We start from the raw sequence: 72089 nt of genomic DNA, 5'->3' as shown, positions 1-72089 counted from the left end.
TGATCACAAATTATTTCCTGAGGGTTACTAATTCTTATATGTAGTATAAATTGATTTAACGTTTAGAAAGCATAACAAAACCTCTAAGCAGAAGAAATAAAAATAAACCATTTTCCTCCACCCAAAACATGTGATACAGGAAATTCATAAGTTACTCAATCTCATTTGTTGTCTTTTAGAAAAAATCTTAGTTTTGTCTTCAGTTGAAGCTTAAGTCGCAAAAGAATCAGCTGTACAGTAACATGCAACTATCCCAGTGGTCTGGCTCCAGTGAACAGGGGACTTCCTTTATTGAATACTCGTGAAGACTTGTTACTAAAGCCACAAGAAGTCTTCATTTCTACTCAATGTAATGATATAAAGTGGCTTTTATCTTCCTCATCCATCTCACAGCAGCAAGATAGCAAAGATGTTTCCACATCATACATAAGTTTAATGAAATTGTACAGAAAATAAAAGTGTGGCTTTGTAAGCTTTGATGAACCCATTTTTTTATTATGTGTAGAGACAGAGAGACTTAGTTTACTAAAGAACAGTTAGGACTTTTACTGCATCCAGATTTTTCATATAAATAAGTAAACCACATGTTGTCAAACTGTAATAGGTTATGGCATCAAGCTGTGAAAGCATGAAATAGACATGTTGAGGACTGCAACAGAATTTCCCACAAATCCAATAAAGAGGGAAATACCAACTTAAACATGGCTGACAGGTTTGTCAATTTCCCTCGCACAAAAACCTGTCACCTTTATAGCACAAGGCATTTGACAACACTCTACGTGCTGCTGTTTAGTTTCCATTAGATTGCCTATGGTGTGTTCCAGTACTCTCTATTCAGACTTGACAAGCAGGCCTGCTAATGTGACAGTAGTGGTAAAAGGCATTGGAAGTGTAATCAGCTAAAACTTCCAAAAGGAAATTGATTATTCAATAGTCTTGTTAGGCGGGTAATCATGCAAATAATGCTAACGCCTCCAGGAATTTTACTGGGAAAGCAGGAGCATCCCTCGCACTGGCAGCACCTGCCATCACCCAACGCATGTTCTACTTAGTTTCGCGTTAACTTTCTCTCCAGAAGAATGTGGTGTCTTTGCCACTCTGTGTGCTGGTCCTCATCATCACCACGTACATCATTAAATAATTACAAACTATCTTTAAGATTCTCTAAGGAAGTGTGTCCTCCTAAGATCTTACAGTTTCAGTGTCTTGCCTTTGAAACCAGAGGTGTCGGTGCCAATTTTTAAAGCATCTTTTTTTGTTAAATTGCTCTATAGTATTTCATTCTGGAGGCTAATTTAGGACGAGCTCTGGTGGCAGGCCTTGGGCGCGGTGCTTGGGGTTGCTGCACTCCATGCTGCAATGGCGCACCTGCACTCCTGACTCTAGCTTCCTGTTCATGTTCACCGGGGAAGGCAGCAAGTGATACCATAACCATTTATGTCCCTGCCACTCACATCACAGAACTAGACGAGCTCAGGGCTTCTACGTTTAGCCAGGCCTTGCCCTACTTACTGAGGATATTTGGAAATAAGTCAGTATATGGAAACTCACTTGCTCGTTCTCTCTTTTGCTCTCTCTTTCTGCTTTCCCAAAATTTCAAAATAAGTGAAAATAAAGCCTGATGATCCCCCTGGGGCATAGGCTGAAGATGTATATCTAATCCTTTGTTTAATTGCTTATGAGAGGAGAACGCTATATGGAGTTTATGAGTATCTGCAACATCTACCCAGAGGCTGTTAGGAAAGAAAACAATCCTATCTGGTGCTACACGGGAAACACGCCTATCAAAGGGGCTCCAAGTCTCTGAACCCCTGTCCCTGCATCCCTGTGGAAGCAGGAGATGGACGATCTCTCTCTCTCCCCCTCCTTCCCTCACTTCATCTTCCTCTTTCTCCCTCTCTCCCTCCCTCTTTATATCTGTAAGTCAGACTTTCAAGTAAATAAATCTTTAAAAGAATACTTAAGACATTGTACAACTAGTCAAGGATAGTCTTAAGAAATATTCTTAACTGAAGTCTCTTTCTTAAATCACCTTTCCAAGTTCTTTTAAAAACAAAATTATAATAAAACACTTAATTTTTTATTCATAAGGCACCACTTTTTAAAGAATAAGCTACCTCTTTATTAGTTACGGAATAGCTAAGCTTCAGATGAGTCCAATCAGGAAAACAAGCATACAGCATTTCCACAAGAGAGTTCTAATACTAGAAACAGGCTAGCTAAGGTTTGCAGTGCTGAAAGAGGAAAGGCAGAAAACCCATTAATCCTCACCACAGAGTTGATGGAACAGCAGGAAAAGATCAGTGTTCTTGTCATCCTGGCAGGAAGGGTTGGGGACAAGCCCTCCTCCGCCCCCCAGTTATTCCTAGGGTCTCTATGGCAGGCACAGTACTCCAGTGCTCTCCTTTGGGTGAGAAAAAACAGCAGAAAGACCTCCCATGCTGCCTCACTACCTGCCAGAAGACTTCACCAACTCCACACTCAGCCCATGCTTGCAGAAAGGAACCTGAACTTGCACTTGTAGGCAAAGCTCCACAGGTGGTCCCATGTGCCTCTCAGGTAAAGAACCATTGCCCAGGAGCTTTTCTCAGCAGAAACATCTAGCAAGCGAGTCTGAGTATGGCAGTTGGCAGAGACCTTAAGACTGCGCTTATGGCAGATAACAGTAAACCCATCAGCAGAAATGTGGTCAACAATTTCTGGCAATGAAGGCCAACTACATTTCCCCAAGTAATAACAGAAAACTTCCCAATCTATACCCAATTGTGCAGCATAATTAACAGTAACTGTCAGAATAATTCAATTAAAAACAAATGTAAGTCCAAAATACATAATTTGAAAACATATTTTACTGTATTACAGATGATACTTTCACAATTAATGTTTTTATTTTAATTGTAGGAATCTGGGAAACAATCTTCAAAATATAACAAACAAGATCTACCTTGAAGACCATTGCTTGTCTTGAAAATTGAAAAATCTGTCACAGAAACAAATGCCTTAAAATCTACAACTTAGGCAATCCTCATAAAGAAAGGGAACACAAGCCACTTAGAGTAATGCCCTTACACAATAAACCTGAAATAACACAAATATTTCAACATTGTGCTAATATTTTAAGTAATGTCCTTCCTCTCAAGTCCTTGGACATCAATGATTATCTATGCATTTAATGACACATACTCTATTCCTATACAGGCGTACAGCAAAGACAGAGACACAAAGGCACCTCAGGGACAGGAGAGTCCCCAGCTGCATGCTCTACAGCAGTGTAAGTAGAAAGACTGTGTGCCGTTCTGAGCCGAGCCAGGTCATGAAGGACTCCTGACAGCCACAGCCTGTGAGACAGCTTGCAAGGTCCCAGCTGACCAGCAGACTATCTGGTTTCATTGACTTTGATGATTCAGGGTATGAAATCTCATCTATTAAACACAAAATGCTATTTGTAGCTTTCATGGCTTGGAAGTTATGTGAATTCCCTTTTAAACACAAAACAAACAAAAATCCAACCGAAGTTGAGCTTCCTCTATAGTATTTCTAAGAAATGAACATTGGGCCCAGAGCGATGGCTCGGTGGCTAAATCCTCACCTTGCAAGGACCGGGATTCCAGGCTGTCAGTTCTTGTCTCTATATCTCCACTTCCCATCCAGCTCCCTGCCTGTGGCCTGGAAAAGCAGTGGAGGATGACCCGAACCCTAGGGACCCTGCACCTGTGTGGGGGACCCAGAGAGAAGTTCCTGGCTCCTGGCTTTGGATTGACTCAGCTCCAGTCATTGTGGCCACTTGTGAAATGAGCCAGTTGGTGGAAGATATTTCTATTGCTCCTTCTTTTTGTAAATCTGCCTTTCCAATAAAAATAAATAAAACTTTAAAAAGTATGAACATCCATGTGACTGGAAATTGATAAATGAACAAGTTACCACTCTACCTTACACCCTAGAAAGTCACATGACTTTCTTTAAAGTGTATCGCTGGGATACTTGAAGTCCATCCAACCCCCCCTCGAGAGTCCAGTATTTGCTGCCCAATTCTATACATACAAGCACCTGTGCTTATAAAATAAGTTGCTTCAAGCCTTAATGCTTTTTAGAGCTATTGGGTCTGTTAACATGCCATTTTTCTTGCCTCTTTTCCAAGTTGTAAAAGAAACATCAGAGACTCTCCTACATAAACAAGCTACAAACATGGATTTACACAATCAGAAGAAGCCTGGGGCACTGCCAAAGTCCAAACCCCTCACATAACCTGGTTTTATGGATGAAGTGCTATTCTCCTTGATGCCCTATGTAGCCCTTTATCTTGAATGTAGGTCTTCAACGCTAATAGTAATTTACCAAACAATGCATCTCGTATAAATTCACGCTTAAAGAGTAAGCTCATGAATTAAGATACTAAAGAGCAATGAATAAGATATCCTGAATTCACAGATTTGCAGACATTCAGTTCCCATAGAGACAGAGTTTGTTCAACAAGCTCTCAAGGTGATCATTCATGACCCTGTCAACCAACCCGGCTTAATTACCTATCAACTGACTTACACTGCATGGATTGTTCAGTTTGAATTTCAACACAATCTTGCCAGTATCAGATAAGGCACTACTTCTTGAAGTTGATAGAGAATGTTACATTTTACACTTTTGCGATATTTCAGTCTGCATGCCCAACTGTTGCGAAGAGAAAGCCCACCACATATGTCAAGGACAAAAGTGATAGTCCTGCTTCTGTTTAAATATATCCATACTTGTTCACTGCTTAATGTGTCATTAATATTAAAAAAAAAATTACTGACAGCACTACTGTAAGAAACCACCTTATAGTGGTATGGCTGAGATATAAAAAGCTGTATCCACCTATTACATCCAGCTAGATGAACTGTGGCATAAATGTACACCTATAAAATTGTTTCCATCATCAAGCTATGAACACAACCCATCACCTCCCAGAGTTTATGCTGTTATTCTTGCTTTGTCTTACTAAGAACATATAAGACCTATCCAGTTAAAAAAAAATCATGAAAAGTTTACATGGTTAAAAGTGTATTACATGGCCCAGCATGGCCCAGCAGCTAAAGTCCTCACCCTGCTCACGCCAGGATCCCATATGGGCATTGGTTCTAATGCAGGCAGCACTGCTTCCCATCCAGCCCCGTACTTACGGCCTGGGAAAGCAATCAAGGACGGCCCAAAGCATTGGGACCCTGCACCTATGTGGGAGATCCAGAAAAAGCTCTGGACTCCTGGCTTCTGATTGGTGCAGCTCCAGTTGTTGTGGATGCTTGGGGATTGAATCATTGAAAAGTTAACTTAATTACTTTTTTTAGATTTATTTTTATTGCAAAGACAGATATACAGAGAGGAGAGACAGAGAGGAAGATTTTCCATCTGCTGATTCACTCCCCAAGCAGCTGCAATGGCTAGAGCTGTGCCTATCTGAAGCCAGGAGCCCAGCACCTCTTCTGGAGCTCCCACACAGGTGCAGGGTCTCAAGGCCTTGGGCTGTCCTCCACTGCTTTCCCAGGCCACAAGCAGGGAGCTGGATGGAGCTGGATGGGAAGTGGGGCTGCTGGGATTAGAACCAGTGCTCATATTGGATCCTGATGCCTTCAAGGCAAGAACCTTAGCCACTAGGCCACCACACTGGGCCCCAAGTATTGCTTCTAAAGCTTTCTGTATATGTATAATGATCAGTCTAATAATACAAGAGTGTTTCCACCTTTTTAAACATGTGAAATATTTAGCAATAATTTGAGTATTTGGATTTTGGGGGGATTCCTTTAAATAATGCTGAACTCTACTGCTCGGATTGATTCTATTTTATTTTTAGCGTTGCTGGAGGAGCCCTAATGTGGCTTTACTCTGAACCACTCTGGGACCAAGGATCAGAGAGTGTTCTCAGAGGGAAACCCCCACCTCACCTGCTGGCCATCCATCAGGCCCCTTGACACCTGCTGCCAAAGGCCGAGAACCACCGCACCACACACCTAGCCTCATGTTCTGGTTAATGTTCTGATTTGGTTATTGTTCTGGTATTTATTTATTTATTTATTTATTCATTGCCACACCTTCTATTAACTACATTTATTTGATTTTTTAACTTCTTAGGTTTGATTATTACCTCTTGGGTTTTGAAGGTTTGTTCTTTTTCTCTCACGTAAAGATTGTCTGACTACTTTAAAGCACCCTTCCTTGCATGTACATGTTTCAACAGCTGGCATTCTTAATACATTCTTGAAGGCACAATATATGTTATGCATTCACTTTATAGTATGTTTAGGAGTGTTATTTTGTAAGTTATCAGCTTATAATTAACTAAATTATCGTTAGGGAATATTCTACTTATTTGAACATTTTGAGACTTAATTTATAACTCAGTCACGTTTTTACAAATATTTCAAGGAAAAGCTTGTTAGAGGGAATGAACCTCCCTTTTACTGCACTGTGTCCATTTTTATCAAATATATCAGTTCTATTCTACATCTTTATTACTTTTGATTGGTTTAGTTGTCCATCGCTGATTTGATTACGTTCGTTGGACCATATTCTCATGTAAGATTCTCCTCGCTACTGCTTGTCTTGCAGCGTGTCTCACAGTGACATGATGATTCGGACAGTATTTTTGGTGAGCTGAAGTATGTTTAGAGCACCAGCTTAGTCCCATATTATGTATTGGTTCAAGTGTACATAAAGTCAGATTAGAAGAAACTGACTTTAGGCCTCTTTTACATTTAAGGATAGAGACAAGATAATTGTGGGATTGATTCTTTTGTCTTTTTCCACCTTAATACTGAATTAAACAGTATCAACAAAAATCCACTTCATACAGGAAATGACAGAAACGGATAGACACAATTACATATAGGAAAAAAAAAAAAACACATACCACAAGAGACACTGGGCCTAGAAATAAGACACCCAAGTCCATACTAGAATGTCTGCATTTGATGCCCGTTTCCACTCCGGATTTCAGCTCTCTATGAATACACACCATAGCAGGCAACAGATTTTGCCTCAAGTAACTGAGTCCCTGCCTCCCGAGGTGGACACTGCACTGAGCTTCAGGCTCCTGGCTTCCAGCTCTCAGCTCTGGCCCCCGCTCTGGCCCCACGACTGCCAGCATTTTGGAGTAAACCAGAGGACAGGAGATCTCTCTCTGACGATCACTTCATGTCTTTTTCTCTGATACTCACATAAAGGAAAAAAAAAATTACAGTGTTAATGTGAACACACATCATTAAATATCTCAAAAAAATAGGACAAGAAACATTTTTGTGTCCCGGTTAACTATCAGAAAATGTCTCACATTTGAAGTTCGGTTATCTGCAGTAAATCCTGTAACTTGCAGGTTATTTGCCCTGCGTGAGACACAAGCTTACGCATTTTACACGTACACTTTGAGCAAGTAGCATCTCTTAGGAAGGGTGTTACATTTTCTCTTTCTTCCAAATTCCTTACTTTTCAAACACAGTGGTCTCCTGTGTTGCTTTTTAGGATTGACTTTTTCTTGTGGGGAGAGGAGGGAGTCAGAGTAAGTTTAAGGGGGAAAAAAAAAGCCTAGGTTATTGTATGATTATACTATAGTAAAACATGTCATCAACAAAAGTAAGCCTTCATTACTGCTGTCGTTATGAAAAGGATTTTGCACAAACACACACAGCACTCCCAAGCCCTCTTACAAATGTTCCCAAGTAATGAGAACACCGACAAAAGGATGATTTAATAACATCAGTAACTGATGGGCTTATTGCCAGGACTTTATTGATTTACGTATCTACAAAAATAAATCCCCTTTCACACTACTCATCACTGTCATATTTTATTACTGTATCGACAATTCTCCTCCTTTGTTAGAAGTTTTTGCATATCAGTAATTAAGTGTTTTTCCTTCAAATGCTACTTTTTAAGATTTTAAACTGTCTATGCAGCTCGTACCAACTCTGTATGTCAGAAATAGGTAAAAACAGTTCTTACTAAATACAAAATAAATTATAAGTCTGCAGTGGACTGGTGCTTTACATTCCTTGTTTCTGATGTTTCTGCACTTATCTCAAAGCATGCCAGTCGGAGAGCGACTGCTGTTGCCAGAGCCGACCCACTGGAAGAGGCAGCCGGGAGCCCGGAGCCCTGGGAACCAATACAGCCCAAGCCGGCAACCTTGGCCAGCCCACTGTTTCTCAGCCAGCCTGTGCTTCCTGTGCTAGAAATCTTCCCCGAGCCAGGTGCCAGGCAGGCAGAGGTTACCCTGTGGTTGACACTGTGCCCAAGTCATTTAAAAGCACCAATCCCAAACAGCTTCCTGGACCCTTCCTTGCTTTCCCCACATGAACACCACCCTATTGGCTCTGCTGTGGGCTTGCCCCACTCCTGTCTCTGGCTCCTGGCAAACCTGGCACCTCCCTGTTGCCTCCACAGGCAAGTAGTGCCCTCTGAGTCTGAGGCCTGTGAGTAGGCTAAGCCCATCCTCACAGTGGCATTCCAGATGATTTCCCCATGCCATGCTCACTGTGAGGTGCCCACAACAGAGGCAGCCCAGGGTTTGTGAAGCTGAAAATAAGCTGACCAGAATGTTCCAGAACCAAGGACAGTGCTTCCCCGTGGTCTGGAAAACACCTGTTATAGGGGTCACTTTTACCTTGGGACACTGACAGCCCAGCTTCCCTCTAAAGGAAGTCAACAGATGGAAGGAGGCAGGGGTTCCACTCTCAGGTGCACAGCACCACCCGAACCAAGACGCGGGGAGCGTTAGAGCTCCGCGGACAAGGAGGATCAGGGACAGCAGAGCAGTTCCGGCTGAGGCTGCCATGGCTTGCAAGCAGCGGCATCTCTGCTGTAACTTCCGTGAGGAAAGGATCTTCCCCGTGTAATTTTCTGCTTCTGATGTGATGTTCAGCGCTGGCTTACCCTACAGCGGCCTACCGCCGCTTACACTTTCTCAGAACGAGTGCACAAGTATTTATGAAACGGGGGAGCTTGGGGTGAAGACGGTGTGGAACCGCACTCCGGGACTCGGAGGCACAGGGCACTGAAGGTGGGCAGGTACAGATACGCACAACAGATCTGCAACAGATCTGCACGCAGAGGCGGGCTGAAGGCCTGGGGGTTATCGGGGAGCGACCTGTCTGGTCACGGCGGCTCCAGCTTTTAATTCAGCTTTGTGTCTTTTCCAGACTCATCGGGGAGGGGGAAAAGAGCAGTCACACCACTGCTCCAGAATCCACGGTGCACCAGGCTCAAAATTAGCGGTGGCAAAGATAATTAACAGATAATGTCAATGCAATGAAGTCTTGTCACAAGATAATGCTCTCCTGCTGCTACATAAATGTTGAAACAAAGCCCATGTTTCAAAAACAAATGTCAAAGTTGAGACAAGAATTTTTACTTCACAAAGTAATAACCTTTAAACAAGGCTCTAGTACAATAATGTATTTTCAATATGTTACATATTGTTCCAAGAAATGCTAGAAAAAATAACTTTTCTATATAGCGAAGCTGTAGTTGTGACTTTACAGTTATTTGTGGTTACAACATGGAACATTATGATCATTCAATCTGACCAAATTGGTGTTTTTGGTTTTAACTATTTGGAAGTGTTTACTTTGGTGTATGTCCCAGTACAACTGACTGACATCTTATTACCTATACAGGTATATTCATAAATTCTATTTGAAAATAATTACTAGCATCTAAGAGTCATGATGGTGAATTATGAACTTATTATGAGACATGCTTACTGATAATAAGGCATCTTAAAATTATTATATTTCGAAAGAATATCTGTAAGTGAGCAGCATGGCTTAATGTGCCTACTCCTTTAAAGACTTGCTGTTCTCTAATTTTAAGGAATCTTTGCAACTGTCTGATGACTGGAGATAATATCACAAACCAAAATGACACGTAACCACATGGATTAATAAGGAGGCTATCATTGCAGTTGGAGTTCTTTGCAAAAGCTACTTTATCTAAATTCACTTTATTAGATCAGTGTTATGCCAGTTACCAACTGACTATCTCAACTGTATGTGTATACGCTCACACACACACACACACACACACACACACACACACACACTTCCTGCTATGCAGGAATAGAGGTGAACTGGTTATCATTTCTTCTTTGCTGGGTGTTCCTTGATCCTATTGTATCCACACAGGGCCCTCTCTTATAGCTTTGCTGGTGCTGCTCCTGAGACATCCTGGGGTGCACAGCCAGAGGCCCTGCTCCAGCAAAGAATTTCAGCCTGGCGAGCTGCCTGGGGGTGGGAACAGCAGGGCCACACTCCTGCCCTTCCAGCTTCCAGGCTTGCAGATCCCCAGTCAGGACAATCTGTGGTGCTAGGGACAGATCTTCATCTTGCAACCATGGGGGTATTACAATAGAAACCCCAGAGCCATACCCACTGTTCATGATCCAGGGATTTCCCCTTAGCTTCTGCGAGCTTGCACTAAAAGCAGCCCTTAAGAAAAAACCTCTGTTCCCCTCCCGGGAGAGCTGGGTAATGAGCCCATTTTGCTCTGGAACACTAGGGCTGTAGCAATCAGCTCTAAACTCCTCAATGTCCCTGGAATCTATTCTGTGAACACAGGGAAGAGCCTGTCTGTACTGCACTGCTCTGGGCTCACAGCCTCCCACGCACAGGCTCCCATGCACCTTGTAGAGAGGTACATAGGAGATTATGTTTGCTGGCCCCAGGCCTGTGGCTAGTGGTGTCACAAGGCACAGGGCCAGCATAACTCTCCTGGCATTATTAAGGGATGGTCCATGTGCGTCACACAGTCCTAGAGTGACGGGTCTCTACGGATGCACACACATCAGCATCTCTACATTGCCAGTGGGACAAAGGGACAGCCACCAAAGATGACAAGAACCTGGCTACTACAATCACAGGGTGACTGACTCCAAGCTTTGTGTTGAGCAGACACATACCCTAGGAAGTCCATAAACTACCTCTGTAAACCACAATGTAAAATAAAAAAGAACACCGTATCATTTATAGACACAGCTCACGGTGATTAAAAGTCAACACTCAGAGACTATCCTCTTGGGCTCAACTAGGATAGAGGCCAAAGTAACAAAGTGGTGTCCTGGGTTACACAAAAGCAATGATCTCTTTATCAATAAATCTTTATCAATAAACCTACACCACAAATAAGCTGGGACTATTACATTATGCACACAGATGTCAACTCGAGGTTACAGGATGCATAAAGAAGCAAGGCAGTATCATGCTCCAACAGAATACAGTAGTCCTACAGAATCAGACCCTGAACTGAAGGAAATCTACGAAATGACATGGAATTGCAAATAACAATAAGGACACTCGACCATGTAAGGCAGTAGAGAAAGAATAAAGAAATAAATGAAACATAATGACTGACCTGAATGAAAATACTGCTATGGAGATAGAACTCTTTGTAAGAATCATCAAATAGAAAATCTGGAGATGCAATTTAGAATCCGTGAAATAATAAAAAAAAAAATGCAATTAAGAGATTTGAGCCTCAGAACAATCCTATATCAGACTATGAGGAAATTTTATTAACATTTAAGGAGAAAAATTATGTTCAAAGCACATGATTAAGCCGTTCATCACACAGCTAGTGGACATGGAATCTACAACTACACTTCCAGAGTGTGTGTGTGCGATTTATTTTATTAGTTTTAATCAGTGCTCTCCAGGTTTTGTTATTTTGTCTATTTTGAGTGATCAGCTACACTAACCTCTGGGAACTAACTTTGGCCATAAATTCTTAAGGAGTCCACTTAGGACAATGCTCCAAGCATGGTTCCCAGAGCAGCCATCCTAGCATCAGTGGGAAGTGTGTCAGAAATACAAATGTAAAGCCTCCCTCAGATCTCCTCAGTCAGAATCTGTGGTCCTGAGCTCAGGAAGTTTATGTTTCAACAGGTACTCATTTATAGGAAAGTCTGAAATCACTAGTTCAGAAAATTAGTAATGGTGCTCCCCATGTTTTTTTTATTAGAAACCATTTTGTTTTAAAATGTAGCTTTATGCAAATATGTGCATTATCAAGATGAAAATTTGGCTGCCCTTGGAATTAAAACAAGCTTTCATACTAGTATAGATATGAACACTCCCCACCAGAGTGAACAATAACGCCCTCAGAACAATGCCAAGAACTCTGAAGTGGTCACATCTACTTTTGTAATCAAGAGATCAGAGAGACATATAGTCTTCTATTTTTAGGATAGAAATATAAAGTGGAATAAGACTCTGATTATTTTCCTTAAGTATGAGAAAACCTAAGTGAGATTTTAAGTATAGAAATAAATATTACAGGATGTTTACCGTGACGCAGTCATGGTAACGGGTAGCTAAAAATCAAATGAATCCTCATCGACAGCGAGATATTTGAATAAATCACAGTACATTGTCACACTGAAAAAATCTAAAGTAATTAAAAATAATTAGGCACTCTGGTATGCGTGCCAGGGACCTCACGCATGGCTTCGTGAATATGGTTAACAATATTGTGCTGTGTGCTTGAAATCTGCTCAGAGAGAAGATCCATCAAGTGCCCCCAAGGCTCCATCCGGTCACTTGAAACGACACATAAGCATGGTGACGGATGCTTTACTCAGTCTGACTGGAGTAATTAGTGTACTATAAATGTGTACAGTTTTCAAACTTCACACCTTGAATATACCCATTTTGTCAATTGCACCTCGGAAGTAAGGAATTAACTACAACTACATCTCTTCCTTTTAAAGATTTACTTACTTCCATTTAAATGTTGGTTTACAGAGAGCAGAGAAGACGGCATAAGCAATCTTCCACCTGCTAGTTCGTTCCCTAAACAGCCTCAACAGCTGGAACTAAACCAATCTGAAGCCAGGAACCAGCGTCTTCCTCCAGGTCTGCTGCCTGAGGATTTCTGCCCTCCTCTACTGCTATTGTACGCCACAGGCAGAAAGCTGGATCCAAAGTACAGCAGCCATGACATGAACTGGTGCCTATATGGGATGCTGGTGCCACAAGCAAAAGATTAGCGTGCCTTGACACAGAGAAGTCTTTACTACAGTTAGGGAAGAAGTGCATATTTATTGGGAAAAAAAGACAAGAGAAAAAAACATCTATCCTTTCGCTCACTGGACTACATGACAGAAGAAAATAATATGATGCCAAGTACACTAGCTTTTTAAACGGTATAATCTTTGGCGACTAGGAATATAAGATCTGCTTGCATCATCACCACCTATGGGTATCTCCTGAGGACAGCGGAGACACAGTAAAACATAGTTCCTGGAACTGAAACTTCGCAGCCTGAGCATCCAATTACTGTATGGCCTAAGAAAGCTACTACCCCTTTCTGCGATCTTATCTGAAAAATGAGAATAATAACAGTACCCACCTCACAAGCTTGATCTGAGAATTCAGTATACACGTACGTGTGTGTGTGTGTGTGTGTGTGTGTGTGTGTGTGTGTGTGTGTATAACCATGTCTGAAACTGGTCTAAATGACTATCAGCTACTACAACAGTTAACTTTTTAAAAATTTATGTTATCTATAACTTGCATGGCAAATAATATGTATGGCTATTACATATACATCATATATATGTGGAGTGCAAAGCATGTAACAGGCACTACACAAGCATTCAGTGTCTGTCTCTAAGATACACATGACCATCTTTATTCCTTCTCAAAAGACGTGTAAGTTGTGTATCTCTTCTTTGATATGCCTAAAACCAAAAGTGTTCCGGCTTTGTGATGGGGAGTAGGGGAGCACAGATTTCAGAAAGTTTCTCATACTTACTGGGGTGACTTGGAAATAAGAACACCACTCAGGTGAAAGCACTTGTGTTTCCTACACACCTTTCACATCCCCTCATGACAGACACTATTGTTCCTGTGGTTGCCTTGTTGACAGTAACCCACGTCATGAGGTGAGGTGCGGGACCTTCCACATGTGGCCTCACCGTGTTAGCCCTCAAAACGTCCAGGACTTCTGAGCATTTCAGATTTGGGGTGCTCAACCTCTGTTGCTGTACTACAGACGCATTTTCTGGAGTCAGTTCTGCTGTGGGAACGGAGCAGTCTAACCATTCTTACCAAATAACCTGCTATTTCTGTACCAAGCAGCCAAGGGATCTCAATTCAAATGAGATCTAGAGGGAAAAGAGTTAACAACACACTAACATCTCATTCAGGAAGTGTTTCGGGAGCATCAGTTGCAGCTAGCACCACAGAAGGCACTAGAAAGAGACCGTCCCATTCCTTCCAGAACTTAATCAAGTGAATTATTTGACTTTCATTATGATTTGCATGGCAAACCAGAAAGCTAACATAGAAGGAACTCCAGAATGAACAAAGAAGAAAAGTCAGGGCCAGCTGAGGGAGAGTTTCACAGGGTCGGTGCATGTGGAAGGCGGAAGCGGAGCCTCGTGGCAGGTAGCAGACAGGGACGAGAGCAGAACTGCCTCTTTAAGCAGCGAAGGGCGATGACCTGAAGATGTCTGTGCCAGTGTTCCAGCTCCTCCAAGCCTGAACAATCCACGATGCCCCAGGGACAAAAAGGAGAGGACACGAGGGAACATAAACCATGATGGCTGGTTTTCAGCATGGCCACTGGGGCAGGAGCAGCCAGTGGCTGAGCCAAGGGGCTTCACCCTGTAGAGGCCTAACCTAGGGAGACGTCAGGCAGTTCACGGAGTCTCAGGGCAATTCCGACTGGAGACACTTGCAGCTGATGCTGCAGGGAGATGGTTTGGAGGCAAGCGGTGGGGGTTAGCGCAATTCCCAAGGCGTCCTGAAGCTCAGGGTCGAGCCACACATCTCCTGTAGTTAGTGAGCACCTTTCCCTAGACTTGAAACTAAAGGAAGATTTTCCCTGCAGATACCAGAGTTGAAAGGCTCCAGACCCTAAATTCCAAACCCCAAACGCGTAGACGCTTCTCTGCAGAATCAGGGTTAAGTAGAAACAGCTGGGTTTGATCTCAGGCACTCTGTTAACACGCACTTGACTATTCCAAACAGCAGTTTAACGTGATACATCATGAAATCCACCTCCGACCAACCATCTTTTGAATCCTGTCCATAAACTTTCCAAAGTCCTTGTCTTATGAAGCTCAGGAGTTGGAATGCAACTGCTTTGTTCACTAGGACTGCTGACACAAACCCCAGGCTGGCTCCTCAGGACCAACGGGCAGTGAATGGCAGCGCCACCTTCTGAATAAAGAAGATAGGAGCCAACCAAGCCTCCACAGGAAGTTTAGCTTGGGACCGGTACTGGAGAAGAAAGAGGGAATTGCGGGGCGTTCAGCAAATCAAGAAATCCAGGGCTGATGCGCCACACAGCTGGCTATCCAGAAGTGCGTTTAGACCACGTGAGCTCTCTTGGGCTTCAAACTAATTCTACCTGTAGGCCAAGGTCATTGCTAAGTAAGCTGTGACAGAAACCTCCTCAGCCAGCACAGCTAACGATGCCTCCTATAGCACAGGGTACGGGAAGCAGCCATCTAAACTGCTCCTTCTGGATGAGATTTATTCTCTTCAAAAGAAAATACAGTTGTACCGGTTGGCTGTACTTGGTTGCTAGTGCAGTTCATAAAAATGTTAAGACTGAATTGAAATTCTTAATGTTCGATAGAACAAAAACAATGTTAGAACAAAACAGACCTTGGGTACAGCTTCTGCCTTACCCAAAAGTGCCACCTGCACTGTTAATAATGACAAGTGTTTTGATTCATCTGTTACTGAGCTGCAAGAAGGTCTAAATGAATACCCCAAGGTTCTGATCTCAGGAGAGGAAAGAAAAAAAAAAGTTGGCAAAAAATTTGCAAAACAAACAATTAGGAATCCACGTGCGAAATTAACTCTACTTGTGGAAATTGATGAAAGAGTAGCAGCCAGCAACAATCAGGAAAGTTTCTTTTAATACTTAACAATCAAATAAAGAAGTCTGAGCCTTACTCCATTAGACCAGTCAGGAGTCTGGAAGGACAATGCTGAGTTCCTCCCTGGCACACCTACACACGGCCTGAGCCTGCCTGCCTGTTTAGAGGAATCTGGGGCAAGGACAGACAGGCAGCCTCACTGACAGGCACTGCAGGGTCCACAGCAGTCGCTCAATCCGCGGAATTCAATAGTGGCATTCACCAGCTGTTTTTACTTCAACTACAACATCCAGGAGACAGAGACGCCATGCTTGAAACAGGGTGGGTTACTTTGGCTCACCTTTCACAGGGTTGGCGGCCATGCTCAGCAGCCCGAGCGCTTCCAGGCATCTGAGGAGCCTGGAGGGTGGTAAGTGATGACTGGGAGAAGCAGCCGGTGGAGTGGCAACAGCTGAGCAAACCTGGCTTGTAGACCCAGCTACCCGCCAACGGGAGGTCTCTCAGCAGACCCAAGTCCTAGATGCATAATTATATCAAATCTCCACCTTAACCCCACATCCATTAACATCAGACTGGAAGAGGGAGGAACACAGGAGCGCTGGAGGAGGGGGTTACAACAACACAACAGGGAGCTATTTCCTGAGGCAACCTGCTCTAAAAACCACTCAAACCTGTGGGCATGAGAACAAAAGCAGGATGGTTCACGTGGGTTTTAGTACGTCTTCATTCACTGCAAAGGTAGTGACACTGAAACCATCCCGCGGATCAGACCAAGATCACTCACTAGCGCACGCCTACCCATGGCATTGCACCCACCCATTGCACCTCAATTATAGTAAGTTTTAAGTTGGCGACCACACAGGGAACAATATGCCACGAACAGCGTAAAACAAGATAGCTCTTCCTACTAGCGTCATCACACTGACAAGGCCAACATTCCAATCACACATAAAGAACCCTCCATCCGAGGAAGCGGAGATCAATTCTCAGGTTAGGATGCTAGGACAAACCCTGCTGGAAAACAGCTGAAAGCCTTGCTGTCGGGGCTTGGCCTCACTGAGCGATGTGCAGTGGACAACTGTTAAGGACAGGTGAGTTCAAGACGCTAGGACTTAACAGACTGAAAAAAGAAGACCTGAAAACAACCTCTTCAAGGTAGGCAAGCAAGCAGGGCTGTGTGAGGAGCGCAAACTCACCCTGCAGCGCCGTGGCAGGAAACTCCTATGAGAAGAACGCAGTCTAGCTGTGCACGCAGGACGGCAGGGACGGATGGGCCAACTGCACTGCAGTCTTATACAGAGGTCTGGGGGCCCCTCACAGGGACTGCGGCATCACGGGTAGGCGCTGGTGTGGTGCCCAGCTCCATAAGGAGCTGTCTTCCGTTCTCCTGAGGTGCCACTTCCGGGATACTCCACTTCCGGAGCTCCCCTTCCGGTCATGCTCCCAGGTAATGGCCCTGGAGAAGCAGTGGAAGAAGGCCTCGTGGCTTCGCCCCTCGCCACGCCTCTGGGAGACCCGTAACAAGCTACTGGCCATCTGGGGGCTGAACCAGCCCATGGTGGATCTCTCTCCGTGACTATGTTTTCGAAATCAGTTTTTAAAAGGATGGGACAGTGTGCCTGCTCCAGGTGTTCTACGCTTGAGGAAGTGACCTCCTCAGGTGAACTTGAAGTCAACAGGAAAGGCGAACTGTGTGGACGCTGTCTCTAAGCCTGCTGGTGCGGGACATGCTCTACAGGTCGCACGGTCACTCCTGTTGCTGAGCACCTGCCGCTTTTCCTCCCCGCGAGTGGACAGAAGCAGGAATTAGAAACAGCTCCATTTCCAGAAAAGTTGGGAGGCCCGCCGGCAGCCCCGGCCCCGCGCCCCGGCCCCGCGCCCCGGCCCCGCGCCCCGGCCCCGCGCCCCGGCCCCGCGCCCCGGCCCCGCGCCCCGGCCCCGCGCCCCGGCCCCGCGCCGCCGCCGCCAGGTCCCGCAGGGCCGCGAGCGCGCGCGGGGCGGAGGGGGCGTTCCCGGCGCGCTCCCCGCCCCTCCGCACTCCATGCCGGCTCCCTCGCTCCCGCTGGCCTCGGCTCGCGCGCGCCGCGGGACAGTCGGCGCCAGCCTCGCCGCCGCTGCGTGGCTTGCGCTCCGGGCTCCCCGTCTCGGTCTGCGGCTGCCGCTCCCAGCATGGGGCCACGGCGGGGCCCCTGAGAGTTGCTGGCAGGTCGCCGGCGCGCCCTCGGGCCAGCGTCCCCGCGGGCGGGCTATGACCTAGGGCGCTCGGGGACCCCCGGCCTCGAGGTAGCGGAGAGGGAGAGGCGACGGCGAACCGGACGATGAGTTTCCGCAAGGAGGACGGCGTGAGCAGCCTGTGCCAGAAGGCGCTGCACATCGTCACCGAGCTGTGCTTCGCGGGCCAGGTGGAGTGGGAGAAGTGCTCCGGAATCTTCCCCCCGGACCGTCGCACCCCGGGCGGTGGCAGCACAGGTAACGGGGTGGCTCCGCGGGCGCTCAGCCCCGAGCGGGGTCCTGGGCGCTCTGGAAGCGTTGCGCCTTCTTCCTGCTCGGCTGCCGGTGATTTGGAGCGCTGGGGTGGGGTGCGCTTCCTCCCTTCTTTGGGCCCCGCCAGCCCCGCGCCCGTCTTCCCCGCGGTGTCCCACGGCTCGCGCGTCTGGCTCCGGGAGAGCCCGGGTCGCGGGCCGGCGGGACCCGAGCTGCCCTCGCCTTCGTTCGTCCGCGGGACCGGCGCAGACCCATGCGTGGACGTCCCAAGTCCCCTGCACTTGGGGGTGACCCCGAGAGTGGGCACCTTCCACGCTAGGTCGCCCTTTGGCCGCAACCAGTGGAGTTGAGTTTCCTGTGCGCTTTTACGCGGGTGGTTCCCCGGGGCAGAGATGAAAGACCGAACATCGGGATATCTGAGGCCACTCTGGTTCCTAGACACACGGGAGGAAGTGGAGGTGCGGAAAGGGGTTAGCCAGCAAGCCTTTGGGATCCCTCCCGGCGCCTTCGGGAAACTTGGAAGAAAATGGAGTGGAGGTGTGGGAGGGCCTGGGCAGTCAGGTAGCTGGACCGGCGCAGTCCCGGGGAGGGGGGTCCTGCTGGCTCGGGAGCTGGAGGCCGAATCCAAGGCACTGCCCAGTGGGGGGGGGGGGGGAGGCTTTCGCACGCGCTAGGCACAGTCACTTGTTGCGCTGGGAGCAGACGCTGGAGTCAGGGTTTTCGGCTCCGCTTGGATTGCACTGGGCGCCCCGCGGGGCTCTCTGTAGGGTGGCCGTGAGATTTCGGGGCTGGAGGTCGCCAGGGCAACGCCACGAGTGGAAGCCGAGCGCTGGGGAAGGCGCCAGGGCGGGCGCGCTCGGCGCGTCCACAGCACCGGGCACAGGTGGTGGTGAACGGGGTTTGCTAGCGTTAATCACACGGGGCCTGAGCCGGGTTTTTCGTATTCTCCGCGCGGTGACAGTTTAGAGGGGCTTCATTCTATGTCAGGCTGCCCTGTGGTCTTGCAGCCGACCGGACCCCGGAGTCCAGTAACGCAGCTTAGCTGCGGTCCCAGGGCTGCGCATTTAACGTTTTGTGACCACGTTCACAGCTCTTTGCTCCCAAGCGCAGGAGTTGTTGAATTGCTTTGAGGTGCTGGGGCCAGGTGTAGTGGCTAAGCAGGAGAAGCGTCGTGGTCTTAAAGCCCGTTGGGTGAGGCTGGACAGGCGCCTCAGCGATGTCCCCCGGGGACCCCGTGCTGAAGCTGGAGATGAGAAGGTTGCAGTTTAAACACCTGTGTTGAGGTCGTTTCTCCAGTTCTTCCCGCCTCCTGTCGTGAGAAAATTTCAAATAATGGGTTTTTGGTTGGACCCTGATTGGCAGGTAATGAAGAAATTTTGTGGATATTGGAAACTAAATAGGGCACTAGCATCCAGATGCATCTAACCTCCAGTCTGTGGCCTTTCCTAAACCTTCCAGCAGTTGTCCTGCTCAGCCCCTGGGGTTGTCCCCTGAGAGTGGGGAATAGACGAGAGCTGGGTGAGATCTTGGACTCATTGTCTGCAGAGAAGTGTACAGACTGGAATGCCATCACTAGGGGAGATCACGTCTGCATAGTATATGAGACAGAAAAGTGGACCGAGTTGCAGATCTCGGCAACAGAGAGAAGTGACATGCTTGAGTCCGCAGAGATTCCCTTAGTGTTGCTAGGGACTGTGGAGTGGATGCAGAGGCTGTGTGCCGGATTCGTGGCTGACTACACTGGCTCTCACATGGCTCGTGACTGTGTTGCCAGTTGTCCCCGCGTGCCCTCGTTACAAGCCTGCCTGCAGTCCTCCTAGTTGTTGAATGAAGAGCCTCTGGGCGCGTTGGGCATCAGCCACGTAGAATGGTTCAATGAACTTCTTGAGTGAACCAACCCAGGCCGGATGCTGTCAGTTTTCCTGACATTGCAGTGGCAAGTGCCAGCCTCAGAACTGGATCTTCTCCCCCCACACCACCCCGAGGGTTGAAGAGACATTCACTTACCGTCATTGTGACTTGCCTGAGTTTCTGTTCTGAGTATTATCCTGTTGTTTTTGAATCAGGTTGACCAATCTCCTCTTTCAGTACAATTTTGTGACTGCAATTGAGAACATAATTCACTTTTGAAATAGTGTATTTAAGCCACTGTGTGCGTTGGTATTGCAAAGTAGAGTATACTAGAAATCCGTGTTGTGCATTGTTTGGAAAATCACTTCTATTCTTCCTTTTCCCAAAATAGCTGTTAACCCCTAAATTCGCTATAACGCACAGTAAGTTTTAATACTATAATGCTTCAACAAAGCCACCACAGTATATTGGTCTCAGTATTATTTCGCTGGTCCTCAGTGTGACTAATTGAATATGCATAACAGTTTTGGACTGAATTCAGGTTCATTTCTGTTTTTTTTTTTAATTGCTGAAATGCTTCAAGGTCTCTGACAAGGTTAAACAGACCTTAGCAGTAGTGACTAGTCAGTTAAATTTACAGGTATTTCAACTCCTGCCATAGTTACATAACCTTTATAATAACAAATATTGCAATCTGTGAGTTCACAAGATTTGCATTTTCAAACACCTTTATCTAAAAATTCTAGTATAAAATTTGGAAGGGCACTTTTAAAAAAAGATTTATTTTTTAAATTGGAAAGGCATATATACAGAGAGGAGGAGAGATAAAAATCTTCCATTCATTGATTCAACGGCCTGAGCTGAGCCAAACCAAAGCCAGGAGCCTTTTCCACGGGATCCCAAGGCTTTGTGCCGTCCTCGACTGCTTTCCCAGGCCACAAGCAGGGAGCTGGATGGGAAGTGGAACTGCCAGGATTAGAACTGGCGCCCATAGGGGATCCTGACACGTTCAAGGTGAGGACTTTAGCAGCTACGGCGTTGCACTAGGCCTTGGACAGGCACTTTTAAATTTGGACAGTTTCTTAGTGGTAGCAAATATATAGCAAACAATTTGATTCAATTGCTTGCCCAATAAGAAAAGGTAGTACTTAAGGTAGTATAAAATAAAATTGCAAGATCATGATTTTCTTCTCAGTTAAATGGTGTTTTGAGTCAATGCTAAGGGCTTAAAGTTCCTAAGGGGCTTCAGAAGTTTCTTTCCAGACATAAAGCAAATACCACCCAGTTATTTGTGTTACCATGTGTGTGCAGTCATAACTTTTAGATTATACACATTCTGATGACAAATCATTATAACTTAGTAACCTGAAAGTTCATGAATTCCATTGGAGTAAAGAATACAGGAAACTGAGCCATAGGAGCTCAGAGTTTGAAGAAGGGTGTATTCCCCTGGCATAGTCTCAGCTTTAAGGAGTGGCCTCCTGCTGTGTCTGGCCTCACTGCCCGAGTTCACCGAGTATGACTTGCTATCATTTGCTCCTAGGGGCATGCATAGTCATCTCCAAAGTTCACATGGGGCTCAGGACCAACTGATTTTTCTTTTCTTTGTTCAAGATAACACTTTAAAGTAATGGTAGCTTGTTGGTTGATGGGACAGCTTGGTTTTTGATTTTTCTGGTGAGAAGATAAAATCTGTGCTTCTTTGTATGTGCTGCTTTTAACCAGAAAGTATACAGCTAGCCATTTCCTTCAGATCACTTTTTAACATTTCATCATTTTAACTTTGACGAAAGAAAGTATGCATTTTGCGGTGACCCATCTGTATTTACATATTTTTTTTGATCCAAGATTCTGGCAAAAGACAAATGTTGCATAAATGTGTAATGGGATTTCAAGTGTGAGTTGACATAATCTGTATGTAAGGTGTATGGAAAGTATGATTGCCTTTTTCCTGACCTGTGTTTCATTCCACCTGTGATGTGCACAGCAATTCTATTGAATGTAATTTCCTGGAAAGACATTTGCTTACCATTTGACTCTAAGTACTTAGAAAAATCTAACCTGTATTGGAGGTCCACTAAATATTTGTTGACTGAATAAGTATAGAAATAAATCCTCAAGTTTATCTCCTGGAACCTCCAACTTCATTCTGTATAAAAATAGTGAGTATTACTTAATAACCTTATGGGAGGAAGGTCTTGGGAAAGTTGATGGAAAAGTGAAATTACAAGGTAAGCTTAATTAGTATCCCCCTGCAAAGTACAAAGGATGTTTTTAAATGCTTCACATTTCCATGAGCTTTTTAAAGACCCTAATACATCTGTAGATTGTGTCTCCAGTGGTGAGTACAGCGTGCTGTATAGACCAACACACAAAGGACCTGGTTTAAGATCATGAATGGCAGGGCCCACCATGGTAGCCTAGTGGCTAAGGTCCTCGCTTTGCACGCGATGCCAGTTCTAATCCAGATTTCCCCGCTTCCCATCCAGCCCCCTGCATGTGGCCTGGGAAAGCAGTTTAGGACAGCCCGAAGCCTTAGGACCATGCATCCACAAGGGAGACCCAGAGGAAGTTCCTGACTCCTGGCTTCTGATAGGGGCAGCTCTGTCATTGTGGCTGGTTGGGGCATGAATCAGCAGATCGAAGGTCTTCCTCTCTGTCTCACCTCCTCTCTGTATCTTAAACAAATGAAAATAAATAAATCTTAAACAAATGAACAAAGCCACGGAGGCTCATGACAGGGAAGCTTTTAAGCGTTAATGCCATCTGCTATCGCTACCAGCAGATTGAAAGATGTCAGTCAAGTGTCTCAGCAAAATCCCAAGTTGTTCCTTTCATTTGGTGTTATCCAAAGAACACGGTTTTTTTCTTACATGAGCATATGCATGCATATAAATATGTGTCCACAGTGTTTATTTACTCACATTTTTGGCGAAATTAACAGATGCCAACAGTAAAATCATGTAGTATAGTTTGATATGTGCAGCCCTGACCTCATGATCCCAGACACAACTTCTTTTACATAGTGCATAAATCACCTACAATGAGAAGGGACAGTAAATCACCAGTTAGATTGTTTGACTTGTATTTTCTTACCGTAATGTGCCTCCTAAGTCATTGACAACCCATACTATTAGAATTTGGTAATGTGAAGTGTTGGACAGCCACTTATGAGCCAGTAACTCAAAGATCCCAACACATAGTTAGTGTGACTGTGTCAGAGGAACACGACCTCCTGATGGCAAGTGCTGCTGCTGAGGGCAGTGAAATACGGCTACTTGTTTCTTGCTGGAGCAAGGCTGGTGTCCCTTGATGGTGGAGTGCACGACACTGCCCAAGCTTAGATGTGTGGACCCTAACTGAAGGGGCGACTTCTTGGTGTTATCTAGAACGGTGGTTTTCTTTCTCTTCCCAGTGCCTCCTGTATCCTAAGTAGCTCTGAAGTTGTAAGAACTGACACTTACATGGCTAGGGACTGCTGGGGAAGAACATGAAAGACACTGTTCACATACATGTATGTGTGGGATTGTACCGTGACGGCTGTGGATCCAGACACGTGGGACTGTCCTCGGGTGAAGGAGGAAAGGACTGCTGTTCATAGCATGTTTTCCTTTCGGCTGACCTTGAAGTGCTGTGATCTGTTGTCCAGTGTGTAAATCCCATCGTTAAAAACTGAACGTTGTGGTCACCTTTTCAAAGCATGTAAGTGTCAACTAGTTCACGTTGTGGAATTGTTTTCAACAGTAAGGACTATTGTTCTCAGTCTTCACTGTTGCAGTACTTGCAGATTTATGGAGAGAGCATCCTGAGGCTTGTTCGCGTTTCTGCGACGTTGTGGGTCACTGCTTCTGCAGGTGGCTTTACAGTGTACTTGCAACAGGTGTTTACTGCGCGCTCACAAATGGAAGTCTGTGTGTGTGGTTGTTTGAATGTAAATGTTTTATGTTTGCTCATTTGTGAGTGTATGTAAACATTTTTAATCATTTTGAATATTTGAATTTCATATTGGGTACCACATTTGATTGCAAATCACCACTGTTTATAAGCTGAGCCTTTGCCTTATGCGGGACAGCTTCTCAATGCAAGGATAAGTGTGCTATATTTGGCACAAGTTTTTATAGATAAAGATCTCTTCAAAACTTAGATATTTTTTTCAAACTGTAGATTATTTTTCTTGAGAAGCATAAAAAGGAAACCAAGGAAGAAGGCAATGGGTGAACAGTCTCACCGCTGGCGTTGGAGCCTGGCTCTCCCTCATGCATTGTTTGGGCTCAGAATCAACGGTGCCTTTGACTTGCCTCTGGGATCAGGTGCTGCGCTCCCATGGTTGTTAGTGATGACTCTCATGAAAGGTGTCAGTGCTGTGCTTCAAAACTCCCTACGGGGTGTGTATCAGCATCAGCAAGTCCGCCAGACCTGACACCTTCCCCACCTGTGTGCCAGCAGGGCTAAGCGTAGTTGGCACTGTCGGCTGTGGTGTTCTCTTCAGGCCCCTTAGGCTGCTCTGTGAGCTTTGGTGTTGGCACTTTGCTGCACATGGATGGCCAGCAAGGGGGATTGAGTAACAAGCCATATGGGTCAGATTTCAGAAAAGAGTAACTTTCTAAAATATGCATTCGGGAAGCACAGGTATTTGGATTAATGGCACACCACCAGTTGAGTCGCCTCTGTCCTGTTGTGGCACACAGAGCTCAGGGCCTTTACTCTAGCTTCCTGCTAACACAGACCTTGGAAAGAACTGGTGATGGCTCAAGTGATTTAATTTCTGCCAGTTTCTGTGGGAACCTAGGCTGGCTTCCTGGCTCTTGTTTCTTCTCAGCCTGGCTGTGGCCAGTGTAGGTATCTGGGGAGTCAGCCGACAGATGGGAAATGTGGTTTGTGGATTTGCAAATAGAACTACTAGCTTTTTCTCAGTATTCATTCCCCCTTCTTCGTGGCAATACATTTTTTTTTTTTTAGTTTTAGCTAGGAATGTTGGCAGCACAAAAGAAAATTTAAAGAAAATGGCAATATTTCTATTTTTTAAAATCTCCCACATTGGCATTTGTTACTTTAAGAACCTTTCTTGCCAAAGCAAATATAAGTAACAACTTAGCAGCTGAATATTCACATTGACAGTTTCATTTTGAACCATTACCCAAGCTGGGAAAAAAGTTGCATTAACCAGCAAATGACGTTGAAAAGCATGTTCCTTGCTGTGAAATAGTAAACTGAAATTGCCAGTGAGTGTCAGCTGCAGGATTCTCATTTTCATCGACCTTGGCATGAACTACTCTTATATATTTTCAAGTGAGTTGGTTGCATAGTTATTTTAAAAACGATGCACTGTATTGGGCAACAAACAGAAAACATGTCTGAGAATTAAATTCTACTTTAGCGCCCGGCGGCATGGCCTAGTGGTTAAAGTTCTTGCCCTGAACGCGCCCAGATCCCATATGAGCGCTGGTTCTAATCCCTGTGGCTCCACTTCCCATCCAGCTCCCTGATTGTGGTCTGGGAAAATAGTCAAGGATGGCCCAAAGCCTTGCGATCCTGCACCCACGTGGGAGACCTGGAGGAAGCTCCTGGCTCCTGGCTCCAGATTGGCACAGCACTGGCTGTTGCGGCCACTTGGGGAGTGAATCATCGGACGGAAGATCTTCCTCTATATCTGCCTTTCCAATAAAAAAAATAATAATAAAAATAAATCTTTAAAAAAAAAAAAGTAGAGCAGCCAAAACATGAATTGGGACCTTCATGGAATGTTGAGACTGCCAGAAACAGCTTTGTTTGCTACACCGCAACGCTGCCCTGGTCAGATTGTTGTTGCTTTGTTTTTATGTAATATTCTTTTCTTGGATCCCATTCAGGATCCCAGGCAGGATTGCCGTAATTGCCTCTGTAGACACTGGCTGTGAACATTTCACAAACTTTGTTTCTCAGAGTTTAATAGCATTGAAGATCAGTTTGGATGTTCTTTAAATATCCTCCCACAGAGTGTTTCTGACGCTTTCTTGTGATGAGTCTCAGGTTACGGGTTTGTGAGGTGGGGCAGAAGACCACAGTGCAGTACTTCATACCATCTTCTCAGGTTTGGGTACCCAATGCCATTCACCACGGTGGCTGTTCACCTCGGTTGTTCCATTGTGAAGTTACCTCTTCTTTTGTGCAGTGCTCTTGGGCAGGAAGTCGCTGTGTCCTGTGGGCAGGTGTGCTTAGAAAGGTGCAGTTAGGCTCCTCATCCTGAGGGTGCAGAACCTACCAGAGTGGAGTATCTGCCCGCATTGTCTGGACCCTTCTGCAAGAGAGATTTGTTACTGCCTGCCACGTACATGTTTGCTCAACCATATCAACTTTGTAACCTCAGCCCTTTGAATGATTTTGTGAGTAAGCATAGTAAAACTGTAAACATTTTCATTTATTTTTAAAGATTATTTTTACTGGAAAGGCAGATTTTTTTTTTTTTTTACAAGAGAAAAAGACAAAACCAGAATGTTCTCCCATCTACTGGTTCACTCCTGAAATGGTCACAACAGCCAGGGCTGAGCTGACCAGAAACTAAGAGCCAGGAGCTTCTTCCAGTGTCCCACCATGGGTCCAGGGTCCCAAGGCTTTGGACGATGCTCCACTACTTTTCTAGGCCGTAAGTAGGGAACTGGATCAAAAGTAGAGTTACTGAGATAGGAATAAGTGTCCTTATGGGATGCCAGTGCTCTGGGTGGAGGATCAGTCTTTTGAGCCACTGTGCCAAACCCATAAAATTTTAATCGTTTTAAAATAAGAATATTAAGGGTATCTAAGTATTAATAGAGTGTGTGTGGCTTGCTGGCAGGCTACAGATAGCAGGTTCACTTCCTGTGGTTGGTAGATGCCACGCCAGAGCCGCGCACTCACTTGGCAGAAGAGCGACAGTGTTTATTCATGAGAGCCCACCCTCCAACATTACCTGGTCATCCTCCCCAGGGACTGTCACCTTAGGGCGAGGATCCCAGCCTGAGAATTGGAGGGGCACATAGATTTTCAGACTTTAACACAGCTTATTAATTAATGAAGGACTCAGGAAATTAGGAACATGCAGAGTTACCCCTCCACAAGCAGTTGAAAATGTCACCGGCAGCACCCATGGTTTGCTTCATGCAATTCTGTTTTTGTCATTGATGACACAGTGATACCAAAGACTTGGTATTCAGCCTCACTAAGAGAGTGAGAGGGCTGTGTCTGTAGGGCGGCACACAGGAGCACTTCCTGTTGAGGCGGTTCCTGGCATCAGGGCACATGGGAGGCTGTGAGCCTTCTCCACGGTGTCGGGAACTCTGCTGTGCTTAGAACTGACAGCCTGTGTCTTGCATTACTCCATACACATTGTCCCGGATTGAAGTTTGGCATGTTGCTCCTGTAAATTTCAAACCATGATTATTTAATCTTCCCTCCCAACAAAGATAACTGAAAAGTGAGTTTTGGGAACTAAATCAGGAACCTAGTAATAATCATACAGAATTGCCTCATCATGTCTGCCCTTTCATGTAGATTTTACTAAGATTTTTTTACATTGGACTTTTTTCCAGACATTTCGGTCAGCCTGTTAGCGGTCGTCGTTGGCTTCTGCGGGCTGGCCCTGCTGGTTGTCTCACTGTTTGTTTTCTGGAAGTTATGCTGGCCATGTTGGAAGAACAAACCCGTCACCCCCAACATTGCTGCCATTCCACAGAGCGTTTCAAGTGCTCCTACTGAAGTATTTGAGGCTGAAGAGAAGAAAGAGGTGAAAGAAAATGGAAAGCCAGCTCTGAAAGCTATGGAACCTGCAATAAAAATCAGTCACACATCCCCTGACATCCCAGCCGAGGTCCAAACCGCTCTGAAAGAGCACCTAATCAAACATGCACGCGTGCAAAGGCAGACCACGGAGCCCACATCTTCATCCCGGTAAGTTGATATGACAGCAGGAATGTGCCTGTGCACCACGTGGTGTGATTACTCAGAGGAAAGCTTGGACAAAGGGGACAGCAGAGGAGAGAGCGAAGGAATGGGAAAGGCGTGAGAAATGTGCGGTCAAACGACAGGGGAGGAGTGATAGATGGAGCAGTGGTCAGGAGAGCTGATTGGGGACCGAGGCGCCCATGGGGAGCGGCCCCTGTACAGGGTCCTGTAACTTTGGGTTACTCTTGACCCTTCCCTTTGAAATGAGCTGTTACCCATACTGTTTCTGTTAAGTTTATTGCAACCACTGAAGGGAAGATGGCCACCCAAAATGTGTAGGATACAGGCACAAAACATCATGCCTCATCAGCAGGTTCAGTTACCGACGATGGAGACAAAGTCCTTCCATTGGCACTGTAGCTGTGCCACTGCTGGAACCCAGACTCTTATACAGGTCAGGTAACTTTCACAAGTGCTTAAATAGCAACAGGCTTCCTTGAAGAAAGACATTTCAACAGCTTGGGGAAATGAGGTGCTGAATGAAACCTAACTTGGCCCAGTGTATTGAAATTCTATTGACTGTGAGGGAAAAGGAGAGTGTGATACGTAGGCCTTTTGTTCAGTCAGGTGGAGTGTCTGTTGTTGAGACAAATGGTGACACGGCAGACCATGGCGACATGGTCCCCAGGAGCAGCAGTGAGCCTACAGGGACGTAGAGGGAAGTCAGGAGTTTTAGAAGACACCTGCTCCCTGAAGCCAGCTGGTTTACTTCTGAATCTTACTTTCCCATTTCTTTAGTATGTGTTCCTGCTTTCTGTCATGACACACTTTGGCAGAGTTCAGAATCTTTCAAATTGAAAAACTGGGTCATGCTTGTTACCAGGATTGAGAGATTATTCAGCACATCTTTTGTATAAATGATAAAAGATGTGTCTACAAGCACATCTGCTTCTTTGTGAAGTACATCTCAGAGTAAGTGGGACTCTGTTGCCTTTGCAGGAACCCAGCACGGAGAGCCTGGCTGCCGGCCGCTCCTCCACATGTGTTGTCCATGCTAATTACATTGGAAATCCAAGCTGTGCCTCAACTTAGGGTTTTGAAAAGACAGTGGCATTTGGGATCATTGTAAATGTTCTTATTTGTGATTTTTACGTAATAAAATCCAAGAAAGGGTCATTTTTTATTTTAACCTGCTGTGGATATTTAGGTACAAAATAAATACCACAATACACTTTGTTGATATTTTGCAAATGGAAACAGGACACATTCCAGATAACTTGTGTTGTTGTAAAGCATGCAGCTGATGTATCTGTGGGGAAAACTGCTTTAGGAGTATCTCATGTGGTCACTTGGTCATCACTGCTACTGTCCCTGAAAACTGTGGCCAGGTAGGATACAGCAGCTTGATTCAGAAGTTTCAGGCTAAGAATGTGCAGTGAATCCATAAGAGATGTTAATGGTAGGAAGATGGATAGTAAGTAGTAAAATAACATGCCACAGCTGAGGGATTGATACAGATTTGCCTCTGATAGAAAGGGAAACAGAGACATGGCAGACACAGCTGAACACGCGCTCAGGGAGGAGCATGCACCGCCGTGCCATCAGCATCTCCATTGCAATGAGAGGTTCATTTCTCACTAGCTTTGATTGGTTAGCATAATTCTTTAAACCATCATACATAGTCTCAAAAAATGGTGAGTGTCCACTTTTAGAAGAAAAGTAAATAATCCTATGAAAATGTATAAAGGGTATTTCTTGGTTTTCTTTAAAAACTGTTTCAGAACATAGCAAAATCTGAAATTATGCCAGGCCACCATAGCAATTGGAAAACAAGATTCAAAGATGTGTAGCCATCTCAGATATCATGAAGCAGCTTGGCAGGGCAATGGAGAAACCTGAGCTGCTGCTTGAAGTCAACTTTGAAGACATGTCCGCCAGAGCTTGAGGTTGCTGGATAATCCCTTCCGTGATAGACGTGCGTTTGCTGTGCACACCTGATTCTTTTCTGAAGTAGGGCACTTGTTTGAACCAAGGCCAAACACAGGGCCTCACACATTGGACTCAGACTTGAAGAGTTTTGTCTTGGTCTATTTAAAAATATGATCTTCAGCACAAATACGAATTGTGCATTGATTGTGCTTTGCTAGTACAGATAATGCTTGGGACAGTTTGGTGCTACTCGTTGTCAGGGCCTTACATCGTTTCCATGCAAGCTCCAACATTCTCTTTGTTGCACTGTGGGTGTGATGAAATGTGAAGGTAAATCCTACTGCCTGTCATGATAGAGACCACAACCTGGCTAAGGGTGTGGCAATGGAAGAGAGGCCGGTAATTGGTCATTTCACTACACATTGGCTTGTGGGCGTGTGGAGGCTCACGCAGGTGACTAAGTGTGTAGGTGAGCTTACTCAGAGGACTGCCCCAGTCGTTTGTCCAAAACCTAGAGGAGCTCCATGGAGCATGGGCTCACGATGGTCAGAAATGTTCCAAAGTAAAGAGAGGGCTGACAGGTCACTCCAGGATTCGAGACTGAAAAGTGGAATACACAGCCAAGTTCAGCCAAGCTCCGAGGTGCATAAGGAACCTTGGGACATGAGCAAGGAACCCTCTTGATCTACCAGTTTTGTCAGTTTTAAGAATTTATCCATATTTAAGAATTTATTAAGCATCATTTTATGTTTTCCTGTAATGAGAAATCGTATGCTTTCAGAATTTAGTTGTACATCAGATACTGCCCAGAAATATTTTGCAGTCCAGTTATTCATATCCATTTCTTGATGTCTCTGCTGGATCAAAGCAGTTGTTTATTACCCCCTTGTTTTGAGATTTTTACCTTTTTTAAAGCATGGATAGAAGTCAAAGGAAATATTTCAGAATAATAGATTATTTCATTAACTCCTAGTCAGGGCCACGTTGTCTGAATTACTTGAATAGGAGAAAGCTAAGTTATTTAAATGGGCTTGAAGCATTAAATGGCATAATTGAAGAAAAACTCATTTGTCTCATTGACTTTCATTACTGCATTTTTATTAGTCATAGAGCCTACATTTTTCAGGGGAAACATTCATTTTCTCAAAAGTGCTTGTTGAATTCGTGGTGTGCATGTGGTGATGTTCTTGATGTCTGGCACACATTAGGGAACAGAGCAGCAGAAATCCCTACCCTCCTTTCTATAAATGACGATAGGCTGGAGGGCAGCAGTCAGAGGGTGTGATAGCCTGGACTGGCAGCGGCTCTGTGGAAATCCTAGCACTACATGCAGAACAAGGCTGGGTGGGGGCACGGGCAGTCGCGGTGGGCAAAGATTTCCTGTAGAGCAGGCAGCCGTTTCAGGGAGCCTGACGCCAGAGCCTGCCTTGTGTGCTGCCGGTGTGGGTGCCGCAAAGAGGATGAGGAAGAGTATGCCAACAGGAGGTAGGGGCACGGGTGCTAACCCTCTTCTGATCCAGAAGAGCACTGGGAGCGCCTGCAGGGTTTTCAGTAAGAGTGGCGTGTCTTGGTGTGTGGTGTGCCACTGTAGGTGTGTCCGGGTAGACAGGCGTTGAGGGAGGTTCAGTGGAGGTGTTCGCCAGGGAGGCTGACTGGATTCAGGATGTGTTTGGAAAGGTGAAAAGTTGAATATCCCAACAGCCTCCCTGGGGTGTGTGAGTACATGGGAGGAGTTCAGGAGAGCATCCGCGTGTAAGCCTGAGGAAAAGCCTAGAAAAAAAGCCTTGCATCCATCTGTGTGTAAGCCTAGAAAAGTGGAGTTGAGACCAGCCAGACAGGACTTCATGAGATTTGGTCCTGCGATGTTGAGGAGTCTCTTAGAACTCTCAGTGGAGGCATGTAGCTGCAGCTAGGTTGTGACTGAATTGAGGGACCCTTCCCTGGGGGAGGGCCGGGCCTCTGCAGAGCAGCAGGGCCGTGGCATACATGGTGTTGGCCAGTGGGTGCTCGGTGCTGGTGTGATGCACAGAGTACTCTTGTCCTTGCCGAAAATTGGGAGGAAGAAAAGAGGAAGCCAGAGGAGTAACCACTGTGTGGGCCAGAACCTATTCAGTCTGACACACTCAGAGCCTCCCAACTGTTAATATATGATGAAATTCTACATCACACTGTCTAAGTTTTAGCATATGATGCTAGTTTCCTAAAGATTTACTTTCAGAAAAACAGGGTGACAGGGGAAGCAGGAGACAGATTTCATCTGCTGGTTCATGCCCCAAGTCCCTGTAAGAAGCAGAGCTGAGCCGCGCTGAGGTCAGGTCTCCCTGTGGGTGGCAGGTACAGTAGCAGGAAGCTGGATAGGAAACAGCAGTGAGCTCTTGCACCGCCTCTCTAGGCTGGGCCACCAGGATCTCAAGCAGTGACTCCACCTTCTGTGCCACAACACCCGTCCCTGTGGCCAAGTTTTCTGATGCCGCTTTCAATATTGAGATGAAGAGGGGCCATTGCTGTGCTGTAATGGGTTAACTTTCCATTCACAGGCCACTGTCCCATACGGGTGCCAGTTTGAATTCCAGGTGCTCCACTTACAGTCCAGCTCCATGCTAATGTGCCTGGGAAAGCAGCAGCGGATGGCCCAGGTGCTTGGGCCCCTGCATCCACATGGGAGACCAAGAAGCAGCTCCTGGTTGGCATGGCGCAGGGAAGGGAGTCCGAGACCTCTTTTAGTCTGGGGCAGTGGTCACAGAGCTGCTGTCCGCAGAGGAATGACAGCCAGCTCTGCTTACTGCGACAGCCAACGTGCATTTCAACTTGTCAGAGAAGGGAGTTCATTATGACATTGCCCTGCAGCTCCTTGTGTCCTGAATTCTGTTGGTAATAACTTCACATCAACACGAAGTGCATCCGTTTTCCAAGCTCCCTGTAATGTGTCACACGGGCTTTAAACACGTGAAAGGATACAGACCAGTGCCTGGCTTCCTGCTGCCCTCCCTCCCGGGTCCCTGGGCACCGCGCTGAGCCAGCCCCACCGCGAGAGGCCTTGCTGCTGTCCTCCAGGGAGGTGAAGGCAGGGTGGCACTGGGAACAGGCAAATGGCTCATGCCAGCATTGGCAGGGTATTTATGGGAGACTAGAGCCAGTAATCACTGTCGTTCTGAAGGAGGAGAAAAAAATGTGTGTTGTCATGGCAATAGCTTGGCATTGTAATAATTAAAGCTTTTCTTAACTGATTGACTAGCTAAGTGGTGACTTGCGAGTATGCACTGTTTAGCCTGTAATTAGGACACGCTGGCTTGCAAGAACAGAAACACGAGTGCCTTTCTAATTCCTGTTTGAAGGAGAAGGAGCGCCTCACAGCCACCAGGTTACTTTTGGAGGCGTTTGGAGAGATTGCTCCTCTGGAGGGGAGGCATAGAAGATTAAATCTTAAATTTAAAAGCCTAAGTGTAAAATTACAAAATGAATTTGTTTTAAAAGAGTTTAACTTCTCTGGGGCTCATGTGTAAAGTGATTTCTTCAGGAATATCATTCATTCAATTAAAAAAAAAACCTGTAGGATCATGTACTATGCAAACTGGATTATACTAGAGCCCCTTCTTACTTCATCATGACATTGATTACCTGTATTCCGTTTGGAAACTTCCTCTCATTTTCATAAATACCCTCAGACCTTTGCTTGACCCTCATTTGAGTGTCCAGTTCCTTAGATCTAAGGTGCACGAAGGTTCAGAACACAGTTCATGACTTGTCTGCTACTGAGGAAACGGCTTCTAGCCTGGAGTCACTAAGGGCCCTTCTGAGGCTCTGGCTTTTCACAGACTGCAATGCTGAGTTTTAGACTCAGCGTAGTTTCAATTAGGAGTTAATTGTCTCACCTGAGTTAAAGCTTGCTGGTATAAAATAGTGTATTTTGTAGACCAATTTTAGCTATTTTGCACTGAGTAGAATATAGCATAATTTGCTTTACAAATTTTACTTTTCTTGTTATTTTCAAACCATTTTTTTCTTATCAATTACCATTCTTGAAAAGAATGTTGCGTATCATATAATAGTTTCACTGACAAGCATCTTTGCTTCCTTTGAATGCTTGATGAATAGAAAAACAAGTTAAAACAACTCTAAAAATATAGCTCGGGCCCAGTATGGTAGCCTAGAGGCTAAAGTCCTTGCTTTGAACGCAGCAGGATCCCATATGGGTGCTGGTTCTAACCCTGTGGCTCCACTTCCCATCCAGCTCCCTGCTTGTGGCCTGTGACGAGGACGGCCCAAAGCCTTGCGACCCTGTACCTATGTGGGGGATCTGGAAGGGCTCCTGGCTCTTGGCTTCAGATTGGGGCAACTCTGGTCATGTGGCTGCTTGGAGAGTGAATCAGCAGATGGAAGATACTCCTCTCTGTCTCTCCTCCTCTCTGTATATCTGACTTTCTAATAAAAATAAACCTAAAAAAAAAAAATCTCAAGCTGCATATCTCATGTAGACTTGAGATCTAAGTAGTTACACTTCATGGAACATTTGGGTGGGAACGTTACACTACAGCAGATTTACATGATCGGGGAATGTAGGGATTACATTATGCAGTCATCTAACACAGCAGGCAGGTCAGTGGGCCAGGATGTGTGGACTGACCCGACTCTTATCCCAGGTCAGATTTTCATTGGGTGCCTGCTGAGTAAGCTACTCCCTCAGGGGATCCCCATGTCCTCCCTGGTCGGTCAGCAAGGAGCCTGCTCCTGTGCCTGCCACGTCCCGAGCGCTCATCCTGCTTAGCCATACATATGGGCAGAGTCTCCAGAGCAAGTGCCTTCTCCAGCTCTTCGTTGTGAAACTCTGACATTGTACATTTATTTCATTCTTTTATTTTAGCTATAATTGCCATGGCACATTTTCCCCTCCCATTCTAGTGTTCTGTAGCACTGAGCTGACCCTCGGATATTTTCCCCAGGAGCTGCCAGAGCGTTTGTGGCAGCAGTCTTCTGTGACAGCACAGTGGCTCCCAGCCCGCTGGACACCAGCAGAGGGAGAGTCTTGGGACACAGCAGGTGTTTGCAGGCCTGCACACTGACCCGTCTCCAGCCTCATCTCCAGTACGAGTGCTACCCCCGTTGCCTTCAACATTTGAGTAGCCTGAATACATCAGTCACATTTTCTTGCCATGTGTTTTGGATTATAATTTTTGTATTTATAACAAAGGAGAATATTTAAAGAGATTTAATTGGTTTCTGTGCAGTTCTTATGGAATTTTTAGGCCAGTGATTTAATAACCTGAATATTTCATTCTAGTTATAGAAAATAATTGTAAGAGAATTAACTAGGCAGTACCTCAGATTGTAACTGATTTCAACAAGTCTCGTTTTACTAATACACAATGTAATAATAGCATGAACATTGAAACCCATAAAGTCCCCTGAAGAACCAGGTAGAGCGAGTCCTCTGAATACATCCCATATGCTATTGTTTCTAGGCATCTCATTTTTGGGGTGTTAAATGGGGTGTTTTCAGCCCCATTACATTTTCATGTGTGCAGTACTGAATTAAATATTAACAAAGCGATGCCTCCAGTGTTACCTCGTACTGTAAAACAGTGGAGACCCCATGCAGTAGCCAAGAGAAGGGCAGGAAGGGCTTTGGAAGGGAGAGGCTGGCCAGTGTCATAAATAGGCTGCCAGTTTGAGAGCCAGAGATGGGAAAGCTGCAGGCCAAAGAGAAAGCGGAGCATGTGTCCCTGGGGCTGTACACCAAGCCGCCAGAGGAGAGCGGCGGAATGGCTAGTGACAAGATGAGTGGGTTCAAATGCCGCACCAACAGGCTTTGAACAACTGAGAAGGAGTAGAAGGGTAGAAGGAGCCGATCATTCAAAGCATGCCAGCTGAGTATTCCCAAGCCTAAGTGAGGGACTAAAAGGCTGATGCTGTTGTCACAGACAGGGAGACAGAATCAGTCGGCGAGCAAAAGGGAGAGAATGTGTTGACTTGAGTTTGGGGTGAAATGAGGGCGTCTGTGTAGACGCCGTTCTCCGAGACTTAGACAGGGGTGGGGCGCTGAGAGTCTACACAGCCGTGGCATGTCTGAGGGGGAGGTGCTAATTGTAGCCCAAGAAGCAGTGATGGATGGGCACATTGAGGTGAAACCAGAATGAAAGGCTTGGCAGGAGGTCTGGAGAACACAGGCAGGCAGACAGCTCCTTTCCAAGATCTTCAGGTGGAAAAGGTAGCCTCACGGGCATCATTGTTTAGAAGGCATCTCTGAACTGATGAAGGCCTCAGACTCTGGTAATGGTGACCGAGTGAACAGCAACAGCGGACTTTGGAAATCGGGCTTGGATCATAAACGTCTGTTGGCCCCAGCTTCTAAAACTCTGTTTTTTTTTAACTCTTAAATCTTCTGAAGACAAAAGAAAAATATACTCATTTTGGTTGTCAAAAATGTGTTCTTCTTAATAGTAAACATTCATTTAGTTGTATTAAGTATTAGAAATAATTAACAAGTTCTAAAAAATGTACAGTTAGTTTTTTGATGGTGAGATCACTGAGAATTGGAATTCCTGAGACCCAAGTGTCCAACGACAAGCCAGCCATTGGAATTGTTTTGTCTTGTAATGCATGTATCTGGGCCAACTCACGTGATTGCTGAGTTCATTTTCTGTTACAGAACACTGGAGACAAGTCCACGTAGGCAGGAAAGGCAGTTCATTTGACTCGCAGTTCTGGAGTTCCTGAGTCTAGGGTGGGGCAGCCTGATTAGGGTGGCCTCTGGATGAGGAACCCGCAGAGGGAGACATTACGTCGTGGCTTGCGTATGTTGGGAGGAAGGCATCACATCTCAAGTGGAAAGCCGGGAGAGGGAGGGCTTGCCCCCTTAATAACAACCTTTTCAGGAGAACTACACAGAGCTGGTGGGAAACTTCCTTAGTTGCTTCTGTGGGTGGGCACCTCTTACAGGTCCCACCATCTGGGCACAAAGCTCCCCACTGGGACCTTTATGAAATCCCTCACTGAAACCCCATGACACCAGTGGCACTCATAGTATTTTGAGGATTACTGGCCTTCACCCATGATATTGTTTGTCAACAGTGGCTTCAAACTATAGGCTTAAAAGTGAGACTGTAAGATCCCAAAAGTTTGTAAAAATTTGCCTGTTTGGGTTTCTATGTTTCTAGAATTTTAGATATTTTATTTCAATACAAGTGCACTTCAGAAACTTTATGGATAATGGAATGAAAAGCTGAGTTAATTTTGGTTCAGAAAAGAAAATATTGAAATCTACCCAGATGCAAGACCTGCCATCAAGTTCCTGGAAAATTCCAGTTAGAGAAAAAAGCCATTGAGTAACCTCACACTGCATTATAGCCTAGAGAGATGTTGTCCTAAACTCCAAGAGGCTGAAAGCATTACTGCCCCATAGTAAGCTTCTCTTCTAATTCCATTTCTAAAAATGTTTGGAAGTGCACTGGTACCACTTTTCTGTTGCTCTGTGAAGTGGCTCTTTGAGGTCGCTGTGTGTCTAGATAGAGGCTTAGAGGTAGGCATCGTTCCCTTCCCCCGGGGGTGGCAGAGGGCCTCCTGTCCCAGGCTGTCACACTCATGAGGCTGACCTGCCTGTTGGCTTCTGTGTGTGTGCTTGTGTTGTGTGCAGCCACAACTCCTTTAGGAGGCACCTGCCCCGGCAGATGCAGGTCTCCAGCGTTGACTTCAGCATGGGCCCCGAAGCCGTACTACAAAGAGGCGAGACCACCACCAGCATCGGGAGAATCAAGCCAGAGCTCTACAAGCAGAAGTCGGTCGACTCTGAGGGCGATGGGGAAGAGGATGTGAAAACCTGTGGGAAACTGAACTTCACCCTCCAGTACGATTACGAGAACGAACTCCTCGTGGTGAAGATCATCAAAGCCTTAGATCTTCCTGCTAAAGACTTCACAGGGACCTCTGACCCCTACGTGAAGATGTACCTGCTTCCAGACAGGAAGAAGAAATTTCAGACACGTGTGCACAGAAAGACTTTGAATCCGCTGTTTGATGAAACTTTCCAGTTTCCGGTTGTATATGATCAACTCAGCAACCGGAAGCTGCACTTCAGCGTCTATGATTTTGACAGGTTTTCTAGACACGACATGATTGGGGAAGTGATTCTGGATAATTTGTTTGAAGTCTCTGATCTCTCCAGAGAAGCCACCGTATGGAAAGATATTCATTGTGCTACCACAGTAAGTAGCAAGCCCACCCATGTATTGTTGTTCGTGTGGCGTGTAATATAAGGCTAGACATTGCCCAGATAATCAGAAGGCATTCTACAGAACCACGGGATCTGCATACTAAGAACCTGTTGCAACGAAGGGCTTGAGTCTGTGAAAACGGGGGCTTCTCACACTGTGAGATCACATCAGTGACTACAGTGCAAAAAAACCAACTGCAGCTAGCTTCTGTTCTAAGAAAGTTGACCTCCCCTGTAAAATATTAATGGGAAGCCATCTGTAGCACTTGGGGTCCTCCTGGTTGATACTGACTTTGATTATTTAAGGAGGGTTTGTCCCTCGGATCACACCTAAAGCACACTTGGATGTCATCTGGTCTTTGATAGAAACAGCCTGTCCCTGCGGAAGCCCAGGAGCATGTGCAGTGACGGGAGGCACGGGAGGCTGAAGGGGCGGCCTGTGCTTGTTTACGCAACTTCCCATGACAGGTGTTTGAGGAAAGTCAGCACAAATTCCAGTAACCAACAGTGCTCTCAATTATACATAATATTTTGGCATTTTTTCCAATTTTTTTCTATGCATATTTTAAAACAAGGTCACTTTTCCATATTGATATATGGTGTATTTGTTTTAGTCAAACATGTCCAAATATATGATCCATTTACCCTCTTATTGGTAGACATCTTGGGCTTAAATTCTGTATTTTTTTTATAAATCTTTTTAAAATTTGAGATGATTTATCAAGGGTGAAGATATGGAAAGGGAGGTAAGTACTGGTCTCTTAAGTTAAACTGCTGAATTGTTTTGTGTTAATTTGTAGTGGAACATTTGGTTTTTGTTTGTTTTTAACCATTGGGCTATCTATGAATTTATCACCTTTTTGTTTGTTTTACTAAAATACTTGAACTTCACAGGTGTACACTTTGAGTAGATGAGAGCCTGTTTTTGTTTGTTTTAATTATATTTGCAGCTCAGACTTGTTCCTTTGGTGTTTCCCCTCACCAGTGTTCACTACCATACTCACACTCGGGCTGCCCAGACTGTCAGTAGGGATTTTGTGAAAGTGTTTAACCCCCAGGTTGGTATGACACTGCTTCATCAGAGCCCGTTCAGTCCCTGGGCGTTTGCTATGCTGTGCTCTGCGGAAAGAAGGGTCATTCCACCTGTGTTCTGTGAGGTCACAGTGGTTATATTTCTAAGTGGGAAGTGTAGTAGGCAGTGAGTGCTCCTGCTTTTCACAGTGTGGTGCCCGGAGCTGTGCAGGTGCGGGCAGGGGTCACTGGCGCCTCTCGTGCCCCTCAGCCGTAAGGGCCGGCTCCTTTGTGTTTGAGATGGCCTGCGTGTTAGAAGAAGCATGTGTCAGGAAACATTGTTTTGAAACCTTTCCTGATCTTGTAGTAAGATTCAGAGGTAAATAATCTACAAACAAAATCTAAGCAATAGTTCAATTTGGTGGTGATTTTCAGTAGAGCTTTTTTCTTTTTTTTTATAATACATTTTTGCATACCAAATTAGTCCTTAGAGAAGAGTAGGGATTTCCTGTGAATTACAGAGAGTACATATTAATTCAGTTTTATTTTCAACTCTTTATGTGCTTGACATATTAGTTTTCTACTTGTGTAGAAATGTGGAGTGTCCAAACAGCACAAGCCTCTCCCAGTTGGAGCAGGAGTGCCCTGTGTGTCTTGGGGCTGAGCTAAGGCAGAGCAGGCCTCACCCTCACTGGGGCTGGGGGCAGAACTGCCTTGGGCAGGTTCTGGAGCTGCAAGCCTTCCTCTGCTTGGGTTGTGCATCATCAGGTCCATCTGCCCTTTGTGGTGCCTGGGAAGTCTGCGGGCCGCAGGTGTCTGGGAAGTAGCACACACCATCCCTGGGGGCGGGGCCTGCAGTCTGCCTCCCACCCTGTGCACATTGCCATCTCTATTCTCGGAGGTAGGAAGAGGAAACGGAATTTATTATGCAGTGACCCCATTGAAGTGATAACTTTCCTCTCACTCAAACATGGACTTCTACCTGTTCCAAAGATATATGTGGCTATTTGAGGGAACACAGTACTGAAACTGGAGCTCCCAGGTGACTGTTGGCATCTTTCTGGGTATCTGACTCACCTGTGGGTGTTGGGGATTAATAGATGAAGGACACGGGGCCGTGCACAACTGAATTGTTTCATTATGGCAGCAGGGCGTCCATCATCTTGCAGGACAAAGAAGGTGAGGATTTTTATACTTTTACAGAAGCGTGGTGCAAGTGGTGGGAAAGCAGGTGTGCGGAGTACAGTAGCTAAGTTGCCACAGTTTGGAATAGCCCCTAACGGTTTCAAGCATAGGGTGGGCCAGTGGTTCTGCTGTGGGAAGGAAAGGATCGGACACTACCTGCAGCACCGGCATCGCAGTGGGCTCCAGCTCTGGCAGCTCCCCTTTGGATCCAGTCCTCTGGTGTGTGAGAAAGCAGGGGGAGGTAGACAGACCCAGTGCTGGGCTCCTGTCCCTAGTGGGGAGGATAGAGTTCCTGGCTCCTCCTTGGTCTGCCCCTGCTCATCCACAGTGGCCATCTGAGGAGGGAGCTGGTGCAGGGAAGATTGGTTCCTGTTTTACTCCCATTCTCTGTCATTCTGCTTTTCAGATTAACAAAAATAATAGTAAGATTAGCTATCCCATTGGAATATATTGTCTAATACAAATATTCTTCTAATTCCTAAGATTTTATATTCAGATGTAACTTTGTTTATAAAATATAAATTATAAGAATTTTCATAATTTAAGATTCTTAGTTGAAATGAGTGTTGTATGAGTTCTTAAGGACTATTTTTCTATAACCAACCACAATCCCCAACTTAAATTAGTCCCACTTTCATTGGGAGTAAAGAGCATTTTGTTAGCATTCTGAAAGGCAGTAGCTGGAATACTTTTAATATTTAATGATTTGGGGAGTATTACTAAGAGTTGCTTTACTGTCATTTTGAAATAAATGTTTAGCTCTCTTTCCTTCTTTATGCCAAGTATTTCTTAGAAATGTTGGAAAATAGAACTCTGCTGTTCCCTGTGTTTCTTTCTTTAATGTCTGTTTATTTTCATCTACTTGAAAGATGAGTGACAGGGATAGAGACTTTGTAAACAATTGTTCATTCCACAAATACCGTTAGCACCCAGGGTGTGCTGGCTCTAAACAGGAACCCAGAACTCCATCCACATCTCTCTTGGGTGGCAGGGATCCCCAATACTTAAACCACCACCTGCTGTTTCCCATGGTGCAATAGGGGACAGCTAGATCAAAAGCAGAGTAGGCGGGCCTCCAGCTAGACTCTGAAATGGGGGTGTCCCAAGAGGTGGTTTGACCTACTGCACTGCAAGAGCTTTCTCTTTTTATTCAAAGGACTTATTTATTTTTATTATAAAGACAGATATTCAGAGAGGAGTAAATACAGAGAGAAAGATCTTACGTCTGTTTATTTACTCCCTGAGTGGCTGCAACAGCTAGAGCCAAGCCTATCTAAAGCCAGGAGCCAGGAACTTTTTCTGGGTCTCTTCCCACACGGGTGCAGGGTCCCAAGGCTTTGGGCCATCCTCAACTGCTTTCCCAAACCACAAGCAGGGAGCTGCATAGGAAGTGGAGCAGCTGGAACACGAACTGGCGCCCCTATGGGATCCTGCTGCATGCAAGGCGAGGAGGACTTCTTGGGCCATTGCACCAGCCCAAGAGCTGCCTCTTTTTAAGTGTCTCATTCCAAGTAATTTGTATCCTAAAGTCTCTGTGACACTTTTTCTTCTTGTACATTTGAAAGACTAGACTACCACTGGAAAAAGCAGTCAAAGTAAAATAGAAGTTGTAGTCAAGGCCTTCAGGTTAGCACATTAGGTAAGTAAACTAAGTTTATGCCAGAGTGTGAACTACAGTGTGAGCTCCTCTCGATAAATGGCTGAGGTGTGAACTGTATCTCATGTGAAAATAGTATTTGAGATTATTATTGGTTGATAGAATTGTGAAGAGTTGAATGTTCTTGGAATAGAAAACATGAGGAAAAGGAAGTAATACTGTAAGTGATTTTCAATGGGGAAAAAATAAAATACAAGAGAAAGAGACCACAAGAAGCCCCAACTAAAATATTATATTGAAGCTGCATCAGGAGAGTCTTTGTTGCAATGGGATTTACATGTGTTTGTTTTTATCAGGATACTCAAGTTGCTGGAGCTGTTTTCTCATGATGTCTCTGTGCACAGAGGATAGGAGAGAAGGATTGTGAAATGGAGGACTCAATGTTTGTGTTGAGGAAACATATCACTTGCTTATTTGAAAGAGAGAGTGACAGAAAGAGGGAGAGGCTCACAGGTCTGCCATCTTCTGCTGGGGCTGGGCCTGTTTGAGGCTGGGGACCTTGGATTCCATCCCAGGCTGCCAGTGGGAGCGGGGGTCCTCTGTGTTGGTTACCAGTGCTTGAACTATGAAACACAAGGTTTGAAAAGCTAACATGCTTATCTCTTTGATCAATTTCATGTTACAAAAAGAACGATTGGGACTAAGCGGATGGCTCAGGTTGAGTGTCAGGTTTTGCCTGGGGACTGAGAGGTGTGCGTCTGGGACAGCAGCATGAGACAGTTCTCCGACCCTGGCGCCCAGCTCGGCGCCCGCAGTCCCTCAGCTGCACTGGGCGAGCCAAGCAGGGAGGCTCGGGAAGTTGGCGGAGCAGCTCAACTGATCAGTAACACCTCTAGCTTCACACAGGGCGAGGAAACCGCCTGTCTTCTCACCACCGAGGCAACGCGGACGGCAGGCTGCATTAAGGTGCTAAGTGCAAGTGGGGACTGCTGTCACCACGGCAACCAACCACTGGTGTCAGCCTTTCTTTTTCTTTCACCAAGCCTTCGTGTTCCTCCCCTTCCCGGTGTTTCCCTGCATTCGGCCTTCTGCATCCTTCCCACATCTGTTTTACTCCATTGACCCGGCCCCTTTTGTTCATCCTCACCCAGCCTGCTCATGAGAAAGCACTGTTCTCACAGACTTTCCATCCACACCACTAGAAGCCTATGGTGTCTGTCCTTGGCAGACATTTTCTGGGCAAGGTAGATAAGTACTCATCCATGAGTATGTGGAGGTTGAGGGAGGCCAGGGTCTGTGCTGTGGGACTGGGATTTCCCAGTCCACTGTCTGACCACATACCCTATGCCCTGTGCTGTCTGCCAAGCTCCCCCATGTCCACGGGACCGGCTGGTCTCCGTTGTCCGTGGAAGCCACCAAAGTGCATCTGGACTCTCTCCTGAGCCACATCACCAAACTTGCAATCTCTCGACCTGTGATGCCTTTTCTCATTTCTGGAATGAGTCGTGTCACCCACATGAACTCTCCCCAGGGCTCCGTGCAGGGCCTGTCCCTCCAGGAGAGCTGCCTTGGCCGGCACACCCTGCAGTGAGAGCTCTCCAGCTGTCCTCTCTGTCTCCTACACTCCATTGCTACAACTCAACTTAAACCTGAAAGAGGAAGTGACACGCAAACACTTTACCATTTCATCTTGCCCACAAGTTTTGTTTTTAGTTTTGGAGAACATGTACATGGGAGAAAGTTGATAGCTATGCCTGTGAGGTCTGCTGCGGCCAGTGCACAGCAGCTACCTGCTCGTGCCCGCGTGGGTGAAGCCAAGGTGAGGCAGGAAAGTCAAGGCCCCCGGCCCAGCCTCCTGGCCGCCCTCTGTCCCTGTGTCCCTGTTCCAAGGAGGAACTCACATGGTTGTCGTTGTTTACTCAGATGCATTAGCCTGCTTGAGATGGGATGAACATGGTCTTCCCTCAATGAAATTCTGTGATCTCTGTATTAGGAACTTAAGAGCAAGTCTTCAACCAGGAATCTGCCTGTTGATTGGAGAGTTTCAAAGGTTATGATAAATCATGTTTATATACATGGAGGGTAAATGAGGTCATACATAAGTAAAATTTCAGAAACATAAAAGCCTTTTCCAGTTTTTGAAAGGTAGATTTTATAGAGTGAGAATCTCCATCTGCTGATTCACTCACCACATGGCTGCAATGGCCGGAGCTGAGCTGACCCGAAACCAGGAGGTGCCAGGATCCTCAGTCCTCTTCCAAGTCTCTCGAGTGGGCGCAGGGTCCCAAGGACTTGAGCCATCCTTCGTTGTTTTCCTGGGCCACAAACAGGGAGCTGGATCAGCAATGGAGTAGCCAGGACATGAAATGGCACCAATGTGGGATGCCAGCACTTCAGGCTGAGGATAAGACTGCTATACTACTGCAGCAGCCCCAGCCTTTTTCATTTTTAAGCAAAATGACCCCTTGAAATATTTTAAGCATTTCAGATATAAATAACCTTGAAAATAATGAATAGTTTTCCATCTTAAGCAGAATATAAAGGCTAACCTGCTTACCTTGATCAGTCAAGGTTTGTTTGTTAATTTCCATTCAAATCTATATAAACTTTGAGAATTCTAAGTTACTGGGTCCTCGTTGGGGTTGGTGCTCTTGAGGGGATGCCTACCTTGTGTCTGTGTAGCTTTCATTTGGTTCTGTCATCAAGTCCCATCCTTGATGTCTCACGTGTGGCTTTTGGCTTCCTGCGGATCGGTAGACCAAGTAAGTATCGTGATTGTAATTTGCCTTTAGATAACAGTCAATGAGTGTTCATTTTTAAAGGGTCCTCTGCTATGGAGGAATTTCGGTGTCTAGCTGTGTAATATAGATGCTGTATAGTTAGAACTTTCACCATGTCTGCCAGTTCTTACCTAGGCTACTGTTTGAGGGTGAGAGTGTAACTTTACTAGCCACAGTGGGTTGGGGAAGGAAAGAGGAAGCAGTTAAAGCTGTTTAAAAAAGCCATGGGACCAGCCTCATGGTCCAGAGTGTTAGGCAGCTGCATGTCCTATAGAATTGCAGGCATGTTCTGCCTGGGAACCTGCCTCCTGTTTCCTTGCTGGTTTCTCCGTCACCCTCCACTCCCACTGATTCTTGCTGGTGGAACTTCATATCCCATCCTGTGTTCTTAGAGAGGTCCCTTGAATTGCACAGTTGGGAACCAAAAGCTGCCTGCACAGTGGGAAGGACATAGTCCAGAGACGGAAGGAGAGGTGGCCATGAGAAGGGAGATGAAGCTACGGGAATGCTTGGAGGAAGTGGAGAAAGACAGGGGCAACTGTGGAATCCAGATTTCTTTCCTGAACTCTTGCTGGCCTGTTTGGTTCTTTCGTTGTTTGGAATCGTAGGAAAAAGGCTGCTGCATGTACGTGAGAGCTGGAGGCAAGAGTTAGGGGGGGTGATTAGAAAAGTGAGGTCCAAATGAAGGAAGTCTCAGGTTCCCAGCCCTGTGGGACACCATCCAGGTGCAGGCAGGTTCAACATAGTGACATCATGACAATAGGCCTGGTTTCTCTGCTTCCATGCCAAGGTAGAGTCAGGGTTTTGTTCCAGGTCTGCTGTAAGCCTTGGGACAGTCTCACTTAGGAAACTGATACAATAGGAATCAGAGTGTAACTCCTAGAATTGGAAGGCAGGAGACAGCTGGCAAGAACATTGAATGGCAATGGGAGAGCCAAAAAGAAGGTGATAAGGGACAGGTAGAATCTATCTGGATCTCCCTGAGTCAACTCCTACAGGTGCCAGGTAAGCAGCCAGAGGTACCTTTATCCACTGCCACATCCCACACCATGTGTCCTCAGTGGTTTCTGTATTCTGTGCCCTGGGAGACAGCGCTGTCCCTTGGCACCAGTACCGTCATTGCTTACTCGTCCTCTGTGACACTTTCTTACATGGTATGTGTTAACATTCCCCATTGCCATTCCAGGAAAGCATAGACCTGGGCGAAATCATGTTTTCCCTTTGTTACCTGCCCACGGCCGGGCGCATGACACTGACGGTCATCAAGTGCAGGAATCTCAAGGCCATGGACGTCACGGGCTCGTCAGGTACGTGTACAGCTGATGGGCTGGCCAGGGCATGCTCCTACATAAAATGCCCTGTGTGTAGCACATGACAAGTGGCTGTGAGATTATTTGTAATGTGGAGTGAAAGTAGGAAAAGAGATGACTAAGTACAGTGTCCCAATCATTGGGGTTTTTTTTTTTTTTTTTGCATTATCACTGTGAGTTGGTTTAAGCGTGTTATCAAATAGAATGACTTTGAACTTGGGTTCTTATTCTGTTGAAAACACACAGTTTGCTAGTCCATGCCCTTGGGAGGCATGAGCGAAAACCCTAAGAGCGTGTTCTGAGGTTCCACTCCCATCTCATCTGGCCTGCACCAACAGTCTAGGAAGCACCACTGCACTTGAACCTGCATGTTTAACCTTTCTAGATGGAAACTGGGCCAGCGCTGGGGACAGGAGGACATAATGAAGCACATCATTGCTTCTTGGAGTTCTCCAAGCATTTCTGATCTGAGTGGTGAGGAGAGATGACCCTCACTATACTCCTTTATCCCCTAAGTCACTGCAGTTCTGGGAGAACATTTATAATCATAAATTACAGTACAAAAAGCAGGAAAAAGCCTCAGCTCTGGAATGGGTGGAGTGAGTTCCAAAACACACCGTGAACTTATAAAGCACCAGGTGAAACTGCTGCCTACAGTGCTAACACCCACATCGGAGGGCCAGTTTGAGGCATGCTGTCGTGTTCCTGCTCCCTGCTAATGGGAAGGCAGCAGGTGACAGACCAAGACCCGGGGCCTGCCACTCCTGTGGGAGACCAGGAGGAAGTCGGCCTGACCAGTCCCTGCTGCCGTGACTGTGGGGAGAATAACAGCCGATGGAAGGTGTGCTGCGTGTTTTCTGTCTAAGCGTCTGTCTCCTCCTCTTCCCTCTGGTTGCGCTGCCGTTCGTAGTGATACATAAAACTCTTTGTAGACGGCTCAAAAATATGTATGAATAGTTTGCTCACCAGTATGGAAGAATAGGGAATCTGAGAATATTCATTTGCATTGCCAGTGTTTGCACAGAAGTAATGACATAATGTAGGAAAGCAGCCAGGAGAGGACTTGGGAGCTCCTTACTGTGCGTCTCTGTAACTTCTCGCCTCTTGAACAGCTGTTCTTTTTACATTGTATATGCCAAGGTGGAAGAACAAATAAATTCCACATTTACTTGGAAGGAAAAGTCTAGGGTCAGTAAGTGTTCAAGAATTTAAGGTAAAGAGTGCACTTTGCAAATTGCTGTTTACTGTTTGCTTTTAACCAAGTGTGAAGTGAGATCAGCTCTGGGGACAAGCAGACAGCGCCCAAGTTACAGTTCAATGCAAAGCTAGTGTTCATTTCTATGCACTGTTCATGGGGGCAGCGCGAGCTGCTGGGGCACGCCTCGGTAATCCTCATGACAGCTTGGGAATCAGGCACAGAGCCACAGGTTATCCCAGTCACAGCCAGAGAGATGCCGGGGAGACGTGACGGGGAGCCTCCTGCAGGTGCCCTGAGAAGGCCCAGGCCTGTGGCTCACACACGGAGGTGCATCACTTCCTCAGGACGTTCTGGAAAACACAATAGAGAATTTAAAACTATGTGGGAAACCTGCTCTGGGTTGCCTTGTTGTCTTGTCTTCCTTGGCCTCCCTTATTTCTTTCTTAATTTTTGAAATCATCTCTTGTATATTCTTTTGGACTTGAAAAAGTCCAGTCACAAGCTCAAATAAATGGACATCATTTTGTGCAAGGAAATAACCACTAGGCCACAGAGCAAAAAGATGTAGGGATGCTGCAGTTGGGGCATGCGATAGACAGTCATCATGGGGAGCCCTCATGGGCCTCGCTAAATAGAGTTCCCCCTTGCTAGGGAGTTACCGCTCAACCCTCCCTCCTTATCAATAACCACGGTACTTCCAATGTTAGTACCTTTTATAGCACTTGAAGAAAATTCCAGGGATAACTACATTTTTACTTTCAGAGTTGTCGCTGTGACTAGTTTTCTAGAATGAGTGGCTGCTGAATCTTTCAGAAATCTTGTCTAACGCCTCCTGAAGGAGCCCAATGGTAATGCAATGAAGGTATTAGCATACCATTCCCTATCAGACACGTCCAGCAAAAATGTGTCCTGAAAAACCTGTGAGCTGAAGACCCCCTTCAGGGGTCCCCACACAGTCCTGGGGAGACGCCTGCTGTGAGGAGACTAGACCTGGAGTGTGCCTTTTTGGCACCAAAATGAACTGACCTTTGAACTCTATTTTTTCTACAAACTTTTTGAAATTCCATTCTGTTTAAATAGTGAAGTTAGGGAGCAGGTATGGAGCCTAGCAATTACGATAGCTGTGTCCTCCTCCCAAGTGCCCGGATTTGGTTCTCGGCTCTGGTTTGAGCTTCCTGCGCATGAACCAGACCCCTGGCGCCCACGTGGCACAGCTGGGTGGGGTTGTTTCCTCCCAGCGTCAACACTGTTCAGCCTGGCCCTTGTGGTCATCTGGTGAATGAAGCAGCAAGTGGGACCTCCATCTGGAGGTCTGAGACGAATTTCTTGAAAGTCATTTTTTTTTTGTTTACCCAGTGTAAGTTTATTTCAGTGGGAAGTCTTTTGAGTCTGCTGCTCCCAAATAATTTGGTAATACTTTTTGATGTGCCACTTCTCTTACTTGGCAAAAATTATCGACAGTTCTCTTTGTACTTTGAATGAATACTTTGATCTTAACAGAATTACCTTCCCACTCCTAGACCCTTATGTCAAAGTGTCCCTGATGTGTGAGGGTCGGAGATTAAAGAAGAGGAAAACGACTACAAAGAAGAACACGCTGAACCCTGTGTACAACGAGGCCATCATTTTTGACATCCCTCCGGAGAACGTGGATCAGGTCAGCCTCTCCATCGCAGTCATGGATTATGACAGGTGCGTGTGGTTTCTGCCCTCTCCCTGGAGAGTATCCAAGGCTGGCAGGATGCCCACATTTCATACTGCAGTGCCTGGGTTCCAGCTCTAGTAACGTACCCTGGGAGACAGCACCTGCTGGCACAAGAACCCGCTCCCCAAGTGGAAGGGCCAGCTGCTGCAGGCTTTCAAGGGGGCGAACCAGCAGGTGCAAGAGGCACATCCCTCTGTGTGTCTTCCTCTTCCCCTGTCCACATAAAAGGGAAGTAGAAGATACAGGAGTAGCCAGATCTAGTTGAGCATAGGTAAATTGAGCTTTGCAGTTTGTTTATTGCTAACCCCGTTTTCACTTTAACTTGGAGGTGGGGAAAGGACTGTTGTCTGAGTTCAGAGCTCTGTTTCCAGAAGGAGTTGCTCTTTGGGGCAGGCATTTTGCACAGCAGGGAATGCCTAGTTTCCATTCTCTATTCTAACTACCTGCCAACGCTGGCTCAGGGCAGCAGCTCTGACTCAAGCACTTGAGTCCCAGCTCCCAACATGGGACCCAGAGTGGATTCCCAGCTGCTGCAGCCATCTGGGACTTGATCCATCTCTTTCTCCCATTCCCTGTCAGTCTCCATTTCGAGTAGACAGAAGCAGTTTTTAACATTGCTTCAGGGATAGCTGTCGCAGCTACCCTGCAGGAATGCCTTTGAATTGGCTTTCGGTTGTATTCCATTGTCAAAAAGCCTCTTACAAAGGCCCCAGTTGGACTCCTGCCTCCGCCCCCATAACCACAGGAAGACCAGGCAGGTCCTGACCTGTGGCCATCCGGCTTACTGACCTGCACACCATGAGCTGGAGTACCTGGTCAAGTGAGCCGGTGCATTTTAGCTACTTATAACATTGGCACACAGTGAGCTCTCAAAATTACTGTCACCATTTTGATTGGTTGCTCTGAGAGCAGAAAACCAATAGCGCTCAAGGATGCCAACCAGTGCACTCTGTGACACATGGGAGTTAATGAAGCAGCATGGGAATGAACATGACCCTGGCCTGTATAATTATAGGATAAGCAGTCAGACACTGTGTTATCTTTGAAAGCCAATTAAGTAGGGTCTCTGACTCCGGAAAGCAAGTGCTGTGCTCTTGGTGGGAAGTCTAAGTGCACGAGAAAGCATCCAGCCGTGTGGAAGGGACAGTTGGGGCCTGGCATCACTGCAGTTGCACAGCACCACTGCCAAGCCAGGGTTGCATCTGATGCCTGAGGACCTGCTGGCCTCCCCACACTTGCTGTTTAGAATTGTGCTCCAGCTGGGGAGCATCCCTGTGTCTCTCCTGTAATTCTTACACAAGCGGACACCTGGATCTTGATACACTTCAGTAAATTTTCATGAGTTTCAATTTGATCAGAAGTGGTGTTAAAAGTGCTTCTCCTCACAGCAGTGTGCATGCCGTGATGCCTGGAACTGCACATAGTGCTGAATGCTGTTCCATGGCAAAGTTTAACTGTGCCCAATTTATAAAGACTAGCAACAATAAGTGATAGTGAAATCAAACAGTTGCAATAATATTATGTAATTAGGTTTATTAACAGCTTGTTTACTTCTAGCATTTTCCATTTAATGCTCTGGTGCTGTGGTTGACCATAGGTAACTAAAACTGCAGAAAGCAAAATCAGCGATACGGAGGAACTGTAGAATCTGCAAAATCAAATCCCAAAGTCTTACTGCTGATGTTTAAAATTCAGTGTATGCACTTCCGTTCGCTTTTAGATCATGAAAATGAAAGTACTATTGTGTGTCTCGCAGGGTGGGACACAACGAGGTTATAGGCGTGTGTCGCACTGGCCTGGACGCTGAGGGCCTTGGCCGAGACCACTGGAACGAGATGCTGGCCTATCACCGCAAGCCGATCACGCACTGGCACCCCCTGCTGGAGGTGAGAGCACGCGACCCTAACGTGGGCTCTGTCGGCGCTCTTGCTGGAATATTGTGTCTGCTCACCTTTGACATTTTGTGGACTTTATTTTTTTTTTTTTAACAATTGCTTTTGCTTTTGCCTCTAACGTCTTTGAGTATCTTAGCATGTGACCTCCTCTTTGTCTGCTGAGATTTTAAAAGCCACTGGACTTTCTGAGTTCATTTCTTTGGTCTGTATGTCCATCACAGCAGCAAGTCTGTGATCCCCTTGCCTTCAGGGAGTAGTGGAGCGACCTAGGAATAAATGTTAGTACTTTAGGAACCTACAGCTACTGCCACTCAAACAACTCTTCTGAGTAAGGGGTCAGATCTTTCTCCCTTCGCTCAGAAAGCACACAGAGGATCACCTTGTGTAGTGCCAAGCTATGGTATCAAACTGTGTTAGTCAACACATAGCCAAAGCTAAGTAAATACCACCAGGTTATGACGCTATTCGCTGTTACCTTAGCCACTGTCACTGATGACAGGAACCAGAGGCAGTAGCTTGGCAGCTCATCAGTCCACGAGCTACACTGCAGGTCGTGAATTTTTATCTCCCAACGATAATGCATGTGATTTATATGATCTGATTACATAAAAGGTAATGCAGGTTCACAAAAGGACATGTCGTGGAAGATGGATTTTTCTGCAATTCAACAAAAAGAGCAGTTAGGATAAAATTGCATAGTCAATGAATGATTCATCTGCCATCTCCCTGTGGCAAGATTCTGCTGCTGATCCTGGCACCAGGCCTGGTTTGAAAACACAGAGCCTGTGCAGGATGATGGACTGACTCCTGTCTCAGCCGGGTTGCAGGGATGGGACCTTGGCCATTCCTCAGAGCCCGACAATTACTGGATGCACGTTTTCTGCTCAGGCAGAAGGTCCTCTGCACAGAGATGGCTGCTAATGAGAGATGTGATCAGAGGCCCTGTGTGTCTTTGTAATTCAGTGTGAGTTTGCACACAGCCCAGAGAGTTACAGTTTAGGCAATGGTACACTACCTCTTCCTGTTCATCTTTGCAGCCCTCATCTTTATTTTTTGCTTTCAAGTTTTAAAAGCAAACATTTCTAAGAATCTGGTCAGGAGAGCAGAGCAGTGCTGGAGAGGTACCCACCCTAGCCAGGCGTGTGGGCTTGAACCCTGCTCCTTGCACAGGCCACTTGCTGTGGACAGTGCATTACTCGTGTGTTCAAACAGAGCTGCCTGCACCTGCAGCCCCATTAGGATAAGTTCGTGTAAGAACTTTTTACCAGGAGAGGGAAGATGTTCAGTTACCTCTGTGTAGTGAACACACTATGCATCTATCTGATGGAAGGGAGCTGGGCATGGGGAGGTGTCTGTCTGTGAGAACATGTGTCAGTCAACACAGGATGCGAAGGGCACAGGCCGTGTGGACATGGGAACGGTGTGAGTATCAGACCATGCCCTTCACCCACTGAAGAGCTTCCTTCCTAGCCCTGCTCTGATAGCATTTGGCTAAACACAATACATGACCTTGGAGGCATGAGAATTGGCTGGATTTTGCATTGTGGAAAAAGCACCCACAGTTAGCAGTTCTTGCTAGGGGAGAGAAGTCCATGAGGAAGAATTATTTGAGAATCAAGTAAATTGGTTGAACAGAGACAAAAGCATTATTGAGAAAATCTGCTTAGTTCTCTATACCTAATCCAGGTTTGCTGTGTTGCAATTTAAACATGTGAAGACGCAGGGTTCAGGATCAGGAGTGGTTATTCTCCCTATTGGAAGCGGGGTGCTGTAGCTAGTATCCAGAACCACTTACCTGGCAACCAGTGACTGCTCCTACTTCAGGAAACTGATTTCTAGAAATAAGACTTATCAGTGTGAACATACTTAGGTCACATGCGGCTGTCTGCTGTACTCACTCCCTGCCACTCCCTGGGAAGTTAGGTTCTCAAGGGCAGGTGGCCGTGTCTTGTCTCCGGTGACGTGGTAGCCCGAGAGCATGTCCCCTACTACAAGGGAGTCCCCCACTGTGGCATGTCTGTCTCTTCCAGTTACCTGGCCGGGCCACCAGTTTTGATAGTCAAGGATCCTGTTCTTCGCCCAAACCACCTTGCACACCGTAATGCCTCCGACGGCTCTGTGCAGTCAGAACCTGGGACTCCTGCTCACTGCATCAGAACGTGATTGGGAGGTTTGATTTCTTTTCATTTAAAGTATGTCCATGGTAAATGAGGAGTCTTCCTGTGCAGTTTTCCCGTTGACTGTCTGTGTATGTGTGTGACTTGAACATCGTATACCTTTTACTTGAACACTAAGTCCTTGGTTGCCTAACGCGTTTATCTCTCACAGCATATGCCTGCCAGCAGAGTGTATGTAAGAAGCAAAGAAACATATTTTTAAACCATGCTCATCTCAGTATTTCCTGTTGCTGTTGTATAAGACAGCGTATCACCAAAGTGTGGTTTTGACTTTTAAACTGAGTTTGTTCCCAGTCGTGCACAAGCTTATACAGAATCCTTAATGGACACTTTGAACTTACAGTGTCGCATCCTTGCCGTCTGCTCATTATCAGCAGATTCTTCCCTGCCACTCAGCAGTTTCTGAAGCCTGTTCCTTAAAACTGTACATTGAAGAATCAAAAATCATTCCTTAAGGTAATATTCAAATTAACAGCTGGAAAATGAAGGGCAGGCCATTCTGGCTCCCATGTTATACTGTTGCTCACATAGGTTCAGAAACCTGTGTGTGGCTCAGCTGGAATTCTGAAGATCCTGGTAATAGCGTTGTCATCCCTAAAAGAACAGAATCAAATTCCATCGTCAGTGTGTGTGCTGTGGTGTGAGGTGCATCATGCATTTGACAGACCATACAGACCCCAGAGGCACCCAGCGCGGTGCCAGTCAGAGGCTCCTTGTGCCAGCAGACCCCAGAGGCACCCAGCGCGGTGCCACTGTCCTTTCCATGGGCAGTCAGAGGCTGCTCGTGACAGCTGTTTGCTTACAGTAGGACACGTTTCAGTAAACTGTAGAAAGCCCCACGCCTTGTGCAGTGTTGAGGGAGCATTCCCAGACGGCCAGTCCTTCAGGGAAGCGACAAGGCCACGCCCCTAGATGTGAAAACTATGCAAATATCTCCCCAAGACTGGACAGCTGACTTTATCTTCTCCTCTCCAGGCCCTATAGGAAGGAGTCTGTACTAAACTACCCAGGTGACCTCTGAGAAGTGCATTATTTAGATTATACACATGATTAGCCAAAAGGCAAGAAAACAGACTATAAAATTTTTTTATCAATAATTATGTAGTTTCTTTCCATTAAATCACTTATTTCTAAACTTTGAAAAGTTTTTCAAACCCTGAAATTTTGTGTTGGCATGTCACATGATGGAATTAATGTTGCAAAGGTGTAACTGTTTTATATGTGAAAATGAATGGTCCTGCCTAAATCCTTTCTAAAAGCCTCTAGCATCTTGGTGAACAGTTTTCGTTACATACATTTCCTCTTTAAAATAATAGCAGGGACTGCCTAGGACTAGTTGGCTGCCTTGGGAAGGGTCCTGGTGGCGACACCCTCCCTCAGAGTCCCGTTTCCTTGGGTTTCCACTGTTTTACTGGAAGGCCATCTCTGGAGGCGGTTTCTATTTTAGTAAACTTATCTGCAGCTTCAGTCAAGCACCTGTATTACCTGCATGAGAGTGATAATTATTCTCACTCAGAAACACATCTTAAAGACCTTTCACTCACCTGTAGGAGCTTGTTTGTTTCTTGGCAGGAAAAGCCAGTGCTTGTGATGGGAAAAAAAAAATTGTTAAGTATCAGCCCATCTGTGGAATCTAACATGAAGACTATAGATCAAAAGACATTTTTAAAGTTTTTAGAACTTTAAAAGGCTTAGAACAAGTTCATCCTGCCAGGATTTGTATAATGCTAGGAAAAGACATGGTGAAGGGAATTCTCACCAACTGATCTTCCTCGTAAGATGACTCGTGTGTGAGTATCAAGCACGAACGTTAGTGTTAATGTGTAATGCAGCTTTTCGCTCTCACCCGCCACATGCCCTTACATACACTAAGTGATCGTCCTCGACTTTGGATGGAGGATCCATCTGCCCAGTGTTCAGTAAAGATTCGGTGTTAGACGTGGTTACGGGCCAGGGACAGGCCTGACATATTGTTAGGTGCAGGACACCTGATTTCAGGGACTTTTTTCAGGGACTTCCCATAGGTGAGCCTAGGAAAACACAGCAAGCTTTGACTCATCAGCTTTGTTGTTTTGAATAGAGCGGTGGCTGCCTGAGGCCAGATTCCCCAAGAGGCAATCAAGGAATTGAGTGAACTGCGTAGGAGAACAATCATTTTGTGGTATACAGTTTTTGCATAAAGCTGTCTTTCTCCCATGTGCTTAATATGTTGACACTATTTTTCTTTTGTTAGACCAGCCACGTGTTCCTTGCATTCCACTTGACATGAAAAATGACCATATTAACCCATTCACACTTACCAATAGGACTAACGCCAGGCGATCTTTGAGGTCGCAGAGTCAGGCACCCACTTGCTCACGTGGTTCCGGGAGTGTGGGTGTCTTCTGCTCACTGCAGGGAGATCAGGACTGTTCGCTGCTGACTCAGGTTTTCTATCAAAGCAAATATCTGAACCCATTTGATTGACATTTCTGTGTGCATTCTCAATAATGGTTATTTAAAAATTCTGCAGACTCCAGGGAGAGCTGGCAGTGTGGTAAAGCCTTCATTGTGATCAGTTTTTGCAAGAATGAAAGTGTCAAACTTTCATGTCTGAACATTTAAGAGTTAACATTGAACACCTGGCAATTTCTTCATGAGCAATTGATGTGACTAACTAATAGATATCATGGAACTGAGTTAGGGTGGGGTGTTTTTTGCCACCTTGCTTATGATTATAGGCAGGTAACTGAATTACCTGGACAAAACCTGAAAAGGTTCAAAAGTATTAAAGAAAATGTAAATATAAAGGCAGTGTGGTGGTTGGTTTCCTTCACTTGTTCATGAAGGAATTGCCTGTGTTCTGGAGAGCCCCAGTGTGTCTCCACTTTGCTAATCTTCATGTATCAATAATCTCTCAGTGAAAGCCAGGGGGGCATACATGAGTAACCCACTTATTGAAATGATAGTGACACTCGGACATTGCAGCATGTGGGAACCCCGTGACAGCTGCACAGTGCGAGAACCCCTTTGTGTTGGAGCTTTTCATGGAAAGCCACTCTCCTCACACAGTCCCGAAAGTGCACAGCGTGCCATGTAATTCCCAGCGATGTGGCTCAGGATACAATTCATCTGAACCTGCTGTAAGTGCTCAGAATAAATGCATCTGTATTTCAGGTGGAAATGGAGTAATTAATGCCATTTCCAATGTGTTACTCATTGATCTCTTTAGGTAAGCAGTTACTTCATTCAAATATGTCTATATTTGCTCACTAAACTGAATGGTAATAAAAGATGTAATGCTAATTACTTGTCTACCGTTAACCAAGTAGATGTGTATTTGAACAGTGGCAGTTATTTAAGATTCAGGGTTGTTTCTCAGAATAAAAACATTGCTTTGCGTTCTGTTGATCATAAAAATAAGAAAGCAGGAGATTACAAGCACCAGAGTAAGGGCTGAGGTGGGATAGAATGACCTTCCGAGTGCTAGTAGCAGTAACTGGAAGCCTCAGCAACACTGTTTATAACAAAGGAGTGGGCTCCTTCAGGCCTGAACCCATTTCAGGATACTCCTGTCCGGAAGAAGTGAGTGCGCCCATTCTATTGTTCCCTGCAACACCAGAAATAACCTACTGGTAATGTACTGACATGGAAATATTGTAATCTCCACAAAGTCTTATAAACTCATCTAATCATAGAAATACTCCAGGGAACAAAGTGTGACATCTCCAGAAAGTCACTATAAACCGTCTTCTCCTAAAATGCCCTGAGCTACACCTGCTCTTCACAGACACTGCCCTTGGCCGTACCGGCTGCGGAGTGTTCAGTTATCCAATGTCATGTTGCTTTTGTTCCCTCAAATAACGTATTGGATATCAATGCATTTCTAGACATGGATCAGAAATGTTGAGTATTCAGTTTGTCAACCGTTTAAGTTTCTGTCTGCTCCTAATCTGAAAATCAATACAGGAAATGACACTTTGATTTTGCTGTAGGATAAAAGTATGAAGTTTATGGTTCCATAAATAGCTATGATCTCTGTGTTCAAATGTGCCACAGACACATTCTGTATACAGACTGCTTTGTCTGTCTGTTTTCAAGTTTTTTGCACTTAAAATATTCCTTAAGCTTTCTGCTTAACACAGTATCCTCCAATATCAATAGTGTCATACATCTGTCACCTTATAAAATAAGCAGGTAGACAAATTCTAGCATAAGAAGTACTTACATTTGTAGTTTATTTAATAAACAAGATGATGTCATTCATGTTATCTTGCCAGTACTCTTCCAAATGAGAGACGTTTTGGGACTCATCTGTAAAATATTGAGAAGCTATTTGAATGCATGGAAGGGAAGCATTCATTTCAGAATCGAGAGTTAAGCCAGCATAGAGGAGAACAGTGTAGGACAGAAAAATTCTGCACTGACAGGACCTTTGCAAATGATGCTTCAGCGTCTGCATCCGGTCAGCTGGGTCCCTCTTAAGTGGGTTTTGTTTTGTTTTGGTACCTTTCTGTCATTGTTCAGTAAGTGACTTTTTACCTGCAGTTTGTGGTTTAATACTTGACCATTATTCAAATCGATTTCTTTGACTTCCGTATTATAGAACAGAACTTTAAAAATCGTTTGAAATGTGTGTTTCTGGCTTTTGTATGTGGTAACCAGCCATTTGCAAAACTTGACAGCATATAATTGTATTACTTAGTACAAATGTTTTTGCAGCCACCCCACCTGTAAAAGATGTTACACATTGCAGTATTTTTACAATGTCTTCTTTAGAATGTGTGAACATTTGTCAGGTTCAGATGAATTATGTAATAATGAAACCTCCAAGCTGTTACGAGGTATACAATTTATGATTACTTTTGTAAAAGAAAACGGAAAAGCACTTGAATATAATTTTACTGTTTCATATGTATTTTGAAAAAGAAATAAAGTGATTATACATTATTTTTGCCTCTTTTTGAAGAAAATATTTTGTCCACATTTCATTGTGAAATCTAAGTTTTTCCATGGAAACATTGTTTTGGCAATTGTTACTTCTGTAAAATTAAGCATTTACCAGTAGTTGAACAACTCAAACACTGGTTTTACCTTAAGCCTCTCCTGCGATTCACACAGTGCAAGGATGGAAAGTGGTCATTCATTTTCTTACCATCAACATAATCAACTCTCCTATAATAAAAGACAGAACTTAATCTCTCAGGTTTTTCTCATTAGCCTAAGCAATGACTTGAGATTCTTCAGATATAAAGACTTGAATATTCAGAAGAAGCTGTTCTAATGATGATTAGAGCATGGTCCAGGAATGGCGCTTGTCAAAGGGCTGGTCTCATGACGTGCCCGAGAGGAGAAACCCCGCCGGGCTTGTTTGTGGCGAGGTGGGGACCTGTGAAGGGCTCAGGGCACACAGCACACAGGGTAAGTAGAGCACTTCATCGTCAGTGGTGTGGTGTCTGGGGTTTGCGGCTAACTGCAGGAGAGGTGGGGTTCTAGTTTGTGTGCCCTGCCCTGGGGGAGCAGTCATAGGAGAAGAGGGGTCAGAGGGGCCTTGGCTGCCAGGCCTTCCAGTGGTCTTTTTATTTTTTAATAAATGATAGAATGCACCTGTAATGGTTGATTTGACCTGACTCAGCGTCAGGACCTCATACCAGAAAGGAGAAGAGCCATTAGAATCATGTGAAGAACACTACACATAAACCAGCCAGAGGATTGCCCGACTCCAGGGGGGCATCAGTCACCCTGTGGTCAGAATATATGGTGCCAGCAGAGAAACACAAATCTAATGACCTCAGATAGTAAGGTGCACACACACTACTGAGGACAACAGGTGCCTCAAAAGAAACAGAAGCAGGAACCGAAAATGCAGAGAGTGTGCTGTGCACCGAGCCCTGTGGTCACAACAGAGCTGAGCTCTCACCTGTGTGAGCTCCGGGATGCACTGTGAGCACTCTGAGGACTCCACAGCACTTCCTGGCCAGCGCAGTTTTACCCACATGGATAACCTGTTCCAAAGGCTGGCTTCTCTGCCAATCATGAAATATAAAAATTATCAGTTTTGCAGTGTAAAATATCTCCACATACACTTTTACATATACATGTTCTTACCAGGAAGCATGTGGGCTTCATTGCCCTCATGTGATACCAACACTGACTGAGATGGCATGAAAGCCCAGGTATGTAGGATAGGGCGGGGCCTCTATTCTCAGAGCTGAGCCAGGCAATGCATGCCTATTTTATGAATGGTGCTTTCTTAGTACAGTGCACTCAGCATACTACAAAACAGGACATGATTAAAGGCATTTCTGCCTTTTTAGATATAGTACCAGGGTAAAAGATACACAAACCTCGTTGAAGCCGGCTGCTTATCCATAATTGAGGTTAGTTGTATCTGCCTGGCCTACCAATTAGTTATTATAGGTGCCAATTTTAATGATATTAAAGCACTATGAAGACTAAATATTGGCTTTTGCATCGCTGTCATTCCATCTCCAACAGCACAATTCATGGTTGGGGCAGTTTTGAACATCCCCAAGATGGGGTCAGTGCCAGTCAGGTGGCTAAGAGGTGGCATGTGCAGAGTTCGCCCTCACCTGACCAAGTGGAGCACAGAGACAGGGAGGAGCATGATGCACGGGCTCAAGCAACTGCTTTTGGTCATATCCTAACTTAAAATAACTTCATTGTCATTCTAGATTGGGCTGTGCAGTCTATTCTACACTTTATGCATCCTGCCCATTGGTCTTAGAACTTCCACGTTCTCATAGAGGCCGCTCCCTGCACACACACACAGCCATGGCTAGGAAATGCATCGGAATATAGCTGAACTCAAAAACCCTGAAGGAGTCTTAAAGGAAAAGGCTGAAACTGGAAGAATTGGAACTCTTTAAGAAAATAAAATGGATTATCACTACTGCCTCATAGGAAATTATTTTCATATATATCAAACATCAATCTAAAAAATTCTGAAAGCCAGATAGGGGAAAATACATAATATAGGTACCTTTGCAGTCCGTTTACTAAGTCCACATTAAATGGCATTCAGTGTCAAGTGAAATTTCCAAAACGCTATTGTCAAGTATAAATACTTCTGAAATTTCTTAAAACACAAATTGTGATCCATTACAAACAGCCAGTAAAATGTATACTTAAAAATGTCAAAATTTTTGTTTATTTAAAATCAAAATATTGTTAAAAATGAACAAGTTACAAATTATTTAAAAGTACAAGTTACAAGTTATTTAAAACATAAGTTATTAAAAAAATGTGATTAAGCAAATCAATAGAAGGGGACTGGTACAGTGGCTCAACTGGCTAATCCCTCTCCTGCAAGCACAGACATCCCCTATGGGCACTGGTTTGTGTCCAGCTGCTGCACTTCCCATCCAACTCCCTGGCTTGTAAACTGGAAAAGAAGTGAAGGATGACACAAAGCCTTGGCTTCTGCACCCACAGGAAGCTCCTGGCTCTTGGCTTCAGATTAGTGGATCTCTGGCCATTGCAGCCATTTGAAGAGATGAAAGATCTTTGTCTATCTCTCCTTCTCTATGTAAATTTAGCCTTTCCAATAATAAGAAAATCTTTTAACAAATCAATTTCAAAATTTAAAAACTGCCAACTTAAAATGGACAGAAAAATGAAAGGTCTTTTATGGAGGAGGAAATGGGTATGAATAGTCACATACAGACGTTCCATCCCACCAACAGTCAAGGTAACGGATATCAAAGTTTCAAATAGATAACATTACATAGCAGATCTGAAATGGACAAAGTCTCACAACACCAACTCCAAAAAGGTAGCAAACCAACAGAATTTTTAGTATGTTTATGGTAGCATAATTTTTAATAATTTGGATCTATGAAACACAAATATGGTACCTTTTCACCCCTAACCATATACCCACAGGAGTTTAATCATGCAGAGAAACTATGATATATGCACAAACATCTTTACAAAATGAGGGTAACTTGACAAAATGACAATCTTGTAGAAACGGAGATAATAAAGTATGGTGCATCTAACAATAAACTGTTACACAATAGTGAGATAGTTGAATTATCACTGTCTACAACGTGGGTAGTCATAGGAACTCGAAGTCGAGTCTCGAAAAATGTTGACTGAGAACGCAAAATCCCCGCAGAGTACATATGCTTACATCCTTCTATACATAGGGTTTCTTAAATTACACATTATGTCAGTGCAAAGGGAAAAAAATACCCAAAGTTAAAATAGGGAGCAGGCTGAGACAGAAAAACTCTGGATAAACTCTCTGATAAACTCTGGAGTCCAAATCCATTGCTTATATTTATATTGGCATTTTATAGGGTGCCAAAACAGTTCAAGGGGGCAGGGACAGCATGGCAACAAATGATTCTGGGACAACTATATACGTGTATAGAAATGAATCAGGTTGGACCCCTTCCTCACGCCACGTATAGAAGTAAGTTCAAAGAGAGTCACACGCCTGAGTGTAAAAGTTAACAAACTAAAGCTGTTGGAAACAGAGGAAGTCATTTACCTTGGATTTCACAACAGTCTTAGTGATAAACATATTCAGCAGCATTCCAGACTTCTTTATTTCAATGGATACCACGAGCAAAATGAAAGTGCCACTGAATGGAGAAAAATATGCAGGTAATATATCCATAAATAACTGGTGTCTAGAGAGAACTTTCATAATCCAATAATGAACTAAATTTCAAATGAGCAAAGAATATAAAAAAGTGATTTTCAATGGATGCACAAAAATTCAATAACCACATGAAAGATGCCAAACATTACTAACAGGGTAATGCAGATCCAGAACCACAAATGACATGATCTACTCGTATTCACTGAAATGTCAGCATCGTGGCATAGCAAGTCCAGGTGCCACCTGTAACACCAGCATCCCACATGCTGGTTCCTGTTCTAGCTGTTCCACTTCAGATCTAGCTCCCTGCTTAAAGTCTATGAAGAGCCATGGAAGTGGCCAAAATGTCCAGGCCCTACCACCCATCTAGGAGACTCTGGTGGAATTCCTGCCTGCCATCTATAGCCCAGCCCAACCTTGGCCGTTGCAGCCAACTAAGAGGTGAGACAGCAGATAGGAGGTTCTGTCTCTCCCTCTCTCTTTGACTTTCAAATAAATAAATCTTAAAAACATAGTACATGTGTTGGCAAGTATGTCAAGAAATTTGAATTCTCATAAACTAATGCTAAAGAATATGAAATAGTGTGGCTTCTTGGAAACTGTATCTGGCAATTTCTCAGGATGTTACAGGCAAAGTTACTCTATGATGAGCAGTTCTCCAAGACCCAATGTATGTATCCTAGGAAAAAAAAATCACAAGATTCATGTCTATGGGTGGGCATTTGGTGTAGAAGTCGAGACTCCACTTGGAATGTCAACATTCCTTCTCAGGGGGGTCAAGACTCAACAGAGTTCCCAATTCCAGTTTCCCACCAATTCATACCCCTGGGAAGTAGCCCAGGCATCAGTGCCTTGTCATTTCCTACCTGCTGACCCAGAGACAAGTGGGTGTGAGCTGATGAACCACCTCAGCTCAAGAGATGCTGTGGGAAGAAGTTCAGTTAAGGCAGATGTGCGGCCATTTCAGAGCTGACGATTGTGGATAGGGAATGCCAACCAGGGCAGTGCAAGCTTCAGGCAGCAGAGCCCCAGGCACTGCAACGAAGACTGGCAAGGCCATTTCATAACCCGAGGGCCTGCGGATGATAGGCCAAAGGTCTAGGAGCAAGCTCTCCTTGGGTGGGACCCAGGAGGTAGGCTCAGTTCCCCAGGGGAGCCTTGGGCTTTACAGTGATGGAGGGGAAGAGATTCCTGGATCTCTGGCTGATGGCTGCAGGCCACAGGCAACACCCTGGGAGCTTTTATTTTTCTAAGCTTCATTATCCAATATGGTCGTCTGTACTTCAATTCCCTGAAAAAATTAAGAGCTTTTTGGAAAAACCAAGGGTGATGAGTGGCTTTCAGTCACAATTGAGAGCATGAGTCATTGCATTCCCCAAGCCACCCTTGTGCCCTGCGGGCCGAGACAGCAAACAAGCTATCTGTTGTAAAATACACCATTTCATTATCTGCAACTCGATGGCATTTATCTTTTTAAAATGTGCTGTATAGGGCCCGGCGCGGTGGCGCAAGTGGTTAAGGTCCTCGCCTTGCACACCCGGGATCCCATATGGGCGCCGGTTCTAATCCCGGCAGCCACGCTTCCCTTCCAGCTCCCTGCCTGTGGCCTGGGAAAGCAGTCGAGGACCGCCCAAAGCTTTGGGACCCTGCACCCGCGTGGGAGACCCTGAAGAGGCTCCTGGCTTCGGATTGGCATAGCATCGACTGTTGCGCTCACTTGGGGAGTGAATCATCGGACAGAAGATCTTCCTCTCTGTCTCTCCTCTCTGTATATCCGCCTTTCCAATAAAAAAATAATAAAAATAAATCTTTAAAAAAAAATAAAATGTGCTGTATAGTTCTAACAGAAGTGGAGGTACTGGTCATCTTCAATTAGTCAATACTCTTCTTTCAAGTGATTTTTAATCAAAGTCACTTTTTGCATCCCATGTTGGCTCAATGGTTCACTCATATGCTCTAGTAAGTTTTATCCATAGCAGGAAACAATAACTGTAAGCCTCGGAAGTCACTTTACATAGCATGATTCGTTCGCCCTGAGTGAGAAAAGGAAGATGAGCTCTGGATGCAGCTGCTGAGTTGTGGAGGATTATGTGCGAAACCAGTGCTTAGAGCCCCCAGGAAAGCAACACCAGGTGTTCCTCACTTGACTCAATGCTGCCCTGAACCTCTGTTCACCTATGCCTTCACGGCTACGTCTGGACAACTGAAAAGTCAAAAAGTAGTTCAACTTAAGCTGCCTTTTGTTTTAATAAAAAGACAGTCTTTCGAGCAGTTATTCACTCAGATGACCTCGACAGGTGCGGGCCAGGAAGATCCTGGATCCTAGCACGGTGCCATCTTTACAGAGTAGGCTCATCTTTAGTGGATGGAGCCATCTTTACGGGACGGGGCCATCTTTATAGGATGAACCATCTTTACTGGTGCTTTAGCTGCTAGCTCCAGCACCATCCCAGGCTTTCTCCAGTTAAACTAACAAAACCTGAGAAGGAGAGCTTCCCAAAGCCCCAGTGTGAAACCAATACCACCACCCCAAACTTCAAAGGATCTTGATCCCTTCCTCCTCTGGGTTTGGAAACCTCATTCCTTCTCTTAGAAAAGCTAACAATGTAGACCTTAAGTGCTTGGTGAGAACTGCTTAGCAGTTCCAGTGTCTTTGGTAGGAACATCACAATCCTAGATGACTAAGGGATGAAGGAACACTTCTCAATAGCTTATCTCAAGTCATATGCTTTCCCAAGGACAGGGCCAGATTTTCTTTTTTTCAGAAAACCAATTCTCAGGGAATTACATCTTGTCAATTGCATTCTAATTAATCTTCAGAAGGCCAGCAGAGGAGGTAAGCTGTGCTGACAATCAACTATGTTCTCTCACTTTCCGTTGCCTGTCACTCCCACCACAGGTCTTACAGGATGCTGCTACACCCTAGCAATCCAGTGATGCCTCTTCTCACTAAAGCTTTCTAATGCCATCTCTCCTATTTTGAAATAAATCCAAAGTATGCTACAAGAGATGGTTTTATCAGACTCAAGTGATTTAGATCTGGCTTATCTAAACACAGGTCTTGTCCTTTACCACTTTCAGGACAACAGTCTCAAAGTCCATGGAACACTGTGCCTCCTTGGAGTGTTTCTGTCTGCCCTGGGGCTGGGGCTACAACAGCTGGTCCGTGCTAACAACATGAAACATGATCTGGGTCTTGCAAAAACAAGAAACAAGCGGTCCTTGGGGGACCTGCAGACCAAGATCAGTGCCACATTCTGTTCATGCTGCCATAGCAGGACACCTTAGCCTGCAGAAACTGTAAGCACACATTTATTTCTCACATCTGTGGGCTGGAAAAACCCAAAATCAAGGCACCAATGGATCTAGCTTCTGGCAGAAGCCTGTTTGGCACCTGCTAAACTTAGTTTTGGCAGCTTAGTTTTGTTTTCTCTCATGATAGAAAAGGCCAGGCAGCTGCTGGAAGCCTCTCTCTGGATTCTACTCCAGAGCATATAGTCAGTCCTCAGGATTCAGTCACTTCCTCAAGTCCCCATCTCCACAAAGAGGGTGAAGTTTCAATGTGAGCTTGGGAAGGATATGAACATCCAAATCACTCACATACATACATGCACGTACACATGTGCGCATACACACACATACACACCATTAATACATAGCCACCCTTCAATCAGAACACCCTGGTTCGGTGAATGTCCCTACTGACATTGCATCCCAAGCATCACCACAAAGTGTTACTGGGAAAATTAAGCAAAGAATCCAGAAACTTAAAGTTTCATGCTTGTATTCTTGCAAAAATTCATAGAAGAACCAGTACCAAGTCTACTCACACATTTTCCCCTAAAAGTGAAAGCAAGGGAATGGTTTCCGATTAATGTTACAAACCCAGAATTGTCACAATTACCCTGATTCTACAGTCAGATAAGGAGACTATCAGAAATCAAAACTTCATATCAAGATTCCTGATCACCACGCACACATCACTGTCAAAACACCAGTAAATCAAATTCATCAATATCTTGAAATGCCCATTTATTATTTTCAACTGGAATTTATCTCTAATTCAAAGATGGTTCAAAATACACAAATCAAAAATGATATGCCACATAAACAGACCGAGACACACAAAAAAATGTGATCATCTGAATACATGTCCACAAAGAACAATTAACTTCAACATCCTTTCCCCCAAAAGAAAAAAAAAATCAAATTACAGAAGCAACGTGTCTCCAAATAGCAACATTATAAATAAGCCTGCAGCTACTATCATACTCAGTGGCAAAATATTAAGAACTTGTCTTCTGAGATTAGAAACAAGAGGAGAATGTCTCAAATGCATCGCTTCCACTAGCACCACAGTGAAAACCCAACCAGAACTCTTAGGAAAGAGGATGAAAGTGGCTCCAAAAGACGTGCTCCGCCTTTATCCACAGTTTTGCTTTCTGTGGTTCCAGTTACTTGCAGTCAGCTACTGCACAGAAACTTCTAAAAATATTTTATTGACAATTTTTAAATGCTGTGCCCTCCTCCCAGCATGATGAACTCACTGTGTGCTGCTCCATCTGGCTTGGAGTAGGAACCAGTCCTCTGTGTCAGCATTCTAGGTGTTGTCCACCCCTAAGCCATTTCATAGCCATCTCAGTTATTAGACTGGTTGCCAACAAGATGCTTGTGCGTAAGTAGCCCTTACCTAGAAGCTGAATACTGTTTCATGATGCCTGCATTACAGATGCCTCTCCATTCCATGGCATACATGCTGCAATGGAATAAGGTATTTTGAGGGAGATAGGGAACGTAGTCATGTAAGCTTTATCTGTGATAATTATTATATCACTAGATACTATTGATCTTTTAATATGCATGATTTATAAATTAAACTTTATCATAGTGATTGTGGGGTTTGTTGGTTTCAGGTGCCTACTGAGGGTCCTAGGGCAGAGCCTCCACAGCTTGCACGGACTGTTGTGTTTGAAAACAACATGATCCTCAAAAGAGAGTGGCCATTAAAAAAAGACAAAAGATAAATGCTTAACAAGGTACACACCTGGACTCTGTTGATAGGAATGCAAATTAAAGCATTCATTATGGAAAGGAAAGTGGAGCTTTCTGAAAAAACTAAAATAGAACTACTACAGCATCCAGCAATCCCATTTTTTTGGATATTTATCTAAAAAATTGAAATTCAGAATCTCCATGTTTCTTGCCACATAATTCACTACAGTCAAAATACAGGAAATACGGATAAATCAAAGGGTAACGCTAAATTCATATCCGCTAGGAGACAACTCAGCCTTTAAAAACAAGGAAATCCTGTCACTGGAAACAGCGTGCACGGACCAGAGGACAGTGTGCTAAGTGGAAGAAGCCAGGCACAGGTGAATATTGCATGACCTCAGGTCTAAGTGGATCTAAAATTGTGAACTCGGGCAGGGAGGAAAATGGTGGCTGTCAACGTAACATAGGGTGCTGATGGGATCTCCAAAACATATTTTCAGGCTTGCAGGCTGAGTCTGGGACAATGGAGCTCAAGCTTCTATGGTTGGTCTCGGAGAAAGGAAATTCTACCTGTTGCTTGCAGTGGAGGAGAATGGGAATCAAGAGAAGAAAGGACAGGTCAGGCCTTCCTCCTGAGCCACCTCTCATGTGCTTCAGCATCAAGGCAGCCAGCAAGCCACGGTGCCATACTTGAGGGTATCATTTTCTAAATATCAGCAATACAAAATTCCAGTGAGACTAGAGAAGAAGAAGAAGTACATTTTGGTGACTATAATTAATGATAATTGCACATTTGAAAATTACTGAGAGAACAGATTGTGTGCTCACCACAAAATAAACATGAGTTATTACAGATGTTAATTAGCTTTATTTAGCTATCGAATATTGGACATTCTTATCTTCAAAATTCTTTAGTATTAAAAATTAAAAAATAAAAGCCATGCAGGATGCCAGCAATTTTTTTTCCACTCTGAATATTGCAAAACATTTAGCACCCTTGGACCATTCTCATTAAATGACACAGTATTGTGATACCCTCTCTCTCGGGACAAATGCCTTTCTTACCTAGAATTCAAATGACATCATAATCAGCCTTCTGCATCTGTTGAGAATTGGTTCCATGACCCTAGCCCATCCTACCTCACCCAGAGGAAATCAAACTTAAAGATGCTCAAGTCCTTTATAGAAAATAGCATAGTACTTGCATCTAACTACACATCTAACTATTCTCATTATATATCAACTAACTCCAGGGTACCTTCAATGCTAATACTATTTCAATACTATATAAATAGCTGATGGGACAGGAGTTGGGGCGCAGCAGTCAAGCTGCCACTCTGGGGGCCAGTATCCTGAATCAGAATGCTAGCTCAGAGTCTGGATACTCTACTCCCAACTCAACTTCGACAACGTGTTCTGAGAAAAAACAGGTGATGACCCAAGTGCTTAGAACCCAGCCAGTGCATACAAGACCTATCAGAGCATTTCAGGCCAGGCTTGTAGGTACTTGATTTCTCTCTCTCTCTCTCTCTCTCTCTCTCTCTCTCTCTCTCTCTCTCTCTCCCTGTCTGTCTGTCTGTCTGTCTGTCTCTTTCAGGTACATGGAAACATAATCATGATGAAGGATCAGGGCTTTCTACGGCTTCAATATCCCTACTGAAACTCCAGTGGAAATTTAACCCACTGTTGAGATACTGAAAGGGGATCTTCCACAGATGGTTTGTGAGGACTCTGCCCTCCTGATGAATGGATTCAACCATTCACAGAGGAATGAATTAACTGTCTTTTTGTGCCTAGTTTGCTCTGCCTTCCATGGTCTGCTCTGGCACCCTGGGTCTCTCTCAGGACCCATAGCAGTTAGAAGCCTCTCACCATGGCCTCTTGACTTTGGGCTTCCCAGGAAGTTACCTGGTAAGTTCCATACCTGTAGGGTTCACAGCAACAGAATATAGCCATAGGCCAGGACTCAAAATGCTCATGGGAGGGTGTGTGGCTCCATTCCTGCCCTGGTCCTGACAGCCCACGTCTCCTCCAGCCTCATCAGCTCTGGACTCTCCTGTTCTGTTACCTGCCTCCTTCGGTGTAGCTGATTCTTCCTTGTCTCTCTGTACCTCAATGCAAGAAAGGATCTCAGTTGCTGGATTTTACTAACAAAGGTAGAAAATTCCAAATTGAGAAAAGCCTAAGATAATTTTCCTGACTTCCCACAATATACTGGACTTTAAGGATTTATCATTTGATATTAAAAATTCTTCCTTTTTTTGGTGCATTTTGAAGTCTAGTGTAAATTTTTCTCTGTGGCCTATTTCACCTGAAACATTGTTGTTTTTCTCCAATATAAAAACATTTCAGATTCAGAGACACGGCTTGCTCACATGTCCAGCCACATTTCATTATCTGGCTCGGAACATTTTGTCTTTCTATTCTAAAGCACTAGGTGACCTTTCCAGTTAACCTCCCATTATTGACATGAAATCTAAGTACCAGCTAGAGCTATGTCTGCAGCTGTACATGCGACAAAATGGAACATGACGTGATGGACGTGGGTCTAGTTCACTTTCTGTTACTCACCTCAGCATGCTTGTCCATTCCTATGAACTCCAAGAAAGCTGAATCCTACATTTCTAAAGAGGACAGAATATACCGTGAAGAGGTGGCTCAATGAAACGAGAGGATCACGGGCTAGGAATTAGTCTAATGGCTAGGATGCTGGTTGAGAGATGACTGTGTCCTGTAGCCTGCAGCCTGTATCAGACAGGTATACAGCTTACTGCCAGCTCAAACTGCGGGAGTCAGCAGGTGACAGCTTAAGTTATTGGACTTCTTTCACCCACAACAGGTGGGTCTCAGGTTGGCTGAACTCCAGCTAATGTTGCCATTTGGGTGGTTGATCAGCACGTGGGATCATCGTCTCTTGGTCTGTCTCTGCCCCTCAAATCAACCAAAAGAAAAAAAGAGAAAGAACCTTGAGGGTTAGGCAGAAATATACAGCTCAGAGGAGGCTTTCATGAAAGCTAGGTTCTCTTCAACTGCTTCCTCTTCTTCCCCATTCCCGTAATCTCTTAAACACAATCAAAATGGCATGCCCCACTATAAGTAGCTCCATAAAATTCCAACATGAAATGTCTTTTTAATTTCTGAGCCTTCAGATCAAAAACCAGAACTTGACAGCATATATCGGTATGTTCATTCTACACATTTCCTTGTCAGGATTACAAAAGGCAGAGCAGCAAAACTGAGTCTTCCCGATGTATAACATGAGGCCAACCATACATCAGCCCTGTAGGAAATGCTGCTTGCTTAGATTTGCTATCCTCAACTGTTCTTTACAAACCTACCTAAAAATTCTTAATCACACACAAAAATCTACATCTTATTCTGAAACCATATATAAAACCACACTGAAGAACGTGACCATATTATGACCAAGAAGCTAAAGATGAACTACACAACAATGTGGGGTTGGAGTGTTCTTTTTTTCATAACTGTTTAGCTTAACATTTCATCTTAGAAACAAAGTCTGTAGTAGAAAAAAAGCAATCCTGGATGCATCACAGGCGTTATTACATTGTTACAAATTGTCAAATCTGGTTCTTGCCATGCGGCTTGTGATTCAATTTCTCCTGGAAAGAACTCAGAAAAGGGCACTCCCTGGAATTGATAATGGTAAATTTCTGTAACACACAATTATTAAGCTGTATTTTTTTTTTTTTTGCCCTCTGGGGAGTATTCAATGTTCTCTCTAGAAAAAAAACAACTGTAAATGAAAAAAAATTCCAACTGGAATTTTAATCACAAAAATAACCCTCTCAGCTTGTTTGCGCCATCACTACAAAGTTAACCAATAATGAAGCGAAGGCAAAATGGATAGTTTCATAGGAAGCCACTAGTATTTGGTCTGATTTCATCTGAGATCCCCTGTGGAACTTGTATTGGATAAGGCTGTGCGTATAAAGGTAGCAATGACTTTTTTTTGACTTAGGACAATTAGAAATAAGTAGGAAAATCGATAAGTGGTTAGATGACTGCAGTCACTGGACCAAAAAACTATAATCATAATGAGGACACAAAGCCTACAATTCTCTATTGAAACCTATAAATGTAATGCATTTTTCATTTGGAGTATTTGTAAGGGAAATTTAAAACATGCTGTAGTAAAATGTGAGGACAAACTTGGTGAAAAGCAATCTTACTTATATACCAGCTCATGCCCAAGTGAGGATAGCATAAATTTCATGTAGATAAAAACAGGAGTAAAGAAATTTTCCAGAAGGCAAGCACAAATTCTGAACTGACATCAGCTGCCACTCACTGAGTTACATCACATGACACACCAACTGCAGCCCGGTTCTAAGAGGGAGGAGTGTTTATTGTCGCTTTCCCTAACCATGTGTTTCGTAAGCCACACTCCTTGGGGAGGCTGTGCAGGGCGAGCGGAAGTGGTAGGGACCAGGGCTTGGAAGGAGCTGATAAAGTGCTGGGCACTGGTAACCTGCTCCATCCAGTGCTCGGCAGCTTTGATCTCATTTGGGGTGATGCTGCTGGAGGAGCTTAGCAGTGATGAGCAGAGGTTCCTCTCTGGCCCTCTCCAGGTTCTATCTAGAGCAGAATGGCTGGGCTGCCTAGCCCACAGCTGATGCTCACTGCCGCACTATGTGCAGCACCCCCAAGTGTCTGGTAACCCGGCCCGCTGGCCCTCACTGTAGCGCATAAAGCCCTGCTGTTGGCCCTCACTGCAGCGCCCCCATGTGTCTGACGTAGAGTCTTACCATTGGCTCTCACTGCAGTTCCCGCCTACCAGGCTCCTTCTGTCCCAGCTGTGAGTCCCCCACATCTGCAGCACTTCCTTGGCTACTGCTCTGAACCTGAAGGTGTGGAGGGAGTTGGTCTTGTTGAATTCTAAGCACAAACAGGTGGGTGAAATGCACTGGCACCGTGAGGTCCAGTGGAGCTATCAATCAGCTAGCTCACCTTAGCACAGGGAGAACGTGGCATTCCAAACACACCCATGGGTGCGAAAATCTTTTCTCCTAACTGCATATAGTCAGATATCCATCTATGGCACAACTGTGGACTGGGGCCCCATCCTAAGGCAGCAGCAGGATCTCCCTGGGCCCAGCCCATGCACATTACAGGGGATCAGGCATTCCTGAGGTGCTCTACCTGACCCAGCCAAAACCTCACTACTCAGAATTCCTGGCAGTGCTTTCTGTACTCAGTAATGCAACTTGATGTGTTCTCTGGCCTCGAGAATCGAATTAGCCAAGGTGCAATGTGAGGCTGTTCCTCTCTCTGAGCTCCAGCCCCTCGCACGGAAGCTACCAGAATTTCGACTTAATGCTTGGGGCTGTAATAACCCAAACCCCTGAACAGCATGAAGAGCAGTCCCAGAAAGCTGAAGTCACC

At 45.0% G+C, this 72089-nt stretch overlaps 1 protein-coding gene across 1 annotated transcript; it reads left to right on the top strand.

Moving 5' to 3' along the window:
* Positions 1-18160: 18160 nt before the first annotated feature.
* Positions 18161-53293, top strand: SYT10 (synaptotagmin 10). The gene is made up of 7 exons (XM_040978877.1): positions 18161-18322; positions 27733-28090; positions 37644-38211; positions 45979-46099; positions 48821-48992; positions 50762-50891; positions 52931-53293. The coding sequence occupies exons 1-7, from the start codon at positions 18172-18174 to the stop codon at positions 53000-53002; spliced, it is 1572 nt and encodes a 523-aa protein (XP_040834811.1). The 5' UTR covers positions 18161-18171; the 3' UTR covers positions 53003-53293.
* The last annotated feature ends 18796 nt before the right edge of the window (positions 53294-72089 follow it).

This window comes from Ochotona curzoniae, unplaced genomic scaffold (assembly GCF_017591425.1).
Source record: "Ochotona curzoniae isolate NIBS_2020 unplaced genomic scaffold, NIBS_Ocur_1.0 contig_2927, whole genome shotgun sequence".
Taxonomy (NCBI): domain Eukaryota; kingdom Metazoa; phylum Chordata; class Mammalia; order Lagomorpha; family Ochotonidae; genus Ochotona; species Ochotona curzoniae.
Note: the sequence above shows the minus strand (reverse complement) of the source record. Positions and strands in the feature narration are given on the sequence as shown.

What these genes read in the sequence shown, in the direction of transcription:
- SYT10 (XM_040978877.1), top strand. Translation starts at nt 18,172, where the DNA reads ATGAGTTTCCGCAAGGAGGACGGCGTGAGCAGCCTGTGCCAGAAGGCG. An exon ending in CCCGGGCGGTGGCAGCACAG is followed by an intron (nt 18,323 to 27,732) that starts GTAACGGGGTGG and finishes ACTTTTTTCCAG; the next exon opens with ACATTTCGGTCAGCCTGTTA. An exon ending in ATATTCATTGTGCTACCACA is followed by an intron (nt 38,212 to 45,978) that starts GTAAGTAGCAAG and finishes TTGCCATTCCAG; the next exon opens with GAAAGCATAGACCTGGGCGA.